Source organism: Podarcis cretensis, assembly GCF_951804945.1.
Source record: "Podarcis cretensis genome assembly, chromosome: 3".
Classification (NCBI taxonomy): Eukaryota; Metazoa; Chordata; class Lepidosauria; order Squamata; family Lacertidae; genus Podarcis; species Podarcis cretensis.
The window spans coordinates 38,010,449-38,082,537 of record NC_137172.1 but is presented as its reverse complement, the minus strand read 5'-3'; the positions used below and the strand labels follow the sequence as shown (position 1 = coordinate 38,082,537).

Below are 72,089 nucleotides of genomic sequence, written 5' to 3'. Positions count from 1 at the left end.
TCAAGATGCCCCTGGCTTTTAATTAGCATTATCATTTCATTTTCATTTATGAATTGCTTCCCATGAGGCATCCTGAAGTGATTTACAATATAATAACATACATAAAGGTAAAGGTAAAGGTAAACAGACCCCTGACAGTTACCATAAGTCCAGTCGCAAACAACTCTGGCGTTGCTGCGCTCACCTCGCTTTACAGGCCAAGAGAGCCAGCATTTGTCCGCTCTGCAGACAGTTTTTCCAGGTCATGTGGCCAGCGCAACAGAACACCGACACCAGAGCAGCACACGGAAACACCGTTTACCTTCCCACCGGAGCAGTACCTAGTAATCTACTTGCACTTTTTGGAGTGCTTTCGAACTGCTAGGTTGGCAGAAGCTGGGACCAAGCAACGGGAGCTCACCCCGTTGCTGGGATTCGAACTGCCAACCTTTTGATCAGCAAGCCCAAGACTCAGTGGTTTAGACCACAGCGCAATCTGCATCCCCCATACATACAGTATTTAAAACAGCATAAAGAAAAATACTTAAAAGAGTTGCATATATAAAAACAATTATGAAAACAGTTATAAATTTTAAAATGTTTAAAACATAAACATCAATTCAATTCTGACACAGAGAGCAACTGAGATAAAGATCTTCACTTAAAAGGCTTCTTGAAAGAGGAACATCTTTAGCAAGCACTGGAAAGGCAGTGGAGGTGCTGCCTATCTGATATGCAATAGGGGAATGTTCCAAAGGGTTGGGGCTGCCACACTAAAGGCCCTGATTGCAGCATTGTGTGTAAAGGATCTTTTGATAGGATGGTATCTGCAGGGTACCCTCTTCTGAAGAATACAGCGATCAGTTGGGTACGCAAGGGATGAGCCAACCGTACAACCAAGTGGTACAGCAAATGGTTGCAAACAGCAACATCAAGCACTTGGAAGGCCTGCTTCCACATTGCCACCAATTGACAGTATGCTGATAATGGAATGACTAGCAAGGTCTCCACAGAAGATGAATTTTTATTATTATTTTATTTTATTTTATTTGTTTTGTTTTGTTTCTTCTTCAGGAACGTTTGTAGTCCAAGAACATAAGGAAGTCAATACTTTAGAGGTATCAATGCAAATTTATAAATAATCATTGTAATTCAAATAGAAATGTATCTTGCCTTAGCTGAGGAAACTGTGACCAGGTTTCCATCATGCCTGCTCAATCTACTGTCCGGGTGCTCTCCCTTCTTCGAGTATTTTTAAACCTTAAACTTCACTTGGACCATGCAGCCTTTAAGAAAGAGGACTGTCTGAACAACTCAATGAGATTATGGTCTAGGAAGTGTCCAAAGGGCCCAAAAGAGAAGTCTGGAGGCCTTCATTTGGCCCTTGAGCCTAAGGTTCTCCAACCAGCTTCATATTCCTTGTTGGTCATGACATCTTCTGTGCATTTCCAAGCTGTTCTCTATCTCATGGGATTTCTCCAAAGGTTGCTAAGAAAGCAAGCAAGCAAAGAAACAAACCAGCTCATTTGAACAGATAAACGTTGAAATCTGTGGAGGAAGTGTAGGAGCCAAATTTGAACAACCACAATGTATGTGCCCATGTTGACCATTTGATGTTCATTGGCTTTATGACAGATTGCTGAGTAATGTAACAATCTGCTGCTCAATAGACCTTTTCCCCATTCCTTTTTAAGAACATCATTATCCCTAATCCATCACTATTTTATCTTTGTAGCACCTTATTACATATAGTAAAAGAAAACTCAGTCAGCAGCATCACATACTCTTTGCTAACTTTTTATTTTTTAATAATAATCAAACAGCTGCAAAACACCCCTTCTCACTACCATTCCTCAACAGTCCTCAACAGCATTCCTTAACAGTATTCTTTTTACTTTTTTAATTTTAAAATCCTTTATTATTCAAATAACTTAAAATACATGAATTGTAAACATTGTACATTACTAATAGTCCAACATATTACAAACATACCAAAAAGAAAAGAAAGAAAGAACCTTCCGGCCACACTCGTCATACTATATAAAGAAGCTTCCGGCCACACTCGTCATACTATTTTACAAAATAAAGTTTTTCAACGCAGTCAGCAGCATCACATACTGACCAGGAAACAATAATTACACAACTGTATTCAATGGCTGCTGATAGGGTGGTGCTCTGGGACAGGACCATGTTTGTGTACACAGTTGGGAGTCAACGTGTGTGTGTGTGTGTGTGTGTGTGTGTGTGTGTGCGCGCGCGCGTACGTGTGCATGTGTGTGCATTCATTCATCCATTTGTTTAGTTCTTTTACATTTTTGCATCACATTTCTCTTCCTGGTTCTGTGAATCATTTAGCACATGTCTGGTCAGACAGACTCTTGCTGAATTGCAATGCATCAAAGTTTTGTTTGAACATGGATAACTGAACAGCTACCAACTTACTTTTAAGCTTTCAGTACAATCATTTAATAAAAGTATTTACTGTTTTATGAGTTCTGTGAGAATACTGGACATCCTTTTTAGAAGATGAAGCGGGGAAATGTGAAGCTTCTGTTTTTAGAGCATACTTTATATATATTTTTAAGATTCTTCTACAAATTCGTAATGGTTGGTAAGTAGTTTGTCATGGGGAGATGATTCACCATTGAGTTGGCGTGCTCTGCCTTCAGATTCCTTAGTCTTCTCATACAGTTGTACAATTATCTTGTCTACAACAAAGGAAAAGCTTCTTTTTGCTTTTAAAAGTCAATTGTAGGCAGAACACACATTTTTCCTGAGCTTTTTTATAAACACAAAAAGCCTTGCCTGTTCCCAGGAGTGTGGGCTTTGGCTAAGTATGGCCTTTGGCTAAACGAAAGGGGAAACATGCTAATGGTAACAGTTGTTCAACAGCATAACTGACTGCTGGAGTGGAGATATTTAAGTGAAGGCTGAGTGACCATTTGTTGGAGAGGCTGTTGGAGGTACTGTAGCTGGACTTCATGACCTCCAACTGTTTCATTTTGCATGTATCATTTTTGTGTTCTTAAATCATGTCCTCCCTAAAAAAGGGCACATAGAATCATAGAATCATAGAGTTGGAAGAGACCACAAGGGCCATCGAGTCCAACCCCCTGCCAAGCAGGAAACACCATCAGAGCACTCCTGACATATGGTTGTCAAGCCTCTGCTTAAAGACCTCCAAAGAAGGAGACTCCACCACACTCCTTGGCAGCAAATTCCACTGTCGAACAGCTCTTACTGTCAGGAAGTTCTTCCTAATGTTTAGGTGGAATCTTCTTTCTTGTAGTTTGGATCCATTGCTCTGTGTCCGCTTCTCTGGAGCAGCAGAAAACAACCTTTCTCCCTCCTGTATATGACATCCTTTTATATATTTGAACATGGCTATCATATCACCCCTTTAGCCTCCTCTTCTCCAGGCTAAACATGCCCAGCTCCCTTAGCCGTTCCTCATAATGGCCTTTGACCATTTTGGTTGCCCTCCTCTGGACATGTTCCAGTTTGTCAGTGTCCTTCTTGAACTGTGGTGCCCGGAACTGGACACAGTACTCCAGGTGAGGTCTGACCAGAGCAGAATACAGTGGCACTATTACTTCCCTTGATCTAGATGCTATACTCCTATTGATGCAGCCCAGAATTGCATTGGCTTTTTTAGCTGCCGCGTCACACTGTTGGCTCATGTCAAGTTTGTGGTCAACCAAGAGTCCTAGATCCTTTTCACATGTACTGCTCTTAAGCCAGGTGTCACCCATCTTGTATTTGTGCCTCTCATTTTTTTTGCCCAAGTGCAATACTTTACATTTCTCCCTGTTAAAATTAATCTTGTTTGTTTTGGCCCAGTTCTCTAATCTGTCAAAGTCGTTTTGAAGTGTGATCCTATCCTCTGGGGTGTTAGCCACCCCTCCCAGTTTGGTGTCATCTGCAAATTTGATCAGGATGCCCTTGAGTCCATCATCCAAGTCATTGATAAAGATGTTGAATAAGACCGGGCCGAAGACAGAACCCTGTGGCACCCCACTAGTCACTCTTCTCCAGGATGAAGAGGAACCATTGATGAGCACCCTTTGGGTTCGGTCAGTTGCAGTGACCGACGTGTTGCAGTGAGACCTGGAGACTGACCTCCTGGTTGTGGGTGGGTACAATTGGTCAGCCACAACATCCGATTGGTAGGTCCCTCATTGCTGGGTTTAATCTGGCCCATGGGGTGCAGTCTAAACAGACCGAGGGATCTATATATACCTATGCACGTGACCCAGAGCTTCCTCTTTCGGCGCGTGCATTCGGAACACTCACCCACCTCTCCCTACTTTTAGGGCTTGTTGCGCTTGACCTTGCTATGCCGTTGTGTGTCGTCTGTCGTTGGGACAGGGGCATGGCAGGAATTTTCCCCACTTGGCTAATTGGCTGTTGCCATTTGGGTTTCGCCTGCCACATAGCAAATCGTCACAACCTCTAAGGTTTCGGATAGGCACTGGTTCAGGTGATAGGGATGGGAGGAATCCAGGGACTCAACTTGGTTTGGTCAACCCCTGAAAGGGGGTTGTGCCTGTGCCTGAGTCCAGGGGAGCATCTGGGGAGTGAACAGAGTCTGTTCCCAGGCTTTTCACCTGCCTCAGGTGTTCACCCTTGGCTGACCTATGATAGCGCTCTGGGTCAGCGCTACCTGCAAGGGTGCAGGGAGCTAGTTGAACCAGAGCCTATGCAACCACTCACTTTTCTGTAATCAATAAAGCTGTGGCCTAAATTCTGCCAAAAACCAAAACTAAAGTTTGAGTCAATTGTGTGTTTATTTGGGGGGGGGGGGAGGTCTCTGGGTCTGAACACACAACTACTTTTAAAATGTAAATGTAAATCAACTTGAGATGGTGGTTTAGAAGACAATTAATAAATCAATTGTAATAATAATAATAATAATAATAATAATAATAATAATAATAATAATAGATCACACAGGCTCTCTCAGTTGCATGATTTTTAATGTGATGAAAACCCATAAAGATTTGAGCATTGCCAGTTGCACGCTTCCAACCTGTGTATGATGGCTTCTGCATTTCAAATATGTGCCTTTCTGAGCATGTTCTGGCTCTTTCCTTACATCCTTTTTAAAAATGCAAATAGGAAAATTAAATGTTGACTTTCCCCCCTTTTTTTCTTTTATTGTTGAATCACTGGGTGGAGAACAATTCCAACTAATTTTCCCTGATGGTGCAACTCCTTTGTCCCTTTGCTTCTACATGAAATATGAGTAATTATATTTACTCTCAGGTGTGTGAGAGCGTGCCTGTAAAACACTTGGTAATCTTTAGAGAGAACATTGTCAGAGCCTGGCTGTAAATAAAGGGCAAGGGAAGGCAACACCAGTTTATGCAAAGTGCTTCTTAAGCAATTGTCTGCAAAATATGATGATTATTTTCAGTGAAATCATTTCACTCAGCAAAATATATTTCTGCTTGCATTTACTAGCATTTGCAGGCCTTATTTCAGCCTGTAGATATTTCTAAAATCAGAATGAACTATGTACCATTCAAACTCTTTAAAGGGCACTAAAATATATCTACTGATCATAAGTTTTGTGGATCTAGGTTTGCATGCTATCCTAACAAAACATGGGACTATATTGCAGAGACAAAAGGTTTAACTAAAGAAAGGAAATAAATTTAGGCTGTTTTCTTCCTCATGTGTCTTTTAAAATTAATATGGATTATCCTGAATTATAGGGTGGCTTCCTTAGCCGTGTACACACTTCTTTTTCACTCCACATTCAGTTTGCTCACACTGCTGGTTTGGAAAATGGTGTACACATGACACCAGCCACAATCCATATCTATCCTGTGTCTCTTATGCCATTTTTAAAATGTATTACTGTATTTTTCGCCCTATAGGACGCACAGGCCCATAGGACGCACTTAGTTTTCAGGGGGGGAAATCAAGTAAAAAAATATGATCCCCCCCCCCGCAGCTCTGGGAGCAGTGGACAGGCTGCACGCAGCCTGTGCGCTACTCCAAGACCTTCTCCCTGCTTTTGTGGGAGGTGGCGGAATTCCCCCACCTCCCACAAAAGCCCACAGGAGCCCAGTGTGACTCCTGCGGGCTTTTCGACCAGGAGGGAGAAGGGACTGAAACGGCCAGTCAGTCCCTTCTCCCTCCTCGAGGAAAAGCCCCCAAGAGCGGCGCGCTCTTTAAACGGTGTGCAGCTCCTGCGGGCTTTTCTAGGAGGTGGGGGAATTCCCCCCCCCCCTTGTAGAAAAGCCAGCAGAAGCCGCGGAGCCCCTTTAAAGAGCATGCGGCTTTTGCCTGCTTTTGTGGGGTGTGGGGGAATTCCCCCATCTCCCGCAAAAGCCCACAGGAGGGTTGGAGAGTAGCGGGAAGGCGGCACACGCCTTCCTGCTGCCCCCCATCCTCTGGGGCTGGCGATGGGGGAAGTGCTGCTTTCCCTACCGCCAGCCTCAAAGAGCAGACTCTCCTGGCTTCAGCAGAAGCAACGCGAAGCCTCCGGAGCACAGGCTTCGAGTTGCTATCACTGAAGCCAAGGAGCCTGCATTCGCCCCATAAGACGCACACACATTTCCCCTTCATTTTTGGAGGGGGAAAAGTGCATCTTATAGGGCGAAAAATACGGTACATCATTTTTATAGGTTTACCCCCAAACTAGCTTCTGTCCCAATTGAGAAGAATAGTGACCAGGCTGCTTTTAAAGCCAGTAATGTGTACACAGTTTAAGTTGCTCCAGTAAAGTATGATCCATACAAAATTAGAAAATAATTTAAGATAAGATCTGTTCTGGAGCCTGACACTGACCAAGTCCCATCTAATTTGGTGCTCTGTTCTCACAATGGCTAACTAAATACTTATGGGGAGCTCACAAGGAGGGCATTTGCACAATAGTCCACTCTTCCCATCATGTTCCACCATGACTGATATTCAGAGTCACACTATTTCTAATATTGAAGCTAGTACATAGCTTCCGGCCCCCTTAGAGGTCTTGAGAGCCAAGCAACTGCCCTCTATTGAGGCCCCTTAGCCAAAATAAAGACTTTTTAAAATGACAACAAACACACAAAAATAAGGCACCTAAAAGAGTGAGAGAGACATAAATTTGTATCTTTAAAAAATAAATTTCTCTATGTTTTTTAACATTACAAACATCCATTCAAACAAAACAACACTGATATAAACTTGGGGTTCTCTGAGCCCTGAACTTCCCCTCACCCCCCTGGTTTTCAAAATGTACATTTTTTTATCTTACCTCATTTGATTAAATTTATCTAGAATCATAGAATAGAATCATAGAATCATAGAATCATAGAATCATAGAATCATAGAGTTGGAAAAGACCACAAGGGCCATCGAGTCCAACCCCCTGCCAAGCAGGAAACACCATCAGAGCACTCCTGACATATGGTTGTCAAGCCTCTGCTTAACTTTAATTTAATCTTCTTTTTTTTAGTCTTTTGGTTTTTGCAAATTACAAGTGTTATAAAAATCCTGCCAACGTCTTTAATTGTTTACAATGTTCTTTAATATAGTCTATGTACTTTTTTCCATTCTGCATACATTTGTATCTTTAAGCTGAGAGAGTTTGTCACATTTGGTCTGATACACACACACACACACACACACACACACACACACACACACACACCAGCTATGAAACTTATCAAATACAGTCAAACCTCAGAACTTGAATGGCTCCATTGCTGAACGTTTCAGTTCCTGAATGCTGAAAACCCAGAAGTAAGTGTTCCGGTTTTCAAACATTCCTTGGAACTCAAACATCCAATGCGGCTTCCATTATGCAAAAACCTAGCTGTTGGCCAATTGGAAGCTGCGCCTCAGAACTTAAATGTTTCAGAAGTCGAATGGTCTTCCGGAACGGATTATGTTCGAGTTCTGAGGTTTGACTGTATCAACAAATCAACAAGTGTCTAAATCTGAGGCCCCTTTTGAGTCTGAGGCCCAATCCAAATGATTTTCCTGCCCTGCAACTCTGTTTGGCTCTAGGGAGCCATCATAGCTAGTAACCATTGGTTAGGAAAATAGCTAACTCCCCCATCATCCATCACTTTGGCCTTGACCCACCCTCTACTTCCACCTCCTTAGTGTGTGGAACAGGAGATATTGGCTGCACATTTAAAGCTCATGACATCCCCCTACCCCAAACAATAATTGGAACTGTAGTTTGCTAAGGGTGCTGGGAATTGTAGGTCTGTGAGGGGTAAAATACAGCTCTCAGTACTCTTTGTGGAAAGCCAAATATACTATGTTTGTGAAGCGTCCATCATGGCTCTCCGGCTTCTTGACAAGCTTGGTCCTCTTCCATGTGACTCTGAGGAAAGAGCAAGGGGTTCATCAAGCCATTTCTTCTTACAAATTCACAGCACTTGTACAATTTCTGCAGGCTTGGAACAAACCTGAATGCTGTTTTCCACTGATCTCTATGAGCTATTCTGTTAGCAGTTCAGTATTTTAAGATAATGGCTCCCAACAACTGGTATACCAGAACAAACATTTACTTCCTCCTCTCTGTCTTTGCCTAAGGATCTCTTTGAGAATCTAGACAATGGAGTGTTCCTATGTAAAGCCAGAGCTAAAAATAATTTTCTGAACACAGTCTGTGGGGTAACCAGTCTAATTAATGCAGAAAGGGGTTAATACCATCAAATAAGCTTTCTTGCCAGCCTTAACTATGTCGACTTCCCTGTACCTTGGGAGGAACTACTGTAGGTACCATGAATTCTTCTTTTATACTCCCCCCCCCACCCGAACCAACACAGTCCACACTTCAAAGTGTCCTATTTTCAGGGTTTTTAAAGGAGTTTTGTAGCTTCTTAATCAAGTGGGAGCCAAACTGAAATTATTTCCTGGGAAGAAGCAAAAAAAGAAAAGAAGAAAGTTGCAACAAATTGAGTTAGATTTGCTTCCTCCTTGGTTATCTCCATGGGTCGGCTCTTCTAAAAGTAGAACAAATATTGGGAATTGCCTGTCAAGAATGGAGGGAAGCACTTTGAAGGTTTGCATCACACCTCCATTGAGTCATTTCTTAACTCCCCCTGAAATGTTTACAATGTGGCTTTAAAAAAAGGGATTCTGGAAGTTACGAAGCAATTTAATGCTCTATCAAAACACTAACTACAATAGGATAATAGGCCTGTAATTGCACTAGTTAGCTGGAGGGCTGTTATTTATTTATTTTTAAACAAGGCTTTCATTATGAGTCACCATAAAATCATATTGTTAGCTTCCTGAGGATAGGAGCCAACTCGAAGGGGCCGTGGGGGCTTCGGCCTCCACAAGAAAATATGTGAGGGAGCTGGGCCCCCACAGAGTTGATGGGCATTCCCATTAAAATGGTGTGTGTGCGTGCATTGTGTCATATGATCAATTATATGGTGCAGGGCTTACCTGGGCTCCCACAATATTTTATTCAACTTGCCACCCCTGAACCCGAGTATTGTAGAAGGTGCCTTGGCCTGAAAATAGCATAAATTTCTTTATCTGGCAGGCTGCCATACTGTCAGGCTTTGTGGGAAGTGGGTCTTCCAAGGACCAGTAAGGCATTCTTAGAGCTAAGACTGCTTTTGGTCACCTGGGGTTCCACGTCCAGGGCTGGCCCTACCATTAGACAGAGTGAAACAACTGCCTCCAGTGGAAGATGCTGAGGGGCGTGGAGGAGGTAAGGTGTTGGAGGACATGCTAGCCTGCTGCCCTCTGTTGTGATGAAGGACACTGTCCCATCATTACTGTTGCTGTAGCATTTAACTGCCAGTCTAGTCAGCTTTTGCACATGGAAAGGAGCACCACCTTGTCCACCTCAGGTGGCCAAATGTTTTGGGCTGGCCTTGTCTACATAGATACCTGGACATCATTGAGTGGCCATAGGTGGCCACAATATCTCAGTTTTGGCCCTCTATGCGAGGAGATTATGGTGTTGGATTGCTTTGAGTTCTTCGGCTACAAAATGGGAAGGAAGTACTATTGAATTCTAAATGGACATGTGTAAGATTACACTGTATTTTTTAATTGTTTTCCACTTTGTGTATGCAAGAATGCATTGAGGAAGAGTTGTGGGAAGGTACCATGCAATGAAGACAAAGACTACTGTCGATCTTTCCCAAAATATTTTAAAATTGCTTTAATAAAAAATCCATAGTAAAGAAAGGCCATGAAAGCAACATTTTTTTTGTACCATGGTTTGAATGAGTGTGAATGAGCCACAGCATTTTACTTAAACCTGGTAGATTTGATAAAACACCAAGGCTTCCGCTGCCATCACTTCCAGAGATTTTCTAATGAAGATGCACATTTTACACCCATGCAATATAAAATTCTCAAAATGAACGAAACTACAGTGAATAATAGTTTTGGGATTAGTTATCTGTACTCTACTCAGATATTTAGAACAAATATAATGTCCTGTTCTGTAGTGTGTGCTTTAAAAAAAAAGCTGTTTTTTCACATCTGGAAATTGTGTCTCACTCTTTAATGTTAGTTTACTTAATGGATTTATAGTTTGCATTTCTAGGTCGTCAAGGCAGCATACGGACATAAGAAGAGTCCGCTGGATCAGGCCAGTGTGGCCCAACCAGTCCAGCTTCCCATTTTCACAGTGGCCAACCAGAGGCCTGTGGGAAGCATGCAAGCAGGACCGGCAAGCAAGCCCTATCGTTTCCTGCAGCTTTCAGCTCACGGTACTCAGAAGCATATTGCCTCCAACCATGAAGGCAGAGCTTAGTCATCATGGCTAGTAGTTACCGATAGACTTTACTTCCATGGATTTGTCCTCTGATAAAGCCACCCAAATTGATAAGACATCGCTGAGTCCTGAGGGAGCAATTGCACAGGTTAACTTTGCACTGTGTGAGTGTTATGTACTGAAGTTCTCACCCTGGGCCAGCAGGGGGATACTGTAGATAGTTATGCAAATAAGGGATCGAAAGTGACGTTCAGTGATTGGATAGTTTTAGATAATTGTTACAGTTACATTGTACTGGAGCTCTATATAAGCAGGCTGACTGAACCCTTCAGTTCAGTTCTGTCCTGGCCTGTAAATAATCAAGAGCTGTTGAAGAATCGCTGTGTCGTCTGATATGTTCACCCACAACTTAACAGTGAGGAAGGACTTCCTTTGGTCTGTTTTGAATCCTCCGTCATTCAGCTTCATTTAATGTCCACTGGAGTTCTAACGTTATGAGAGAACGAGGGAAAACGGTTCCCTGTCCCCCTTCTCTATGCCATACATAATTTCACACACTCCTGTCATGCTGCCTTTTACTCCCCCTTTCCCCAAAGAGCCTTAAATGCTGCCAGTTTACTGCCCTTTCACTCAGTTTGGAGAGGCCCTTTTGGAGCTCTTCATAATCCTTTTCGGTTTTGACAAGCAATTTAATATAATCAGCAAACCACCCTACTGCTCCCCCCTAACTCTAGATCATTTCTGAACAAGCTAAAAACATAAAGTTGTTTTTTTTAAAAAAAATAGTTTTTATTAAAGATTTATTTTGTGTTACAAAACAAACAAACGGAAAGGTGATTCATCTATCATCTATCTATCATCTATCATCTATCTATATCTATCTATCATCTATATCTATCTATCTATCTATATCTATCTATCATCTATCTATATCTATCTATCATCTATCTATCTATCTATCTATCTATCTATCTATCTATCTATCTATCTATCATCTATCTATCTATCTATCTATCTATCTATCTATCATCTATCTATCTATCTATATCTATCTATCATCTATCTATCATCTATCTATCTATCTATCTATCTATCTATCTATCTATCTATCTATCATCATCTATCTATCTATCTATCTATCTATCTATCTATCTATCTATCTATCATCTATCTATCTATCTATCTATCTATCTATCTATCTATCTATCTATCATCTATAATTTTTCATTATTAAAATTTCCTGTTATGTAACCAGTTCTTGATCCACAAGAAGACCTTTCCTTGTACGACCACTTACTTAGGCTTCTGTGCTGCAGTACTTTGTCGAAGGCTTTCTGAAAGTTCAAGTACACTGTGTCAACCAGATCAGCTCTTATCTATATGTTTGTTGACACTCTCAAAGAGTGCTCAAATAAAGAGGACTTGCCGATGCAGAAGCCTTATTGGTTCTGCTTCAGGAAGGGTTGGTTATTTTAAGCAATACTTTCCACCAGTTTTCCAAGGACAGATATTAACTGACCTGCAATTTCTAGGTTACCCTCCCACCCCACCTGCTATATCCCTTTTTTTAAAAAAAAAAAAAATTGCATTATGTTGGTTACTTTCCAGTCCTCAAGTATGATAGGATTTTGATATCACACCTATCCCAGTGTAATCAGCAGAGTTGTGCTGCGCCAGCAGAGTAGTCCAGAAGAGCTTCAGAGTCTGCTCCTCCTTGCAGTTGTCAGTCTTTCCCAGAGTTCAAAGTGGCTTTATACCCACCAATGCATGTACACACATTCTTTGGAGAAAGAGAGGCTGCATGAGTAATACCAGAGGCTGTGGCCTTGAGCTGTTTCAAAACCCACTACAGCTAGCATCCTTACCCTGAACAGAAATCAGTCGTGGACAAAGGGCATAGGGGCCAAGAGGTCTTCGACCCTCCCAATAAAATATTTGAGAGGGCTGCCCACCCCCAGTTGATGGACATTGCCATTCAAATAGTGTGCATGCTCTGCATCATGTGATTAGTTATTTTATTCAAGTTGACACCCCTGCTCAAGACACAGACCAAGCAGTTAGTGCAATTTCACACATATTCCCAAATTTCACCAACAAATATGAGGGACAAATTACATATCAGCTATTTCACATTTGGGAACTCTCAGATAGATACCATCCAGACCTGACAATTTGTCAGTTTTCATTTAGTCTATTAGGCCTGGAACTTTGTTTTTCATCACCACTATTTTTCTTAGTTACTCAGACTTCCTTCCTACAAAGATTTGTTCAGGCACTGGGATCTGACCTATATCTTCTGCTATGAAGGCAGGTGCAAATAGCCAATTCTGCTTCTCTGCAATCTCCTTATCCTCTTTTAGTACATATTTGGCTCCCTTGGCATTCAAGCGTCCAACCGCCTCTCTAGCTGGGAGTTGTAGTCCCAAAAGTTTGGAGGGTACTAGGTTGGCAAAGACTGTCCAGAACATCTGAAGCAGCAACACTAAAAGAGGTGGTCATTCACATGGGAGGTAAAGTGTTACCATGTTGCATGGAAGTCACTTTTCCCCCAGTAAAGACATATATATCCCATACATGGAAGTACCACCTCTCTAAAGAGCCAGCCTCAGACTTCTTCCAGTATTGTGTAACTTCTAAGAAAGCTACAGTCAGGGTCTATATTATTTATAAATATTTTTATTTAATCTTTCCAGTATAGCAACACAAGAGTTCCCCATTTGGTTAACATAGCCCCCTAAACCTCCTGAGAACATGATACAGAGGTCAGCCAAATCTGTCCCACCACAACTGGTCATGTGTTGCTGCATACTGGAATTAGTTTCTGATACATATGCTATGAAGGCACACCATGTGTCTACAAAAGTTCTGTTTGTCAATCGTTCACTGCTTTTAACTGTGTAGTCAGCTTTGCCATGACAGAGTACAAACCTTTTGACTCCAAGCAGACAACTGCTAATTATCCAGTTTGAATCCAGGGTCTATACATTTAACAACCAATGATATGGTTTAGTAAAGCTGAGCCAGGAGAACTCTCCTCTCCTCTCCCTCCCTCCCTCCCCCCTCAACCCTCCTCTAGTATTGCATTTTGAACATCTGAAATATACAGTGGTACCTCGGGTTACAGACGCTTCAGGTTATAGACGCTTCAGGTTACAGACTCCGCTAACCCAGAAATAGTACCTCGGGTTAATAACTTTGCTTAAGGATGAGAACAGAAATTGCGCAGCAGCAGCGTGGTGGCAGCGGGAGGCCCCATTAGCTAAAGTGGTGTCTCAGGTTAAGAAGAGTTTCAGGTTAAGAACGGACCTCTGGAATGAATTACCGTAAGTTCTTCACCTGTGATACCGCTGTATTGAGATTTACAAATTGAAATAATTCTTGCAGTTCCTCAATAGTCCAGTGGAGGTCACTGAGTTCCAAGTGGAGAATTTGCACACATGTTAGATTCTAGGCCAAACTACACATTACACATTACAGGATATCCTTTTAAAATTTGTTTTAAAAACTGCTTTGAGAGCACGTGATTGAAAGAGAAGCAGCAGCAAGGAGGACTTAATACTTTCCTTAGCTGTTATTTTCTCCAACTTGTCACCCTGAAATTTCTCTTCCCTGATCCATCTAAAATATGTCTTCAGACGCATATTTTAAACCCTGGGAGGGGTGGGGACAGATGAATTAATAAAGGATAAAGTTATCAATGGCTACTAGCAACAACAGTTGTTGCTTCCCCACAAGTAAAGGTAAAGGTAAAGGTACCCCTGCCCGTACGGGCCAGTCTTGACAGACTCTGGGGTTGTGCGCCCATCTCACTTAAGAGGCCAGGGGCCAGCGCTGTCCGGAGACACTTCCGGGTCACGTGGCCAGCGTGACATCGCTGCTCTGGCCAGAGCCAGAGCCAGAGCCAGAGCCGCACACGGAAATGCCGTTTACCTTCCCGCTGGTAAGCGGTCCCTATTTATCTACTTGCACCCGGAGGTGCTTTCGAACTGCTAGGTTGGCAGGCGCTGGGACCGAGCAGCGGGAGCGCACCCCGCCGCAGGGATTCGAACCGCCGACCTTTCGATCAGCAAGCCCTAGGCGCTGAGGCTTTAACCCACAGCGCCACCTGCGTCCCTGCTTCCCCACAAACAAATGCTCAATAAAGAGCATTACCTTCAAACCAGCCTTTTGCAAGGCAATCAGAATGAATGTGCAATAAACAAGTCCTCTGGAGGAGCCCTGGTTGGCCACTGTGAGACAAGAATGCTGGACTCGATCAGACTTTGACTTTGTCTGATCCAGCCAGGCTTTTCTTATGTTTTTATGACTGTGTGGACAAAGAAAGTAGCAGAAGTATTTATATGTACACATGGCCTAAGGTTTGTAAGATAAGGACTGAAGATAGAAAAAATGCCAAGTACATACATTCTGACATGATAAACATGACTGAATATAATACTTCATTGATGGAGCAACAAAACATGAAGTTCCAAAGGGCTTTACTGACAATAACTGCTCACCTAGGGCTCCAGGTGGGCAGTTTTTGCTGCATGGTGCAGCCACGGTGGGTCCATGGAGTCTGCTGTCTTCCAGCGTGGCTAGGGGAGGGGGTGGTTATCTGGAGCCAGCCGCCTCTAGCCTCTCCGATATGGGTGGGCAGTGCCCACAAGGCCAATCAGAAGCAGGGGTCCCTGTCTTATTTAAGGGGGCGCACCCTGTTGGCTGTTTGTTGCTGGTGACCCTGGGCCAGTCAGCATTCCTCTGCCCAACCTACCTCACAGGATTGCTATGAGGATGAAATGGGATGGCACAGAACCATGCTTGACCCCTTGAGCTCCTTGGAGGGAAAGTGGGGTATAAATGTAATAATTAATTAATTAATTAACATTTCTCCTGTTTCCTGGAAAGGACCTATAGCACAAAATGGGAGACAGCTGAGAGAGCCATTCATAACGCCTTTTCAATCCCTGAAAAACATGCCCTTTTACTAGATTCTAGTTCAGTTGCTTTTCACTGCAACTGTTCCTTGTATTGACCTTAAGGTTAAAGACAGAATGTCCAAGAAGACTGAAATGATCCCAGACTGATTTTGTGTGTTCCAGTTTTATAGCATTCCATTTGGGTCCATTCATTCTCTTTTGTGGGGACTGTGATGATCTTTGGCTGATGCATTATAAACATCTGCAGAGTATTACTATGAAATGGTGACGTTACATAATAAGAAGATGTGTAGGTAAATAAGCCCTTGATAATGTGACTGATGTTATTTAGCCCAGTGATTGAGAGACGCCATATCTCAATGGCAGTATGTATGCAAACGGACCCAGTCTGTATGCAAACAGACCCAGCATCAGTCCCTGGCATCAGTCCCCAGCTCAAAAATATTCCCCATCTCACTGAGTTATTTGTTTCCCATCCGGATCGCTGATCTACTCCAGTTCTGTTTGGCTTCAGTCATGACACAGCATCAGCTGTTCTCACACCACCCTCCCCCATTTCAAATCTATGATTAAAAACATTGTGCCAGTTATTGGCACATTTCCCCTGCCTTTTCTGTTAGTCTATTATGCAAAATGTCTGCATTAATGAAATTGAGAAATGTACTGGTTAAAGGTGCATGTCGCCGAAGCATGGGCTCAGAAACATTTTGTATTTCATTGTCTCAGTGCAGCCATTTGTGGAAGGCTGATTGTCTGTAAGTTCTGTTACTTTTTTAACATTGGCCGTCAATGAACTGCCGAGCTTAAATTATTTCTCTTTGTAGTTTTTTCATGTTCTTTCCTCCCAAATCCCAGGTGACCAGACGTTGAATGTTGTAATGATTAAAATGAGGACAGCAGCTTGATCACTTCCTAATGAGGACAGGAAATGATAATGAAATGAAATTTCAGCCAGATCCCAACCCCAACCCCCACCTTGCCAAAAAGAAAAGAAATAGGTTAATGAAAAACTTATGCACAGTTCCCCTTGGAACTGCTTAGCAAGGGAGGAAGTGGAAACACTGGTCCCTTCCAGACAACCTGTTGTTGAGCATTCAGTCGAATCTGTCTGCACAAATTTTGCAGAGAGGTTAGATGAGACAATATTGACTATTTATTGAGTATTCGTACTGTTTTGTTTGTGAAAAGGTTATTCAATCTTGCATTAATGCAATAATTATGCAAACATTTCCTCATAGCTTTGTATATTGCAAAAAAGTTCTGTTTGGGGGCAGGTGGAGCTGGTTTGTTGTGCAAGAGTGCCAAACCAGCTTTCATTGTACAACCTGAATTTGTCTGTATGTGATTGAATCCCACCTAAAACTAGTGACAACCTAGAAGTGCCCACTGTTGGTGAAATTAACAGAGGCAAATGAGACAATTGTCAGAGCTTTCCCTGTGGGCCCCATTGCTAGTAGCATTAAACCTGCACATACCCTCTCTCTCCCTGTCTGCCCATCCCCACAACATTATCAGGTCTAAAATACTCCGAACATGCTGTTGTGATTCTGTTTCATGGTTTGCAAGGTATTGTTGTGTAAGGAAAATCAGAAACTCTTGCTGTCATTTCTCCATTGCTGTTGGTCAAACTTCATCAAACAGAATATTCTATGAAGGTACCAACACTGTCCTGTACTGTTATACAATTCTCCAATATGTTTTGGAGAGCAGAATGTAACCTTCCTGACATGGATGTTGTGAGAATAAATGGGAGGAGGTCGCAAATAGTTTTGCTGCCTAAAGCTCATTAAAGGAAAGACACATCATCTCTCTCTCTCTCTGTCTTGATATATAGATATATAAAACTTGCAGCCCTACTTCCGTCAAGAAAATTCTTGGGAAAAACACAGGGAGCCATCACCGCAAGGATCCCAGCCAGGAAAAAAAAATGTGATTGTATTTAAGGGTGGTATTAAAAGCTAAGTAAACCCCAGATAGCAGCAGATGTTCTCACTCACAGGTGCTTTGAAAGCAATAAAAATGCTTCTAAGCTTCCTTTCTAAAAAGCCTAAATTCTCTCGTGAGAAATCTTCTTTCTAACTGGATTCCCAGACTTCAGAAATGATGATGACATTGTGATCCATCACACTGGGGCAGGAGGAAGGAGAGGTTGCTAGGCAGAGCACGGAGAAGGTCAGATACTGTGGAAGAGTCTATTCCCCTCACTATGAGGACAGACAAGCGGAAGGAAAAACTGTGAAATAACAGCAAATTTTGGATATGCAGCATGTGGGTTTTTTAAAAAATGAATGGAAAAGAATGCACAATCCTAATTACTGCTCTTTGAAATGCAAGCCTTCTTATAATCTGAGGCCTGCTATCATTGGGCAGCTTCCAGAGCTCAGCACCACAGCAGGGACCACCAGTGCCTCACCAGTGGTGCATCACAAAGGCATTGTCCACTGCCCTCCCATTTCTCTCCAAATTCAGACTTTATTCCGGGAAATAAGGGTACAGGCTCAGCAGCAGACACAAGGTTGAGGAGTTGCGGTTCAGGAGTTCATGAACAGGACAAGAAGTTCAGAACTGGACAGATGCAACAAAGATGTCCCAATCAGTTTCTACACCCTGCCCGCCAAACTTTGAAAGACGAGGCGTGGTGCACTTACTAGTGAGACTTGTTTGCTCTGCAGGAATGTTGGGATTGCAAACACACACTCCTTTGGGGTGGGTGTGTCTGCTCTCACCTGTGAAAACAGCACCTGGTTCTAGGTGGCAAGACTGCACCTGTTTGGGCTCCTGTTTGGGCACTGCTGCCTTTGGCTCCACCTTCCCTCTCAGCTGCTCCAAGCTCCTGCCCCAAGCCCCCAGAGAGGCTGTCCACCGCACAAGAAAGTCAGGGAGGAGAGCTGGCGTTTGTACTCCCGCTTCCCAAGCGATTCAGGTCAGGGTGGAAAGGGGTGACCCACTCTTCTCACTGGAGAGCCAGTGTGGTGTAGTGGTTAGGAGTGGTAGACTTGTAATCTGATGAACCGGGTTCTCGTCTCTGCTCCTCCACATGCAGCTGCTGGGTGACCTTGGGCTAGTCACACTTCTTTGAAGTCTCTCAGCCTCACTCACCTCACAGAGTGTTTGTTGTGGGGGAGGAAGGGAAAGGAGTTTGTTAGCTGCTTTGAGACTCCTTAGGGCAGAGGTCATCTAACTAAGGCCCACAGGCTGGATACGGCTCACTGGGCTTGTTAATCTGGCCCGCGAACCTTGTGGACCCTGCCGCCCACTCAGTCAGTCCCCACACTAAACAGGTGTGGTGCAGAGGCCTCGCCGTGTGGAGACTGACTTCCATGATGAGGCACGGCTTCTGATTGGCTGCAGGAAGCGTTTGAGTGGGAAGGAAGCGTCAGCAGCATGGGCTCTGTGCCCTGCTGAGACAGAGAACGCCGATGCTGCTGAGGACGAGGCAGCGTCGGAGGCTGCGGCGTGAGTAGCATAGGCGGGGGGGCCTTTCGGGATGGGGGTGCTTTTGGGAGGCGGTGGGTCTGGCCCCCCACAAGGTCTGAGGGAGAGTGGACTAAAAAAGTTTGCTGACCTCTGCCTTAGGGAAGTGATAAAGCAAGCTATCAAATCCAAACTCTCCTCCTCTTCCTCCTCCTCCTCTGCCAACTCAGGTTCCCACCACTCACCTGCCCCTCCTTCTACATCCTGTATTAGAGCCTGCCAAACCAATAATGACAGTGCTGCAGGACTCATGACATATAGATGTGATGTGATTGTAACATCCAGTTCCAGTTTGCAATCTTATTGTTGTCTTCAGAGCTAATGGCAGTTTCCAAACAGCCTTCAAGGGCAGCCCCACTTAAAAAACATTGCAGTTATCTAATTGGCTCCTCTGTGCCATTTTCTAAACTGCCTTCCTGAAACTCCTGTAAGACCGTGTGTGTGTGTGTGTGTGTGTGTGTGTGTGTGTATCTGCATTGTTCTGGTGTTTTTCCCTGCTGCTGGTCTAGTAACAGCAGCTTGGTAATGGTGGGGTAAATACTTTCCGCCAGCTGTAATGCTCCAATCAAAATCAGAGCTCCCTGTGACTGATCACTTTAAAATGATGGAGAGAGGAGGGTCCTCATCAGGACATCTAATCACAGCTATTCTGTGTCATGTCTCTTTCATCTCTGAAAAAAGGTTTGGGGGTGTGCATAAGATAATTTCAATGATGTGTTTTGCAAGAAAAAAATTGAGAAACCATGACATACCACCTGTCTTGCAAAATCGTATAGTTTCGCTTACTGACATCAAACTGGCAAATACAGAGAGAGTATCTTCAGAGATATTTTAATTTAGTTAAGCCTTGTTAGGGGAGGATTGCAACACAACACATTTATTTTCCCTGCAAAGAGTGCAGACCTCAAATACTTGCACACATGAATGGGATTTTTAAAGCACATGTCACCTTAGTACAAGTAAACATGATACACGGAGAAAGCTTATATAGGCTTTTTTTTATAGCTCTCCACATCAATGGGAAACACACCTTACATAAGCTGTGTCACCAAGCCAGCAGTCTTCTGACCCCCTTGTCCTTTCCATTTGTTTTCCTTCTCAGTGACATTGTGTGTTCAGTAAATAGTTGTGCTGTTGACCAAGAGCTGGCTCAAGACCTTTTGCTGTTCAAGCCAAGGACGAGATGATGCCCCTTTCAGTTTCAGACTTAGAAGCTGACTAGGTCACATGACACACACAGTTGGGCATGGCAAATCTGTCCATTTTGGTTTCTTTCAGTTTCTATTTTTTTCATCTCCAATTCAGTTCTCCACATAAAGGCAGCCGCTAGCAATGCATGTATTTATTCTTTTAAAAGTCCACTTGAAAATTCATTAGCACTTCAGGCATATTTTTGCAGTGCAATCTTCCCTAAAATAATGCATTTTTATATGCTATTTTAAGCCATGTATATATTTTTATGGATGCTTTATCCCAGTTCGTTCATTTTTGTTCACATTGCTTGGCTGGAGTACTCCATGTTGTGCGGATGCCTGCTGATCGTCTTCCAAAGCTGCTACTCTATTCCGAACTTAAAAATGGAAAGCGTAATGCTGGTGGTCAACAAAAGAGGTTTAAAGACTGTCCCAAGGCAAATCTAAAAAAATGTAGTATAAACACTGACAACTGGGAAACACTGGCCTGCGACTGCTCCAGTTGGAGAACAGCCTTTACCAAAGGTGTCATGGACTTTGAAGACACTCAAACTCAGGACACAAGGGAGAAACGTGCTAGGAGGAAGGCATGCTTGGCAAATCCACACCGTGATCAGCTCCCACCCAGAAACCAATGTCCCCACTGTGGAAGGACGTGTGGATCCAGAATTGGCCTCCACAGCCACTTACAGACTCATTGTTAAAACCGTGTTTATGGAAGACAATCTTACTCGGCTACTAGCAATCGCCAAAGAAGAAGAAGAGTTAGGTAGGTAACTGAATTAGGTAGCTGAATCAAAATCGTCCCCATCCCCTTTGACATGTTGATTGAGAAATTAGGAAGAGCTATAACTCAGTGGTAGAACATCTGCTTAGCATGCATAAAGTCCCAGGTTCAACCCTCAGTATCTCAAAGTTGGGCTGGGAATGTCCTCTGCCTAGAACCCCAGACAGAGTCTGTCTCAGTATAAGGCTGCTTCCTATATGCCTAAAATGGCAGCCTCCAATCTGTGATTGGATTGGATTGGATTGATCTTTATTACGGCCATTGGCCCGTTACACCAATCTGTGACACTTTGGTCACACCCACACCATGCATTTAAGGCACATCTAAAGCACACCTCCCCCCAAAAACCCTGGGAACTGTTCCACCACAGAGCTCTAGTTCCCAGGAACCTTTGAGGAAAGCTTTAAATGCCTGGTGCAGATGCGGCAATACATTGGTTGTGATGTAGGATGTTTGAATTGTGACTCCAGGCCACACATTAGCTACACAATGTTCAACAGAACACAAGAAAAAAGAAGTCCAGTACTTCTATGGGCTGCTAGGGCTCTGTACCAGAACTGTGTGACATTTCCCCAAACTGTCACTTCCTGCTGTGACTGAAGTGTTGCAAAGGGTTGTCGTCGTGTTTTTTTTAAACCCACTTCCTGGCACAAAGAAAATGAACATGAAAGGGAAAAGTGTTCGTTACTGAGTTCCAGCACCTGTTTTTCTAGAAAAATTGCTCTGCACATACCCCACAAGAACGGGAGCATTATAGTTTACCTCTCACAGAGCTACATTTCCCAGCACCCTCAACAAACTTCACTTTCAGGGATTCGTGAGATGGGGGGCTTGAATGTACTTTAAATATATGGTGTGCACACAGCCTGAAGCTATAGGCAATAAAGTAAGATTAGTGTGCACGTGCAAAGGGATGTAACCAGTTCTCAGATACCTATAATTTCCTCTGATCCTGACTCATTATAACACATACTCTTTGACTGTCATGGCTTTTAGGTTTTTAAATAGAAAAGAAATTTACAGAACAATCCCATAGCCCTACTGAGTTCAGTGGAATTTATTCCCCAATATAGCACCACCAGCCCTAGTTACAGATAACAATTCTTTAAAAATATGTAGGGGATGGTTTTTGCTGTCTTTCAAAATTTTGGAACAGGACAGGGGAAATGGATTAAAATCTTCATCTCACTCTTCACTTGCAAATCTATGCCTTCCTGCTCAACCTCTGGTTTTGGCCAAAAGACAGGAGGAAAAGCCTCTGAGGCTGACAGAGATTGTTTATTTTAAATATTTGTTATTTTAGAAACCAAAGCTAGGGTTGAAATAGCTAATTAAAAGTCTTCCCTCTAAATGTGACAGCCCCACATTGTTGGTTCGGGGGGGGGGGGGGGAGGAATAAAAGGAACATTCTTGGATGCCAAGACCCAAGTTTGGAGGAAGTACTCTTTGGTGTGGGAACCCCAGCAGAGATTTAAAATCAGAGAATAGGCAGCAAAGTGTGGAAATATAGGCTTTAAAATATGTCCCTCCAAGTGAGTTCCAAAATGTCCCCTTAAAAGCTTTCTTTTCAACATATAGGGAAAAGACCAAATGTTTGGTAAGTCAAAAATGGTTTGTAAATATGCACTGTTGTTCTAAATCAGTTTGGTTTTTGTTAAAATGAACAGCAGTATACAATCATTTTTTTAATAAATAGAACACATTTTAAATTGATGCATCCCCTTTCATACTAACCCAACTGCAATGCCTACTTGTATTTCTGCAAGACTGCAGTTCAGCAGCAGCAGCAGGAAGTCCTGGGTTCAAATCGTTTTGTAAAAATGAAAGGCATTTTCAACCTTCTTCCGTGTTAAGGATCCTGGGGAAAGAAGGTGTGATGTCATGCTGCTAGTTTTGAGATGCTAGTACCTCAAAGAGGCCTTATGGAACATGAAATGAGGAAGGTGATGTAAGAACATGAATGCCAACATTCTCGTGCTGTGTGATTTCACTGGGAACTTCAACTGACTTCTCTGAGGTAATAGGTAGATCTTTTGTTTTCAGCAAAAACGCCTTTTAAAAAAAATCTTCCTCCACTCCATGCTACCACTACACATTCATTTCACTTTGAGCTTGCAAGCTGATGAAATCTCTTAAACCAAACCAACCACGTTTCTTCTGAGCACCATTTTATCAGTCCTTGTCTCTTTTCAGGCATTTTGTTCAGACAGTGATTTTGTCAACACCTACACATTTCTCAGTGTTTCCGGGAAACATTGAGAAATGTGCTTTCGTTCATATGATTGCTTACTATTTTAAACCGAGTGCACTTTTCTGAGCCTGCATGCACACCATACATAAGAATCATACATTTAAAGCATATGACTCCCCGCATCCCAGAATCCTGGAAATTGTAGTTTATTAAGGGTGCGGGACGCAGGTGGCGCTGTGGGTTAAAGCCTCAGCGCCTAGGGCTTGCCGATCGAAAGGTCGGCGGTTCGAATCCCTGCGGCGGGGTGCGCTCCCGCTGCTCGGTCCCAGCGCCTGCCAACCTAGCAGTTCGAAAGCACCTCCGGGTGCAAGTAGATAAATAGGGACCGCTTACCAGCGGGAAGGTAAACGGCGTTTCCGTGTGCGGCTCTGGCTCTGGCTCTGGCCAGAGCAGCGATGTCATGCTGGCCACGTGACCCAGAAGTGTCTCTGGACAGCGCTGGCCCCAGGCCTCTTAAGTGAGATGGGCGCACAACCCCAGAGTCTGTCAAGACTGGCCCGTACGGGCAGGGGTACCTTTACCTTTACCTTTACCTTTAAGGGTGCTGGGCATTGTAACCCTGTGAGAAGTAAATTGCAGTTCTCAGGATCCTTTTGGGGAAGTCATGTGCATCCATTGTGCTTTAAATGTATGGTGTATAAGCAGCCTGATAGTCGCAACATTGTTAGCAGGGCATTTTTCCCCAGCCAGAACTCAGTTCCGGCACCTCTCAAGTGGGCACCACTGCCTTTCTAAGAGAACAAGAGAGGTATTCGTGCTGAGTTCCGGCATCTCTTTTTCTAGAAAAATAGCACTGATTGTTAGTGATATATCACTGAGGCCAACTCCTGTTGGGGGCAATTAGCAGTCATAGTTAACAGAACTGAGATGAACGAAGGGATTGGGGTTCTCACGTTTTAATGCAGAGATGTTCAGGTTTATGAACGATTTGGAGTAACACACACCAGTTATTAAGATATAATTATAGATTACTAAATCATATATATATATATATATATATATATATATATATATATATATATCATATCATATCATATCATATCATATCATATCATATCATATCATATCATATCATATCATCATATCATGTTTTCTGCCACTGAACTACAGTCCTGTGGTAATACACATGTGGCCATAATCCAGTACAGACTTGGACACGGTTCATCTCACTGAAATAAATGGACTTAAGCTTTTGAATTATGGTGTTGGAGGAGACTCTTCAGAGTCCCATGGACTGCAAGAAGATCAAACCTATCCGATAAGAAAATTGGATTCCAGGTGGAAAAATCGAAACTAGAAACAGAATTGTTAGAACCTAAAACTAAGACTTTGTCAAAGATGTATAACTTGCTGCTGAAATGGAACACGCAGGATGAAACGGTGAAGTCTGCTATGATTAAATGGGCACAGGATGTTGGACATAATATTATGTTTGCTGACTGGGAACAGTTATGGACCACCGGTTTGAAATTTATGGCATGTAACGCCTTAAGAGAGAATATTATGAAAATGATTTACAGGTGGTACATGACCCCAGTTAAGCTTGCAAAGATTTACCATTTGCCCAATAATAAATGTTGGAAATGTAAAGAGACTGAAGGTACATTCTTTCACCTTTGGTGGACGTGCCCAAGAATTAAGGCTTTCTGGGAAATGATTTATAATGAAATGAAAAAGGTATTTAAATATACCTTCGTGAAGAAACCAGAGGCCTTTCTCCTGGGCATGGTTGGCCAACTGGTGCCAAAGAAGGACAGAACTTTTTTTATGTATGCTACAACAGCAGCAAGAATACTGATTGCAAAATACTGGAAGACACAAGATCTACCCACTCTGGAAGAATGGCAGATGAAGATGATCGACTATATGGGACTGGCAGAAATGACCGGCAGAATCCGAGACCAGGGAAAAGAGTCAGTGGAAGAAGATTGGAAGAAATTTAAAGACTATCTGCAGAAATATTGTAAAATTAATGAATGTTAGATTGATGTTGGACAGAAACTAAGTGGTTACCAGCTGTAATGTAAAGGTTGAGTAATAAGTTAAAATAAGTTATAACAAGTTACAATAAGGATTTGCTGAGTTAAGAATTCGAACTGGAATACAAAAGGGGGAGGTGAGAGGAGGTCCGGGAAATAAGTTAATGGAAATAAGTAACGGGAATTATATTTGTTTTGTTTTGTTTTTTGTATTTTTGTTATTTTTTGTGCATTTTTGTTTTTTGTTTGTTTTTTGTATTAATTTGGAAAAATCTAATAAATATTTATATATAAAAAAGAAGAAGATCAAACCTATCCATTCTTAAGGAAATCAGCACTGAGTGCTCATTGGAAGGACAGATCCTGAAGCTGAGGCTCCTATACTTTGGCCACCTCATGAGAAGAGAAGACTCCCTGGAAAAGACCCTGATGTTGGGAAAGATTGGGAGCACAAGGAGAAGGGGACAACAGAGGACGAGATGGTTGGATAGTGTTCTCAAAGCCACAAACATGGGTTTGACCAAACTGCAGGAGGCAGTGGAAGACAGGAGTGCCTGGCGTGCTCTGGTCCATGGGGTCATGAAGAGTTGGACACGACTAAATGACTAAACAACAACAAGAACAAAGCATGTCTTGCCTCAAACTGCAAGAGTGTCAGCTGTCTAAACAAATCACCCACCCACCCACCCATCTTTTAATTCTCAACATGTTTCAGACACAAACACAAGCCAGTCTTAAGCCACTGTCTCTCTTAAGATAGCAAATGGTTCTGTGGTCTGAGCAGTTGCATTGCCTTGAGTTGATTGCAGTCTGGAAATATAAGGCAGCTGGATTAGTCTTGAATGGGCGAGTAGCTCTAACTGCCTTCCTTTACAAGTGAGTTTTTTTGTTGAAACATGCTGGGAATCAAAAGATACTTCTTTGTCTATGCAGCTGGTGCTCTTGCAGATTTGAGGCGACCCTTTTAAAATCTCCGCTTGCTGCTTCAGACTTATTTATTTCTGAAATAAATATAGACTGAAATAACACTTTTAGTGTCTATGCACACTTAACTGTGCTGGATTTTGGCTAATGTATTTTCAACCAGAATATGGGATTTATTTATTTATTTTATTTATGTGCAACTATTTGTGAAACATGGTTCTCCACACACCCCTCAGGTCACAAGATAATATCCATTGTGCTTATCAGCTAATTTATATATAATTTTAATCAGGGCACATATGTGCTAGCACAACTGATATACTTGAGATGGTATTCTACTGCCTGATTTTTATTTACTCATTTATCTGAAAGGTGTTAGCGCTTTTGGAGCCTATCACTTCCTTCATTTGGAAAACACCTTTCAGGAGGTAGGACATAATAGTCACACCTCCCAACCAGCCAATCAGAATTCTTTCATTTATACAGCATAGTTGTGAGCACCATTGCACATTGTGAATGCATCAATTTTATCAAGACTATGGAAAGGTGTTTGCGGTTTTTTTCTGGCTAAGATAGCATATCTTGCAGGCCTATGAGCTGCTGAGCTCTAACTAATGGACTCTTAGAACTATGGCAGGTCTGTAGATTTAGCACTACACTATACTATGCTGTGGTCTAAACCACAGAGCCTAGAGCCTAGGGCTTGCCGATCAGAAGGTTAGCGGTTTGAATCCCTGCAATGGGGTGAGCTCCCGTTGCTCGGTCCCTGCTCCTGCCAACCTAGCAGTTCGAAAGCACATCAAAGTGCAAGTAGATAAATAGGTACCACTCTGGTGGGAAGGTAAACAGCATTTCCGTCATAGCTGTCAACTTACAGATTTGAAAATAAGGGACCAGCAGCCAAAATAAGGGACCTGCAGCCTCACCTGTTCCAGGCACTCCAGTCTTCCTGTCCTCCTGCAGTCTGGTCAAACTCATGCTGGGTAGCTTCAAGAACACTGTCCAACGAACTTTGTAACCAGAGGTTCAACTGAATAGAATCTGAATCACATGCACCACAAGGCTTATGCAGCCTCAACTTAAGATGGCTCCCCGGCCTGGCTTTGCACTGCAAAGTTTGCAGCAGCATATGCAACAAAATGGCGCCCAGCATTCAAAAACCTCCTCAGCTTGCATTAACTAGCCACACACAAGGCATGCAAGCTCCACCCCCCAGTCGTTCTTAGACTTCTTATTGGGTGAGCAACACAGCCAAGCAACACAGTTGGAGCCTCCCTCCTCCCTGGCCAGCAGGGAGGGAGGGAGAGGAGCTGCTTCCTTTGAAATTTAAGGGACATCATTTAAGGGACATTTAAGGGACATCCATCAATAAGGGACAGCAGCAGGACATGGTGCTGGAATAAGGGACTGTCCCTTCAAATAAGGGACACTTGACAGCTATGATTTCCGTGCACTGCTCTGGTTTGCCAGAAGTGACTTAGTCATGCTGGCCACATGACACGGAAGCTGTCTGCGGACAAACGCCGGCTCCCTCGGCCTGTAAAGCAAAATGAGCGCCGCAACCCCAGAGTTATTTGCAACTGGACCTAATGGTCAGGGGTCCCTTTACCTTTACCTTTATACTGAAGCCCATGGCCAGAAATGTTTTGGTGAAGAGGCCTAAGGATAAACTATGTGTAGGGTGCACATCATGAGTTAATGTGAAACAGCAAAAAAACCAGCTACAGATACAAGTATAACCCTGATATGTTTATAGTTGCTAGCTTATTGTTTAATTAGACTTTAAAACAGAGCAGGGAATGTTAGAATCTGCTCAAGCAATGAGGCTATGCCAGGTCTAGCCATCACATCCCTTCACAATTCAAATTAGCATGCTATAGGACTTCAACAATGGTGATTGTAACCAACAAGTGAGACCATGGTTTCCTAATACATCAGTTCCAGGCAAGTATCTTGCCAACAAAAGATTGGTTTGGGTAGCTGTAGGCTTCTCAAGAGAACTCTCCTTATTACTGTGATTGTGACATTGGTTTCCTCACACTGGTACAAGGCCAGGCTCTGTAGTCATTTATAGATCTACCAGCTGAGACAGACCTGCTTGGATTGCAAGAACCAAAAATCTCAAAACTATTCTGTAACACAGGGATGAGGAGCCCATGGCCCTCTAGAAGTTCTGTCTAATTAATTTTTATTAGGACCCTCTGGATGTTGTTGGATTATGATTACCAAGATCCCTGAACATTGGCCATTCTGGCTGACGCCGGTGGGAGCTGGGAGTCCAGCAACATCTAGAGAGCTGCGGGTTCCCCATCTCTTGGTGAAATATTTGAAGTAAATGTTACACCTGCAAGAAATATGTCATACCCACTATTCCCCACTTGTGAAGCACAATAGGAATAGTGAGCCCTCCATGGGGATGTCATATTTCTTGCAGGTGCAACATTTACTTCAGCGCATCTGTGGTGCATCTTTTGCACCTCAACTGGACTTTCTTGTTGGCTGTTATTTTGCTGTTGGTTGGCTGTTACATTGACCTGGAGATTCTCCACATAATGGTGGCAATCCAACCAGCAAGTCGCTCTACATTTTGCTGGTAAAGTCTGGTGTAAAACCACAGGGCTACTTATTTTGGGCCGTATTCCCATGACATCCGTGTGTTCTCTTGTTCCGACAAATGAAGTTCTCTTTATTCTGTGATACAATATCTCATTGTGGGCCCAATGACAGTATAATTATAGGAAGCAAAGCATGCAGACAGCAATTGAGGAGTGGTGTTGTATGGTCACCTATGTAGGAGACACTTGGGAACATGACTGTGTACCATCATCTGTCTTTGCCTTCTCATAGCTCCTCATGATTCATGCAACATCCTCACTATAGCAGCAAGTTGCTGGAATGGGAAAATAAATGCCATCTTTTATCACCTTGTTATGTTGAACATGCTTAATGAAGATCAGCAGTGGGTGTGCCATTTTACACATACTTTAGGATGCCAATTCCCGCCCCCTCTCAGATAATAAGCTGTCAGCTTCCTGTGAGAAACACTGGTCAATATGGCTTGTATATAAAGGTAAAAGGTAAAGGATCCCTGTATGGTCCAGTCAAAGGCGACTTTGGGGGTGCTGTACTCATCTCACTTTTTAGGCTGAAGGAGCTGGCATTTGTTCACAGACAGCTTTCCAGATCATGTGGCCAGCATGGCTAAACCGCTTCAGTGCATGGAAATGCCATTTACCTTCCCGCCACAGTGGTACCTATTTATTTACTTGCACTGGTGTGCTTTTGAACTGCTAGGTTGGCAGAAGCTGGGTCAGAGCAACGGGAGCTCACCCTGTCATGGGGATTTGAATCGCTGACCTTCCGATCTGCAAGCCCAAGAGGCTTAGTGGTTTAGGTCACAGAGCCACCCACTCCCTTGGCTTGTATATACCAGGTTGGAGAACCTATGGTCCTACAGATATTTGTTTGACTGTAGTCCCCACCATCCCCAACCATGGGCCCTGCTATCTGCAACTTTACCCATCAATTTGAATAGTCACTTGATTTCTGAGTGGCAATTTCCTGTTTAGCTTTCATGTTCCTTAGGCATTGGGTACATAGTAAATAATCCATGCGCAGGCAAACTAAGGCCCGGGGGCCGGATCTGGCTCAATCGCCTTCTAAATCCGACCTGCGGATGGTCCAGGAATCATCGTGTTTTTACATGAGTAGAATGTGTCCTTTTATTTAAAATGCATCTCTGGGTTATTTGTGGGGCCTGCCTGGTGTTTTTACATGAGTAGAATGTGTGCTTTTATTTAAAATGCATCTCTGGGTTATTTGGGGGCATAAGAATTCATTCATTCCCCCCCCCCAAAAAAAAATGTAGTCTGGCCCCCCACAAGGTCTGAGGGACAGTGGACTGGCCCCCTGCTGAAAAAGTTTGCTGATCCCTGTTACTAATCTAAGGTCATCCTGTGGCTAAGTGGGCATTTGAACCCAGCTGCCTTTAGTCCTAGCCTTACTCTTTGACGACTACACTGCACTGTCTCTTCAGAAGCCTTGTCTATCATCAGGCTCAGCAGTGCATCCTTGCCACAATCAACACAAAACAATACTCAGCCGATACAAGGGTAATGGCTTCCTTTTAATTATCACTAGAAAGCAGTGTTTCCTTACACACCCAGAAACTGACTGAGCAGTACAAAGAGATGTAATCAGTGGGGCATGAGGCCATAAACCGGCTATCAGGAGCAAGGCATGCAGGCTCTTCTGATCCCAGTGTAGGTTGCTTTTGCTTGTTCAAAGCAGTCATCCCAGTATATAGTCGCAAAGAGGCAAAAAAACTGCAGCATTTCCTTGATTAAGGTTGCACCAACCTCGCAGGCTAGTTGGTTAGTCAAGATCAGAATGGGTTAGTGACATGACATAAAAACATGTGGTTTCCTTTAATACAACTCTCAGATCATTTGTCTTTACCTTTACCTCCACTGGAGAGAGGTGTAAAGCAAAGCTTTCTTTCTACCTGGGGGGAAAAGCCATTAAAAGGTGGTATCCCATCTCTCTACAATAAAACCAAGCAGCTAATGCAACTGTTAGCTGCTAACACTACAGGTCTCCAATGACTTTATCATCTCAAGTGATGGTGAATGAGTTTTAAAGGAACACACTCCACCTATTTATTTTTTTAAATGCTTAAACTATGTTTATGACCAACAAAAACCACAATTGTCCTATTTTTAGGAACAACATGGATCCTAGCTTATTTTCAAGGCTTCTTGAATGTATCACACTTGGTTTCTGAAGCTTAAAGTGGCTCCTTTTAAAGTTAAGTTGAAAGTGTATCTCCTGATGTCTTAGGAAAAAGTAGCGTCTTGGGAATGACTTTAAAATAAAGATAATGTGCCTTCTATTTTATAGAGTGGCGTTAACTAATATCTACTCTGAGCAGATCCACTGTATTAATCATGTTAATTTCAGCAGGCCTACTCTCTCGAGTAAAACTCAGTTGAGTACCACACAGTATGTTTTCCCACTACAACTTTCTTGAATTCAGTCTAGTATGTCATTTCCTTTTGCCAATGTCCATTAAGTGTGAGGAAGAAAAACTTCTTTTTTAAAAATAACAATCACTTTTTATTGAAAAAGAGTTAAAATAAATTACATTTTACAAAGTCTAATATGTACATACAGTGATTCCAGTGACACAAATCAGCAAACAAAAGTACAGACTGAAACAGGAATTGTGTCTATTCATGTGATGGAGTGAGAGATGAGATCATTAGGTCTGTGCACACTTCCAGAAGCATATGAAAATGGAGACCCTCATTTTAAAATTCAGTGCAGCATAGAAAGCATGAAAACTAAAGGCTCTAGGCAACTTTTAAAATCAGCAGGGATACATAATACTTTTTCCAGAGAAGATACTAGTACATTTTCACTTGTACCATATCAATAAAATAAGGGGAGTATCAGATCATGCTCAGGGCAGAAAACTTTAGTTTATATTTTTTGAAACACCCATTGCCAGCAATGGAGTCAACTATGTATTCAAATTATGAAGAACCAATAAAAATGTTGCTTAAAAGTTTCATACCACTGTATTAAATTCATAACTGTTGTGTAAGCAAGTGTTTCAGAGCTTCATTTAGTGGCTCCCTTTAAAAGAAAAGCTAGAGTGATATACTCATTTACACTATCTATGGGTCAGTTTTGCAGTGGAAATGCATATCAATCAAACATCAATCTGGCGGGTGGGTTGTACAGCTTCTCCTGTATTTTTTCAGAGCAAATTTTCACCCAGTTGCCACCCTACTATAAGACAGCTGAATACCCAATCTCAGTCCCAGGAATGACCCCAATGTTTGGCTAATTCTGGTCATGAGAATATCCTATACACCAGAGGTTTTCAACCTTTTGTGGCCCACAAAAGGTCCTTGACCAACTACATTCTTTCTGTGGCACCCCTGTGGGACTCAGGAGTCCAGTAGTGTCACCCCTTGTGTATAGAGCTGGCAGCCTCTCACCCTTTTTTGGACACCCTCCCTTGTGGGGTGTTCCCTCAGCCTCCTCTCTTTCCCCCTCTCCTTGGGAGTCATCCGGGCAGCTACTGCTGCAGTCCCTGGTGTCTGGTGTCCCTGCAATAATCAGCTGTGTAAGTCTTTGGGATGCAGAGATGCGAGAGGGCATCAGAGGAAGGGAGGGAAAGAAAGAGGAACAGAGGCTAGTGTTGCCCACGGCACCCCTGACCACCATTCAAGGCACACTGGTTGAAAACCACTGCTATACACTGTTAAGGAAAAAGGAGAGTTGATGGTATTTTTGGTCCAATTTATGGAACTGTATTTCCTCCCAATAACACTATGAAGCTTAGCAGCTATTGCCAACGCTCTGGGTTGTTCTGAACCCAGTGACAACAGTAGTGGTGGGGCAAAAGGTAAAACAGCAGTACCAAGGTTTCATGATCCACAGCTTGGTAGAGATAGGTGGGAAGGAGACTCCTTCCTTTCCCTACTGAAACACATGCATAAGATCGATCCCTGGTGCTTTTGAAGGTTAGCAGCTATCTTTTTTTTTTTATTAAAAAAAATCCCTTCCATAAACACCTATAACATGAACATAAAGTGGAGATTCCCCGATCTCAGGCCGGAGGAGGAGAAGAAGTTTCCAAACCTAACACTTTCACTTATTTTCACATTATGGAAATCCTTCTCAATACTTGGCTGAGAATTCAAGCTAGTCAAAGGCACTTCAAAGGGACTTAGACTGAAAAGACTGAAGCTCCACTAAACATGGAAGACAGTACTTCAGACCAGGAGAGTGCTAAGGCAAACCAGTCCTCTGGTAGGTCTAAGGTGACTCCATTGTTTAATGAATGCTAGGTAAAGAAAGAAACCAACAACTAACCGGTAGAATCATAGAACAGTGAAGGGAAAATGAATAGCTTTCAGCAGCTAAAAACCATGATCCAGTAAGTTATGCATATAGCCTTTTGGGCTGGCCACTTTATGACCAAAAAAACCCCCTCTGCAAGGCACATGGTGGATTTGTTGAGAGGTAAGATTCTACCAGATGATCCAGCTGTTTCTCACATGTCCACTTTGATTTTAACCAGGCACTAGGCAGAACACTGAAGTCTTTGTATCTATCAAATTTGTCTTCACTTAAAACAAGGATAAGGTTTCCTTGGAAGTGGGTAAAGTTCCTAAAATGCAGAATATTTCCTAGGAAGGTGTTAATCACATCTAAAGAGCAGTACCTAACCTATGTTTTCATCAGGACACACAAGCTCACCTGTAGATGTACAGGTGAGCCTTAAGATGGAGACCTCAGCTTCAAGTTCCTATTATTTTGTTTCTGCCTGCCTATGCACTAAACAACACAACAGTCACACCAAGAAGACGTAATGTTTCAAGGGAATTATACGTTGTTTCTTGGCTGTTCCTATACTGATCTTGACACTAAAAGAAGTGTGCACCATTCTGTACCTCTTTTAGTACAGAGAGAAACCTTTAAGTCATTCATTCATGGAAGACACAACAGATTGCAATGTCAACATTATGAAGTTATTTTCATAAAAATGATTTGCACTTCTGTAACAAAAATGGGACACAGTTCAGTACTTAGTGTATTAACTGCTATTAATATGAGGAACACTGTCACTGAGAAAAACAGCAGGACGACATTTTTTGAGTTGTGAAACTGTTTGATGCCAAATGTTGTTTTACAGAGGTAAAAATAAGTCATGCCTGCAAAGAGTCAGTCTAACTATTAAAAAGTAGCCACAAAGCCTCTAAGAGAAACATCACTAGCCTCCTGGCCTTATTTCAGCAATACATTACATAATGCATAAGATAACACTGGCAAATCCAATTGAACAATTTCCTGTCTAGAAAAGTGTGAGAAAATAGAAGTTTTGGGTTCGTTCTTAATTTCTTTTCTCCTCTTGCAACCTTCTTTGTATATACAGTACACATTTCCAAACAGAAATGAACAGACCATCTTTTGTAGGTAATGCCTTTGAGCTGTCCTTCTGCAGACATTTTCTAAGAAAGGGAATACTACACACCTCTTCCCCACTCTTCAGAAGCCAAACAGTAGTCAAAAAGAGAAGTTTGAGTATATCTAATCATTCAAGATCAGCACTGCAAAAATTCCACTTGGCCCTTCTTACCATGTCAGATTCAAAAATCCTCCCTCCAAGATTTTCATCATCCACTAATTCTTCCATTTCAGATCAAAACAGGAGGAAGTACAATTAAAATCTACACTGGAGTGACTCACAACCTGATCCTCAAACATCTCTAGGACTGTGATCTAGAACACTTAGGCTAGAACACTTGCTTAGATTGTTCACCATTGTAACTCTGCTCCAAAGATTTATAATGTAATTTAAAAAGGAATACCAACCACTGAGTTAATTATTTCTCTGCCATGTAAAGCCAATTATCAGATAAAGCCCTTTGCCATGATATCCAGCTTCGGCTGCTTTTATAAGTCTTCTCATACTCTCCCCAAATGCTAGTTAACATTTTCATTTTACTTAGAAAGCAGTTGAAATACAGCAGAAATATATGAAAAACAACAACATTGTGTGCCCATAACAAATATACATCTACTCTAAAGTATCAAATGGAGTGGATAAAAATGGAATGTTTTAGAATCAGAGAGACAATGAATATAACAAAGCAGCTCTTCGGCTGTTCAGACAAACATCAAGGTATTCAGGCTGTGTTTTGCATTTTTTATATATCTAAAAACCAGTCAGTCAAAAGGGCAGTGTCACCAAACTTCACTTAGGAGACACGAGCACATGAAATTCAAGTATTTTCTGTAGACTATGGACAATGGAAGGGCACTTCTGATGCAAAACTGTTTGCCACTGTGCTTTTCTTCATTTTAAATCTGTCACCTGCAATCTCCTCGCACCAATCTGTTACTAAATTTTAAATATTAGTCATATGTACTTTTCATTATAACCAGGTTTAACTGCAGATAGTTTCTTGTACAATAGAAGATATAATGTCTCCATAAAATTGGTTCTGTGTCTAAGTTAGTGCTTTTGTTCATGGACCTTCAGCTCACGACTCAGCAGAACTGGCATAACTTGAGCAGTTATTGTTCAAGTTCCCTAGTCAGGACTGCCAATGTATCTCAACTCTGACCTTTAGATACTCAGCCCTTCTGGTTCAAAGCATCCCTTTGAAGGAGAATGGAAAGAGAGCTTCATTGTGCGATTTTGAGCTTGCATGAAACAATCATCATTTTCCACTCTGAGCCTAGATGTGATCTGAATTCAGTTTTTCAGAAATCAAGAGTTAGTGCAGTAACCAGCCACGTCATACATACAATCAATCCAAACTAGTCTGATTTCAATATCAGAACGTCATTCTTCATCAAATACTGAATAGGCCCAATAACTCTAGGCTTTTCTTCCTAACTTCAAGCACGACCAACTCCCCAAAGGGAAAAGGAACCCTCAAGTTTTAGAATTGTCACTTCACAGTGAGTAATCAAACTGAGTAACAAACAACTAGAGATAACATCCAGCTGTTGAACGCTTTCAGTATGCTAATGCAAGGAGGTGGTGGCAGTAGAAAATGCCAAACATGGTACACCTTCCTCTTTTTCCTCCTCATGCATGTTCATCTGTTCAAATCTGTGTTAAATGATCTTCAGGAAGCCAGTAACAAAAAAGAAAAAGCTGTTGTTCACGTTGCAGCTTTTGCAGTATTCACTATGTTGTATTCATTCATTAGCTGCTCATAAGGCACAGATATCTCTAAATCATTATTGGTAAACGTAGATTCATCAGAGGATGAAAATGTCACCAGTTTTTTGGGAGACTCTGGTTCCTCTGCAAGATTGTCATCCATAGACGACTTTGAAGTTTCTTCATCATCTGAAATATCCTCTTCATCCTCATCTTCATTTACAAAAGTTATATTGGCATTTTCAAAGATCAGGGGTCGATAGTCCCTGGAGTCCCATGCTTCTCCTTCTTCCTCACTGATCCGATCCAGTTGATTTACAAACCCACTGCCCTCAATTGGGCTATCCCCAATACGCCTATCAGTTAGATGCCTCATAACATGAAAGTTTTGGAGTCCCAGAGAAACCTCATCATAGTCAAATAACTTGCTCCTTGTGTACATCACTTTGATATCTTGGCTAGAATGTTGCAAGGCTGGCTTCACTGGCTCTCCATTTAGGATTTTGTCATTGCTTGTTTTCAGACCCTTCTTTCCAATCTGCTTGATGAGATCATTGTAAGTCTCTTGCTTCTTAGAAAGGAAGCTGAAAATGTTCACATCTTTTGGGTTAGACATCTGAAGAGCTTTTTTTGTAGGAGGGTGGGTCTCAAAGGACTCCTTCCTTTTTTTCCTTCGTTTCTTGATTGCTTTGTGGACCTCAACAAACATGCTGACCTTCCAGTTAACAAAGAGAGAAAGCCATGCTAAGCCTAGGTAGATCCACAGCTCCACAAAGTATCTGTAGAGTGAATGGTAGGTCATATTTGGATTCACACCTGAAAGGGGAAAAAACAGAAAACGAAATTATAGGACCATACATACATGCATGCCTTAACATTAGATTGACATTTTCATGTTTCACAATAAACACAGGCAAGTTGTGCTTGCAACCCATTAAAAAGGAGATTTTTTAAAATGTGAGTAACTAATTGTAGGGTCTAATTTGTAACTTAAAATAGTCATAACTTAAAATAGTCATATGGTACTTTGGGATCATGGGACGCAGGTGGCGCTGTGGGTTAAAGCCTCAGCGCCTAGGACTTGCCGATCGAAAGGTCGGCGGTTCGAATCCCTGCGGCGGGGTGCGCTCCCGCTGCTCAGTCCCAGCGCCTGCCAACCTAGCAGTTCGAAAGCACCTCCGGGTGCAAGTAGATAAATAGGGACCGCTTACCAGCGGGAAGGTAAACGGCGTTTCCGTGTGCGGCTCTGGCTCGCCAGAGCAGCGATGTCACCCTGGCCACGTGACCCGGAAGTGTCTCCGGACAGCGCTGGCCCCCGGCCTCTTGAGTGAGATGGGCGCACAACCCCAGAGTCTGTCAAGACTGGCCCGTACGGGCAGGGGTACCTTTACCTTTACCTTTTTACTTTGGGATCAGGGTCAGCCTTTGTGCCTGAGATCAAGTACCAAACCTCAACAGTCTGTTCGAATGTCAAAGATTAAAAAGACTTGTCACATATTTAAATTCCAATAACTGCACATATATGCTGACAGATGTTTCCATAGCTGGAGCCTTCTTTGTACAGGATCTTGTCTATCAATGAGTACCTAGGCAATCTCCTCGTCACGTAACACATTGGCTGCCCAGTTTCGAGCCCTAATAGGCGTTAATGGTGCCTTTCTTTCAGACCTACTGGTTGGCTATCTGGAGCAACCTGTCATTCAGAAACCTTCTTAGCAGAGTCTCTAAATTATTATTCTTAATAAAAGTATCTATAAAATGGCTTTTGGGATTTGGCATGCATTTGTGACCGCTCATTTGTACCTGCCCCTTATGTCTAACTACTAGCCCTCAAGCTACTGAGTGGGCACATTGGGAAGAAAGAGGGGGTGGATGGACTTTTATGCCCAGCATGACTGAAGTGGATCTGCTGGCTGTTTCCTTATTTTCCAAATTTAACAACTGAAGGAAATGGTGAGTCCCTGCATCTCACTAGCTTAGTGGAAGGGTGGTGGTAGCATTATCAAAGAGTTAGTGCTGTGGTTAGTATTTTACTCTCCCCAATCAGGGTGAAATTCTTCCTCACACCAGTATTATTATTATTTTTTGTTCAGTTCACAAAGCAGGTGGTTGGCAAAATGTCAGTCAAGTCCCAAAACACAACCAATAATTTGCTTACAAGAGCAATCCATTAAAGCAAACATTGCAACAGAACCAAATATGGCACCATAACCATACACAGCAGCAATGCTTCAAGTAATACTGAGCCTCACACAGTAACATAATGCCAAACAAGTGGCTGAGCCTATACTTCTTTAAATGGGGTGGGATCCCAGTAATGTAAGAGCTGCCAGTGCCTCAAGGGGGAAAAGATCCCGCATTCATGACAAAGGCGGCCCTCAATGTGTCACCACACAATGAGATACGCTTGCTTGTGGGATAAAAAGAAAGAAAGACTGCAACCGCTGTTCTCAGCTTAATAATTTGCCCTTCCAATGCTTACATGTAATCTGATTGTTTGTCAGTTGTGCATGCACCAACAACCACCCACATGACAGCCCGCGTGATTTTTCTTCTTTGCAGAACTGACAATTCCAATGCCAATAAAAAGTGGAGATGAGTCACTTATATAGGAAATCACTCTTGCAACTCCACACATTGACTTTGTGATTGGCGGTTGTGTTAAGAAGTGCTGCAAACTTGCAAAGTATTAATGTTAATTAGTTGTCAGGGTGTCATGAATTGTTACTGACCAGCAACGTAGTCTCCAAATCCTATGGTGGTAATAGTGATGAACGAGAAGTAGAGTCCTTCAATATAATCCCAGCCTTCAGTCACCATAAAGACAAAGGGAGGAAGAACCAGGTGGATGAGGACTCCCCAAAGGATGAAAATAGCAGTGCATGTAATTTGTGCTTTTCTCTGCAATAAATGAAAAAAAAAAGGGGGGGGGAGGTAAAGATAAATCATTTTGTTCTCTTCTTGTGCATTTTGCATTAATGAAACAAAACCACAACAACCGTCTATCCTGTGGCAAGAATGTAGCAACTGCAGCCAAACTGAAGGAAATACATATAGGAAGTAAATGAGTAAAATGCAGGTTCATTTGAATTTTTGGTTATTTCCTGACATGTTTTTTTCTTCTTCTGTTTTCTTGCTGGTAAAACAAGAAGCATCTTAGCATAAAATCATCACACCATGGATTTTCCCATAGCATTTTCACTTTGTGAAGCATTTGTGTGGAACTTGCCCCACAGTTTAACAGTTACCGTATTTTTCGCCCTATAGGATGCACTTTTCCCCCTACAAAAATGAAGGGGAAATATGTGTGCGTCCTATGGGGTGAATGCAGGCTTTCGCTGAAGCATGGAGAGCGAGAGGAGACCCCTCTCGCTCTCCAGGCTTCAGGAAGCTATCCCCTCAGCCCCGCAAGCCTCAGCCCCGCAAGCTCCCAGAGCGATGCCGAAGCTGCTCCCGTTCTGGGGGCGGGGGAAACCTGGGGGGGGGGAAAAATATTTTTTCCCCTTTATTCCCCCCCCCCCATCTAGGTGCATCCTATGGGCTGGTGCGTCCTATAGGGCGAAAAATACGGTAAATCATAGAAACCTCTTAGTAACTATCATTCTCTCTCAAGTTTCTAACCTGTAGATTTTTTGAGATGGAGGTTCTTTTACATAAATACCTCAACAGAGCAAAATAAAAGACATGGCAAATACACTATATGACACAATGTGATGAAGTTTAAACCATTAGCAAATTCTTTCTAGCCAATCAAGATTCATCCAGCATCCAAGAAAGAGGGAAACAAACAAACAAACAAACAAGCCAAAAGAAACCCCATCTAGCAGAAAGATGGGATTGCTCAATCCTACAAGAACATAATGTATTTCTTCAACTAAAATAATCCTGAGCCCCTCAAAACAGGGAATTTAGAGGGAAACAGAAGAGTACAGAAATACTGTGAGACATGATGATGGTACAAAGGGCAAGGAAATATCATTTTAACAGATCTGGACAGGGTTCCAACCTTTTACATTCTGAAGCATATGCCACCCCTTCGGATTCTTTGCTAAGCAACAGCAGGAAGCCAGTGACGGTTCTGGTTCTGCACTCTTTCTTATTGGCCCTTATTTAGAATTTACGTGAAAAATCTGGGCAATGAATTCCAGCTGCATATTTGAGCAATGTATTCTAGCTGCAATGTATGGACAGTCTTAGGACTATAGAAAGTAGGGAACAGAGGAAAGAGGGGAAGTTGGGGCAGAATGGAAGGCTGGGGATAGCTACCAAGGGGGGAAATTCACATTCCCAATCATCCAAAATTGTTTCTGATATGCTGATATGTGAATTATGGGTAATTTCCCTATACATAGCCTTTTTATTTTTTGTGTAGCTCATGCATAGGAATTTATACTAAAATTTCAAGCTGCTTAGTTGCCTTGGTTTTAATTCTGTCCAGTACTAATTTATACTGCAAGCAGTTATGGCGTGCATCAATACAGTTATCAGTAAGGAAAGGTGATCCATTGCATCTGAGTTACTTCTAAATAAAGCAAATGTTTTCTGCATCATCTGTCTCATAGATTGATTTTAAGGGTCTTCAGAGTTCCATGCATCCTGTGCCAGCAGTAAGATAATCAGAAATTCATTTCGTACCAGGCTTACTCCTCTCTTTGTCAGGAACTGGCCCAGCCTCTTGGCACGTCCTCCAAAAAACTTCCCCAAAGCACTGATCCATGTTAAGCAGAGAGGAACACCAAAGAGTCCATAAAATATACAGAAAAGTCGTCCAGCTACAGTCTTCGGAGCAACATTTCCATATCCTGAAAAAGAACATTGTATTAAAAGTTACCTATGCCATTTTCAACCACCAAGCAATAATAATTTCTTCTCTGTGAAAGTTTTTGAGCTTGCTCACACACGACAGTTTTGGGTCTGACGTCCTGCAAGATCCTGCAAGATTTTTACTTGCCTCTACTGTGTAACATATGATCATTTAGTAAGTCACAAGTCGGTATTATCATAGCCTGCATATACATATCGGACACACATGGGCACTCACTGCAAACAGTAATAGGATATGAACTGGGCTAAAGATTCTGCGATTACACATTGCATCCGCAGAAGCTGGCCTCAGAATTCTGAGTCCTAAGATTCTTTGCTTTCCGGTTTAAAACAAGTAAAGTTTTCAGCCCTTAATAAAGACGTTTGAAAATGAGTGGATAGACAGTGAAATTTCAGAAGCCAGTCAGTAACCATGCAGCTGAATACTGAACAAGACATTGTATTTGCCAGGCTGTCATCTCATGATTGATCTGCAATGCTGGTGGAGGAACCACCTCACTTAGCTGTTTGTTCTGTGCTGTTCTACATGGTTATGAAGATGGGATCAGAAGATATTTTGTTTAAGGATTCAGACAGGTTACATATGCCATGAAAACTGGCACAAAAACTGGCACCCAAGCTTTATTAAATACTATATGGCATATACCAAATTGCTCAGCCACCTGCCACTGAAAGAGAGAAAGACAAAAACAATTCTCTTATGCTTTCAGTCCTCGTGGCTGAAAATACACTAAACAAGGACCTAGGGAGAGCAGGGCCCATGTGTTGTAAGTCAATAAGAATATTCAAGTTTAAACCAGTTTCTGCTTTCTTGAACTGTTTATACAAAGTTTTTCTGGGCAGGGGGAGCAGGAAAGAATGTCAAGTTTCCTTCAAATTATTTTAAATAATGGTAACAAGTAGAACATAGTGCTTTCTTTGGTTATGCAGTAAGATTTCTACCTCCCCTTGCCCACCTACTCTGGTCAGTATGTTTTCTAACACTAAGCATGTTCTTTCTCAAGACAAACAAACAGACTGTGGTTCTGATGTTTTCCTACATCTTACAAGATTTTTTTTAACAACATGAAAAATTTTGCAAAACAAAAAGCAGCGTAAATAAACCCTTTAACACTGTTTTCTTTCATTCTCTCTCTAGCTTGGGAATGAGGCACAAATAATACATAAAGCTTTTTATTGGTTTGATTGTGGCAACTCATTTTAGTCGCTTTGAATCCCTTTTGTGACTCAAAATTGTGGTACCCAGAACTCGATCACTCTAGGTGTGATCTAACCATGGCAGAATAGAGCAGGACTATGGCTGTGATTGTGGCTTCCACTGACGCAGCCTAGAATAGCAATAGCTTTTTCTTTTTGCTGCTGCATCACACTGTTGACTCATGTTAAGCTTGTGGTCTACTAAGACCCCTTGTTCTTTTTCACATGTACTGCTGGCAATCCACGTGTTCCCCATCTTATATTTGTGCAGCTGGTTATCCCTGCCTAAGGGAAGAACCTGACATTTGTCCCTACTGAAATTCATTTTGTTAATTCAGGTCCAGTTCTCCAATTGGTTAAGGTCCTCTTGAATGCCTATTCTGTCTTCTGCACCACTGGTTACCCCTCCAGTTTGCTGTCATCTGCAAATATGATGAGCATCCCTTCAATTCCTTCATCCAAGTCATTTATAAAGATATTGAACACCAATGGGGTCAGAACAGAACCTTCAGTCACCCAAATTGTCTATTTTTTCCAGGATGATGTGGAACCATTACTGAGAACTTTTTGGGTTTTGTCAGTCAACCAGCTACAAATCCACCTAACAGTTACCTCACTCAACCCACATTTTACCATCTTCTTTGCAACAATGTCATGGGGGACTTATGCATTCTTTGTTCACCAGAGGTTTAAGAAGGAGAATATTCAGAAAGCAAGGGCAAGCCAAATACTCACCAATGGTTGTAATCACAGTAGCAGCAAAGATGACAGCATTAGGCCAGTTCCAGTAGTTGAAGGTGTCATTGGCATCAATAGAAACCCCTTGTCCAGCAGCTTCTGATACCACCTATAGAAAAAATGACAGCGGTCACTCAAAATGCACCCAGAGAGTTAAACAAGACAAGTCATTCTTCCTTTACAAAAATAATTTTTCCATTACGAAAATAAAATGCAGTCTTTGAAATATATTTTACCCCATTCACACATGTTCAATTTTATCAATTTATCAGTGATAATTTTAAGATTGGCAAGAAAATCTAGTACCTCCCAGCTTATAATATTTTTCAAAACCCTATAGTATTTAATAGCTGTAGATTTTGGAAGTAATTGGAATTAAAAGAGTAACTATTCAAAGCTGTAGAGCTATCTTTTGTATTAGATTCTGCAGTCACAAAAACACTTGGGATAGTCTATAGTCCAGTTTTCAAATGCAGTAAGCGATAAACTGAATTTGAGAATGATTTCTTGGTGTTGCTTTAAAGAACACGTAAGCATGGTGAATGGAGTCTTTTGGCAAAGCTGTTCAAATGAAAACAGTACAAGCACAGTGGAGTGCTTGTACACTTGCTGTGCTCAGGCAAGCCTCCATGAAACCAGGCTTTTCAGTTTATTTTTCTTTGCCTCATTTCCTAAATGAATTTCATGCTATCAGGGCTAAGTGAGAAAGGGAACTGAGTGCAAAGAAACTTTCAGACTTGCTCTCCCAATTTGAACACTAAATATTTATTTTGGGCATTTTGTGGCAAGCGAGCCCATTCCTGCGACTTAAGCATTTCAGTGTTTTAAACATTTCTCCAAGTACAGCAGTTTTTAACAAGGGTGACCTCGACTTTCTGTAGGCATTACTTTGGGACACACTGCACTTCCAACCTTTTTTATTGGTCCATTGTAGATTGCATATATTGATCCCAGCAAGAGATATGCATTGATTAGAGCCAACGAACCAATAATTTTGTTTTTCTTAAAACAAAACTTTAAAACCAAAACTACTTAAGGGAATTGAAGAGGAATTTTGCAATCCCTTCAGATTTTCCTTTCAGGGATGAGGGAGAAAGATGTCAGGAGCCTGGGGCTTTAAAGGGATGATTTACGGTAATATTAAGGTGGGGATTGTATGGCCAACCTCAGCATCTGCATATTCACATAACACCTAGTGTCTCACAGTACAAACTGTCTCTGACATCACTAGGACTCTCACACTTCCCCACAAGTGAAGAAACACCCTTGCTTTTGCTGAATTTCAGAGAAATCACTGACGACCTACTGATAAAAAGAGCAAAACTGAGTGCATGTATTTAGTGAATACCTCAGAAACAACGGTAGCCTTCAGAAATGGAGAATACACTGAACTTCACATGCATGAAATTATGTCAAAACCTGCCCCATGTCATGCATATACCTGACAACTGTAAGTAGCCCTTTGCCCAGCAGGTAAGGACCCAATAGCAAAATGAGCACATACGTTGTATTTATAACACAAGACGACAAAGAAAGAGAAGATATAAACAAGATCAGGACGAATCTGCTGACCCAGCTAAGAGGCTATTTCCACAATCAGTTAAGGCCGCACTCAGAAAACTAGTGGAACACAACCACAGGGAGCATGGTCTAATGAGGCAAGCCATTTGTGGCATGACTTTGGCGATTTTCACTATGTGGTCTCTAAAATGCCAGAACAAAATTGGTTTGCATGGGTATGATTTAAGTTATCAGAAAAACATGCAGCACTGCTGCACAGCATGGGCTCCACACAACTAAGTGGACTGACTGAACTGCCCAGAGCCCTTTTAGGAAGAGGTGTAGCAATTCCATTATCTCTGCCCGTCACTCCTCTCTTAAGGCCAAGTGATATTTCATTACCTCAGACTCCCACAGCAAAATCAAAGAATCTGAATGCCACTATGCCTTATGCTGTTGGGCCATCCTGGATGTCATGATAAACCAGGATTTATTGTTACATAATAAACCGTGTTCTTATCCACTACCCCTCTCCTCTGACAGGGTTGCAAAGGGGAGATCGGAAGCTTTCACTTCCATTTTTTGATTGACCTCAGTTTAGTGTAACACCCAAACTGTAAATTGTGGCTAACCTTAACTATGGTTTGTTTAAAAAAATACAAGGCAGCTTCTTAACCATGGCTTAAATTTGGCTTGTTGCACAGAAAACCAGAGTTAAGATTAAGCATGGTTTGTTGGGCTGGGCAAAACAAGCAGCTGTGCTTATTAATCATAATAAAAAGCAGAAGTGAAATATTCATATGACTGTGCCAGAGGGAGAGAGGGGAGGGGACAAGCATAAGGTTCAATGTGGCTCAATTCTGTCATGTAAAACAGTGGTTTATGACAATGTCTGAAACAGCCCAATATGCTAAGTCTTATGCAGATAACTTCATTAACCACAATCTCTGTTCAATTATGCATTTCAATCTATACCCTTGTCTGCAATTCAAAGAGTCAGTGAAGCAACACATGATAGTTTCTTCTTCCTCTCACATACACATGACTACACTGAGAAGTTTCAATCTTACAACAGGCCACCCGAAACTTCTGGGCTCACAGAATTTTGGATATGTTGCTGTTAAACTGAGGCACCTTCTCCTCCCCTCAAAATTAATTAGATTTATGACAGCATTAACAGGTGATGGTTAATACAACTTCTTCCAAATTGTCTTTCTCCCATTCCTCATATATGAAATAGCAGACACAGTCTTCAAGTGCTTGTGTTTCAGGGTAAAGAGGCGGGAGGCATAAATCAGCAGATGGAGAGGAAGAGCATATCAATGCAGTTCATATCCTGAGAAGCTACAGGGCCAACTCTTCTCATTGCTGTGTCAACATTTCACAAGTTCGCTCTCACAGCTGTTCTTCTGCCAAAGCTGCACCTCCCTCTTGTCCCCATTGGCATGCTTTTACCTAGGATGAGCTATGGCCTTGCTTGACATGGCTTTAATTATTTTCCTCATGTCTTTTGGCTATAATAAATCTCAACATGGAACTGAAGCAATATGGAGTTCATTTCAAAATACACAATCAAGCCATAAAAACTCAGGACACTTCTGGAACACAGAGCAGGCATTGTCCTGTTTGTTTGTCTTCTTGAGAGGGCTTAGTTATTATCAGGGTATCTAGAGTTTTATCCTAAAGGCATTCAATTTTTATTTAGAAATGGAAACTTGCAAGTCTTGTTTCTGTTAGTCATTTTTTTGCATACGTTGCATACATGCATGTGTGTAGGATTTTTCCTAAATAATTGGAAACCTGCTTTTATTTCATAATTTCTTCCGATTCTCTTCAGCATAATTCAGTACATGGGCCATATTTTGTGCCAACTCCTATTGTTGTTGTAGTGGTGGTTGCCATTCATTGATCTCAAGAGTGTGCCTCCAGAGAAGAAGACAAACCACTGTGTTAGCAGCACTGACATGAACTCCCCGAAAGCAATAGGTTTGGTATCAGCTTGGCTGCAGGAGTTGCTGGAATGAGGTGTACGAGGTGCCATCCAACTGTCTTAGGGACTCCTTTCTGGATTGGTGTAGGCTCCTTGGCATTTTCTTCTCCCAAAGATATCTCTCAAGGCAACAGAGGTATAGGATCAGAGTTTTCCTTCTCATAGATGATGAGCCCCACCTGCTCCAGCCTTTAAGTAATTAGGTACTAGACTAGAGGAACATGAAGCAAAACTGCTATGCTTGCCAGCATATAGCTAGAAGCCATACACACAACTCACGTTTAAAGGCACATGGTAACCTACCCACAATGCTTAGTCACATGGCTCCTGCAATTCGAGTTCCTCAAACTTTAAAATTGCTGTTATCCACCCTAAGCCTTTAAGGAAACAGGGGTTAAGTTTTAAACAAATAAATTATAGTTCTAAGAGCACAGAACCAACAGGGATCTCTTCCAAAATTACAATCTCACCTCAGCTATGTTAATTGTTGCTTACAATGCCTTAGGATACATGTACAACCTTGAAGCAGACACAATTTACACAACTGAGATTAAAAACAAAGGAATCACGAAGCCGGAAAGAAGTGAATATTGTTGCATGGTATAAAAAGAAAGTAACAACTCTGAGCTGAAGACATTCCACAACACACTGAAGTAAATAATATTTGGGTCATTCAAACAATTTAACTAGCAAGCGTCGGGTTTCAGATTTTCTCAAATTTGGCTGTGAAAGGTTGCTTTAAAAGTTTCAGAATAAAGAGCCTAAAGGGCAGAGCTGAAAGCAGAGCTGAAGCACCAACATGTGCATAATAGAAGCACTGCCCAGTTTTTCAGCTGCTCCTGAGGCTTCAAAGAGATGCTTCCAGATTCCTCAGCTTCTCTTCTATCATAAAGGCTAGAAGCACGCCTGAAAATTTTCAACACTGCAAAGGAATCACCTGATTCCCTGACAAAATGGCAGCGCAGCTGCCAAGTCCAGCTAAAGCCTTATAAAACAGCTTGGTGTTTTTTTACAACTGCACAATACTGTATTATCGGAAGGTATGCTAGCACAGTCACAATTCTTATCTGTTCAGATAAAGCAGAAGATTATGGTCATATAAAACTTGTTTTGCTGCAATAGGTTTCATCAGATGATGCTTATACTTATACACCTTGGCACAAGGCTGTTTACAAGTCAACACAAGCAGGAATAGCAACACAGGCAGTGACAAAATTAAGCTCTAGTAAAGAGCTAGACTGAACACCTTGCAATATAAAGGCTATACAGTTTTCAGATAGGGATGTGTTGAAATGTTAGCCTAGAAATATTTTCAGGGCAAATGAGCCTTTGAGGGGTTCAAAATATTGCCCCAAACCTGCTTATTTTTATGGGTGGAGGTTCCCTAGCATTGTTCACAGCTATTTTTTCTCCTGGACTGCAAATAATTCAGTACCATTTCTCTGCTCTGATATCCACTTTAGTGGTCCTAGCCAATTAGGGACCATACAGTCAGTGTGATGATGCCAAAAGTAGCTGAGTTAGAGAAATGGCAATGATTTCTGGTCCTGTGGTCAATGCTAACTAACCAGGAACACACTGCCTCTCTAGTGCCACAAAAGGTTTGTTCTGTAATTGCAATAAATCTATCCTTTAATATGGAAGCACCCAACACTTGGAATTCCCTGCCCATTAATATTAGGCAGGAACTTTTACTGCATTTTTTGGCATCTGCTAAAAATAAATTTGTTTCAGCAAGCCTACCCAGGAATGCAATTTTCGCATGTGATTTCAGTAAGTATAGTTGTTGATAAAAAGAAAATAACACCAGTAATTTTTAGTAAAATGTCACTTGTTTTTAATGTTTGCTTTTTTATGTATCTTTTTATATATCATTATCCATGTTATATGTATTTGTCCTATGTGACCCTGTTGTACTATTATTTTCCTTATTTGATGAAACACTCAAATTTTAGAAACGAGAATATGCATTTAATGCCTGCTTCCAAGCCCCTTATGTAATTTCTTTCAAGATAGTGGAATGTCTGTGGATCTGTTATCTAATCAGAGGAACACACAAAATACCAACAATTTAGCCAATCACAACAAAACAGCCCAGGAGCATGGGGTTTGAATTTATAATCGGATGAAACTTCATATCACTGTTCCTCTTTCAGCAGTTTTTTATTTTAACAGAAGCCAGCAGCAACAGAGCAAAATAGTAGGAGATAATAAGCGGGCAGGAGGCGGGCAGGTGTGGAGGATTCCCTGGTCCTGAATGGGGTAACTGTGCCCCTGAAGGACCAGGTGCGCAGCCTGGGAGTCATTTTGGACTCACAGCTGTCCATGGAGGCGCAGGTTAACTCTGTGTCCAGGGCAGCTGTCTACCAGCTCCACCTGGTACGCAGGCTAAGACCCTACCTCCCCGCGGACTGTCTCGCCAGAGTGGTGCATGCTCTGGTTATCTCACGCTTGGACTACTGCAACGCGCTCTACGTGGGGCTACCTTTGAAGGTGACCCGGAAACTGCAATTAATCCAGAATGCGGCAGCTAGACTGGTGACTGGGAGTGGCCGCCGGGACCACATAACACCGGTTCTGAGAGATCTGCACTGGCTCCCAGTACGTTTCCGAGCACGATTCAAAGTGTTGGTGCTGACCTTTAAAGCCCTAAACGGCCTCGGTCCTGTATACCTGAAGGAGCGTCTCCACCCCCATCGTTCAGCCCGGACACTGAGATCCAGCACCGAGGGCCTTCTGGCGGTTCCCTCATTGCGAGAAGTGAGGCTACAGGGAACCAGACAGAGGGCCTTCTCGGTAGTGGCGCCCGCCCTGTGGAACGCCCTCCCATCAGATGTCAAAGAGATAAAGAATTACCTGACATTCAGAAGACATCTTAAGGCAGCCCTGTTCAGGGAAGTTTTTAATATGTAATGCTGTACTGTTTTTAACACTGATTGGGAGCCGCCCAGAGTGGCTGGGGAAACTCAGCCAGATGGGCGGGGTATAAATAATAAATTATTATTATTATTATTATTATTATTATTATTATTATTATTATTATAAGCCCTCCAGCCGCTCTCCCTGCAGTCCTGCCTTTGATTTCATCACTAGCCCTTTGGAGAGAAGGATGACAGATCAAGGCAACAAACAAGAAAGGGGACCCAGAGGTTGGATAAAACATAATCACATGGGTCTACATAAAAACAGCAACACAAACCAGCAGTCTGGAGACAGAAACTTCTTCACACACAAGAAAGGGGATTTTCCTCTTCTTTCTGTTTTCCCCAGATAAGTTTGTAACCAGAAATTTTATAAACACAGCATTTTGACGCTAGAGAAAGGGTGGAAAGAGGCTGAAGCAAAGAACTTTGGTGCGGAGCGAAAAGAAGCTGCAAAAAAGGGGCAAATGACCAGATCACATGCAACTTGGGAGATAAGCTTCACCACTTTTCTTAACTGTCACTTAAGGTGTCAACTCCTTTCCAAGCACTGAATAGGAGGCCAGATGCGTATGTGCAAATGTGTGCGTAACAAATACATTCCTAGGAATTAGGACTTCCTCAGAGTGTATCCAAATCATGAGCACTCAGGCCTTTGGTTACTGCCCATCCCAATTTCCCATCTCAGACATAAATGGTAATGTTATGAATGTTCACTTGGCCTCTGCCTCCCCAGCTGCTTGAAACCTACTGGCACATGACCAGGGTCAGGAGCAAACAGCCAAACAAGCAACTCTTATAAGCAGCCTCAGGCACTTGACACAGCAGTCTCTCGGGGACTCTAGGAAATTGACTTAGGATGGCTGTTAAATCACTCTCTGCTTCCCTCTTACTTCCCACCTAGTAACATTATTTGAGATTCCGTTTGATACTTGACTTTTCTGGGAATGCTCAGTGACCTTCGGGGGTGAGAGAAAAACAAACAGGTGAATTGCATTGTCTCAAGCTGGCAGGCAACACCCTAGAGGTTTGCAACCTGTGGGGAATTTTACACTTTCATTTAACTGACCTTAATAGAAAAGCAAAATTCGAAGGGCTTAGGGGTGAAAGAGTCCAGGATATGAGTCAGCATCAACATTCATGTGCACTTGCACTGAAGGAAGAGTGGGCCATTAATCATATATATATATGCAAAAGCCAGAGATACTCTGAGATGATAAGTAGCTGCATATACCAATTCCCATATCAGCAGGGATTACTTTAACAGGCTCATTAGTAGGGGTGGGGAACTTGTGGCCCACCCAGATGAAGCTGGGCTACAGATCCCAGGGCTGGCCCACCCATGAGGTAGACTGAGGCAGCTGGCTTAGGAGGCAGAATCCAAGGGGTCTCACTGCTGGAGAAGTGAGGAGAAGTGGCTTCTGGCAAGAACTTGTGAGGGTTTTCAAGAAATCTCAAGAGATCTTGCTGGAACCCACCACCATGTGATCCCCGGTAAGTTAGGCTACAGCTACTTTCCCCTTTTGCCTCAGGCAGCAAAGATGAAATGTTTTGAGAAGCATTTCCTGTCTATCTGCTTCAGCCACAAGTGGCTGTTTGCTAAACTCAATTTCCCCCAAATCTTGATGATCTCTTCATCATGGCCCATGTCATGGTCCCCTGCAAAGTTTGTACCATCTTCTTGGCAGAGAAACATATGCATTAGGTGTGGAAGTCTACTTCACATTTACTAAACTGAACCCCTCACACCCTATAAATCAGTCATCTGGCATCATCTCTTGAAATGAGAACAATGGGAAGTCTTATATGGTATGAAGACTAGTTACGTACTTTGTTTGGAGCTCTAACTGGATCACCAACTTATAACTCTGTCAACATCCAATCTTATCACCCATCTCCCTGCAAAGCGTTATCATACACTTTACTTGTAATGTTGCCAAAATGACAGGGACATAAACATCTGAATACGTGGGTCTCCTTACTCATGAGAATCATATAAGGAGCAAAATGTTTTTTCTAATTTAATCATTGCCCCAGCCTAGCTGATATATTAGGAAGATAGTGTATAACTTACTTCCTTTCAGAAGATTCATAGCAAGAGCATGAGACTCTTGAGATTAGAACCCCACACCCTCTTCTGCTTCATTGGCAGAGCAATGCAGTATAAAATTAATTGAGCATAAATTTAGCTAACTCCATCTGAAGACAATTTAAAAGAGCTTTGGCTTATTTCTTATAGGGAAACTTTACTGTGAATTAGCCCAAAGGCATAATGGGAGCCAGGTAAATAGAGCAGGAAACTGGGGAAAGTTCACATAATGTCCTGGCAGATCATATCTATATTCATAAAATGCTGACTTCCAAACAGTAGTTACGTACAGCATGACCCTTAGAAATGGAGGATACAAATGTAATGTAAGAAGGGCCCTGTTGGATCAGGTCAAAGGCTCATCTAGTCCCCCATTCTGTTCTCACAGTGACCAACCAGATGCCTATGCAAGCAGGGCCCTCCCCAGCTGTGACTTGGTCATCATGGCTAGCAGCCACTGATGGACAGTCAAATTTCACTTGGAAAACACTATGTATTCCCTCTCTAGCACCTAGGTATTCATTGCAAACACTGAAAAATAGCTGTGAAAATTGTTCACCTCCCTTCAGAGGAGTGGATTCAGATTTTACTGCTGCAAGTGGCACTACTCCCCGACATCTAGTTTCTGAAATGCATGAAAAAACAGGGCCATCGCATGAAGTGGACCTGCATTAGGAGGTGCATGTTGACTCCCACCCTATACACTATTGCAGTTTCTGGAAGACTAAGCTGTCTATGAGATATATAAGAATTGCTGCCAGTTTTGCTGCTCCACCCAAGCAAGAGAGAAGCAAGGGGGGAGAAAAGCGGGGAGTGTTCAAAGTACAGACGTTAATACTATTTGCACTCTTTGATAGCTGTTTAAATTTGCTAAGGCCTTATTCAGGTTTTCATCTGTTATTGCCTATTGTGAAGAACTGATTGTTGCTAGCAGATACTGTTTAATCATTTCAGCAGTTGTTTTGACTTGCAGTTATCTTTCAAAGGAATGGAATCAAAGTTCAAAGTGCTGTTGCAATTTCTCCACTGAAACGTGAACTTTTCTCAGCTGTGCAGGTGCAGCTGGAGAACTTTATGCACCGCATAAAGTGGATTACCTGGTGAGTCAGGCTATAATCAAATTAAAATTTTGGCTATGCTCCCCCTCTTATCAGCTGGCCTATGTGCTGCACAGGTTTTTTAAAGAACCAAAGTGAGTAACACCACTGCAGAGAAAAGTGAAGTTAAAACATCCAACACAAAATTTAAGGTTGCAATCCTAACGATGCTTATTTGCGAACACATTTGGTTGGAATCTGTAGGACCTACGTTGGAATAAATATAGCTAGATTTGGGCTACCTGTTAAACCTATCAACTGATTAATGAGCAAGTGGATAATAAAATCTGCATCTCAACAACACAAATATATGTAACAACTCCTGCTGGATCAGAGTGTATGTAGTCCAACATCCTTGATTCAACTTTGGGCGGTCTGGTTCTTCTGGGAAGTCTACAGCTGGCTATGAAGACAAAAGCCCTCCCCTGCTGTTCCTCCCCAATAATGGCTTTTTAATGCAAAAAGCACCGAGAAACCAAATCATACTTTGAGAGAACAGCTTTCCTCTTTCAGATCCTTTTTGTAGCATTTATATAACAGTACTACTGAGTGTTCACATATTTTGGGGCTTCAAGGCACGATGTCTCATTTATTGCTGTTCGTCTGTTATTTACTGTGCCAGCAGCCTAGACTTGCATCTGAACAAACCTCTGTTTCTTACCTAACAAAGCGCCCAGAGCTTGTGGCAAAGTCTGAAATCTAAAGCATGCAAGTAAATGCTGCCGGGTTTCTTGTTTATTTCTTATGTAACAGAACTACACACACTGGGCATAGTTTTACTTCTGATTGCTGCAGGAGAGGGAGGGAGGAGATGTCGTCCAAGATTTTGTTATTTTATTATCTACCAGCTGTTTTGCCAGAGATTTAGGAATACTCCATTTTTAAAAAAGGAAATGGGAGAGGGAGGGGGAGTCATGTTTCATAGTAGCTATACTCTGCTTCATCACCAGCCTTTGTGATTATATCTATCTATCTATATCTCTATATCTATACAGTGGTACCTTGGGTTACATATGCTTCAGGTTACAGACTCCTCTAACCCGTAAATGGTACCTCAGGTTAAGAACTTTGCTTCAGGATGAGAACAGAAATTGTGCTCCGGCGGCGTGGCAGCAGCAGGAGGCCCCATTAGCTAAAGTGGTGCTTCAGGTTAAGAACAGTTTCAGGTTAAGAATGGATCTCCGGAATGAATTAAGTTCTTAACCCGAGGTACCACTGTATGTCCTAACAACAGCTCTGTTACAAGCACTATTTATTAATCAAAGGGTGAGCAACAACTTCAGTGCAATAAAAATAAAAAATGTAAAAACCAAAACATATGTATCATCTCCCACCACTACCTCAGTGAGACTCACCAGAAGCCCACAAAACCAGAGCAGTTTCCATTGCACTGAATGCTGGAATCACTCAGGCTCCAGGGAAAGGAATAAAGCACGACCTGAGATATGAGGCATAACTAAACTAAAATGAACAAGGCAAATGTTTCTGTTCCACTTGGAATGGTTTTATGTGTTTTAGAATTGTAATTGTTTCTATTATTGTATACCATGGTGAAGGAGTGGGTAAAAAATCTAATAAACAAACAAACAAACAAACAAACAAACAAACAAACCAGGTAATAGAATATGCAAGTAAAGTGAAGATGGTAACAATTAAGCTTAAAGGATACCTGGATCTTAAAGGATCTGCAGCAATTGGTTTTCCTTTGAACAAGTCTGAACTTTGCACTGTTAAGCTGGGGGCAGAATCAGAGCAATTAATGTTGGCACTCAACATAAATAGCTGTTTAAAACAAGCTAAAACCACGCTGCTTCAGTGCCAATGTTACAGGCAGCTTTAGAAGCAAAGGATATCTTTACATACATTTACTATATATTAAATACTTCTTTTTGATTCCTCGTTGGGGCATTATATAGTTCCCTAATCTGTTTCTTCATAGGTTACTGATAAAATGCTACCAGAAAACATAAAAAAGATTGCATTGTGGTGGCAAGCCAGCAGTATCTGACAACATGTTGTTGCACACCATTCCAGTCTCTGAGTGGTGTGAGATTCCAGGGGTCCAGTTGCTTACCCAGGGTTCTTGTTTCCTTTGGAACTGAGGCACAGCAGAGATTGTGGTGTCTTTATGATAAAATCACACATATATAACCTGAGCCTATGATGATGGAAGGGTGTAAAGCATTACACTCCAAGAGGGTCCTGTTTCTCTCATTGCTGCAGCCTTGGATCCAGAAAGAAATGATGTCCCTCTGACCCTCTGCTCAGCTTGCTGCATTTAACAGCCTGACACTTCTCTCTCTCTAGCCCATATCCCAACCAACTGCAATCCAAATACAACTCTGCTTTTTTCCTGCTAACTATCTCTCAGTGGAAGTGGGGGCTCACACCCCTCTGCTGTCCAGCACAGCGTATCTGCTTTGTTTGGTTGCCCATTACCTTTCTTTTGTTCTCCATTATGGCTCTTCTCCCAGGTGATTTCCTGAGCACTGAAAAACTGGTTTGACCTGAGTTTTGACACTGCTAAATTCAACACCTGGCAACCCATGTTAAGACTCTAAGCATTGATTAAACTCCAAGAACCACTAGACCCAGGAATTTAGGGGAGGATCTGGCATCCACAAACTCATTACTATATGAACCCATGTTCATGAAGACATTGCAATAGGGAAAGGTTACGCATGCTGTCCTCACATGCATTAACAAAAAAGATAAAAGAAAACTTAAATCATGGCATGTAAATTGGCAACTATAAATTGGGTCCTCTGTTTGTCCATTGTCCTGCAGCTTACAGTGCAAATGAACTCCATACTGCCAACAAAAGGTTACCAGGCATCACAGACTGCTGGATCACACCCAGAGCAAATCACTGTCATCCTTGAACTTTTGACCTACTTGCATGATGTCAGAGCAAATAAGCAGAAGCTAGGATGAAAGCACAATTATTCAATCCTTACATGTTGGTTTAACACTGAACTTACTTTCTATTTCTTTTCCCCCAACTGCAGAAGCCATTTCTAGTTAATAAGTTACAAGCATCCTTGACTAGAAGAGCTATGACTGATTACCAGTCCTCTTAACAGATACCAATTCTGCAAGTTGACATAACTACACAATGGACATGTTTTACTTCTGAGACAACTGGAGTGGGGGTGGGGAATGGCCTTCCAAATTTGGATGATTTTCCCCCATTTAAAACAGCCAAGAATTATCTCCCTGTCATGAAGTCTAGAGAGTACTTCAGAACAGAAAACATAAATCAGTGTCAACAGTGGTTAAAGACAAACAAGCAGCAGTTGAGAAAAAGCCTGCTGTCAGAAAGCCGAACAATTTGGTGTGGGCAGATTTCTTCAGTACATAATTCTATTTAAAGTGTTAAAGCATATTATAAAATCTGCACAAAATCAAAATATTTAAATAAACTACCATTAAAATGTGGCTATCCCAGTGTCGTATTTGTCAGAGTACAACTTAAAACCCTAATTCATGTGGCCTGATTTGCATGGACCATGGTTTAGAATTATGTGCAAACCAAGCCCAGTGCCATAACTATAGTTTATTAACTATGGTTCATTAGTGGAGATAAGCCATGGATATTTGTTGGCTTACTGAACTTAACTATGATTTAACATTATGTGCAAACATGGGGACTTCCTTAACTATGCTTTAAGTGTGATTTGACAATCGAAATTGCCCACCAAGCAGAGACACTACGCAAGAGCAGCTGTAAAGCAAAATTGCTCTCAGTGCTAAGCCATTGTCACTGCCAACTCTGCCTGGTAACAATATCAGTTTCCCTACCAATGTGGCTTTTGTTTCACAGCTGCAACATGCATAGCAGAGGAAAACTTAAAAGGGACCTTTTTGAATTATTTTCTTAGTCCATGTTTGCACTGTTGAAAGATTGCAACTAAATGCAGCTTTATTACATGCCTCTTTAACCTGTAGGGAAGGGTTTCAAGTCATGTTTATGTGCCAGATACCTGCTGTTCATGGTTTCAAAAACAATTCACACAGGTAGCAGCAGATACAATAATCATGTCACACTTTCACTCCCTGAACTGACCTAGGTGAACTAGGATGCCAGTGTGTGCATTAAGCAAGGGTGTGCTTTGTGGTCTTTAACTCTCCCTAAATTTTCTATAAAGTGCAGCTGGGGAAATAAAGCCAATAAACATTGCAGCAGCAAAGTGGAGCAAGTAAAAGGGTTAAGAAACTGTGTACTGCTAAGAACTCCAGGTATTTCTTTGATAGGGGAAGTGGGGAATTAGCTGTTGACAACAGCAAATGAAGCACTCAAGTGAAAATTTCCACACCTCCTCTCTAGCAGCTGGCCAATGGGAAGGGGTACTGTGATCCAGTGAGCAGGAGCAGGGTACTTCAATGGCTTTCAGGAGAGCAAGGAGAGGAAAGTGGGGGGAGGAAACAAGTCAATGAAAAACAAAACAGACCTAGGATTGTTTGGTTGGTTGGATGGTTTGTGGCTTAAGCGTGGCTTGTTTCACCAAATTCTGAGTTAATAAAACCATAGTTTGACTTAGTGTGATATATGTGGCCTCTGTATGAGGATGAGAAGTACAAATGATGCCTGTGCTCCTAGATACAAAATTTTATTTATAATTACTCCCCAAAAGCTCAAACACAAGAAAAACATAGACACTGCTTCAAGACAAGAAGCTTGGAATTCAGTTGCCTAAAAGAGAATTCACAGCCTTAAAAACCATAGTATAAAAAAATGGACACCAGTATTGATAACTTCTGTTGAAATAGTGTGATCTTAAATCAAAGTGAGATACAGAAGAATGGTGCATCTTGTTTTCCCTGCAGAGCTTTGCAAACATCTACTAGCTCAATCATCAGCAGATAGATATTTGTTCTTCTGAAAAATGATAGCTTGGTTTTTCAAGACAGATGGCAAATGAAGTTTTGCAGAATTCTCTGATGTTTATAGGCGGTGCATGGAAAATTACAGAAGAGTAATTGACCAAACACAGCATGTCTGCCTGAGGACAGGACTCCTCCCAAGACACAAGCACACACTTTCATTGCTTCAGTGTTCCCCTTGGCATGGAGAACAAGGATTGAGTATTTTAGAGAAAATGGAAAAATATCCTGGGAAATCAGAACCACTGTTGTGGCAAGACAACCTTCTCTTTTGTGGGGTGTTATTTTAAAAGAAGAATCTTTCCCCTTGTGTCAGCCCTTTTCTACTATATGTATTTCAAAACACTGTGATGACCCCAAACTGGAGAATTCAAAGTACAAAAATGATTTGGCTTTAAAACAGTTAGCAAGATGGCTCACTTTATAAAGCTAAGCCCACCCCCGCCCCCCCCGCCACACTCTTAGTATTTTATCAACAAATAAAATTCAAGTGGTGTAAGTATTTAACAGAAATGAGAAAACACTCTAAACAGTCACATCAAGGGCCTATTGGTTGAAAGACAAAGTATACTACTATAAAATGTAAATATAAATAAAAAGGCACACAGTCAATACTCATGCAAGCTAACATATTTCAAAGTTAGTTAACCTGATGTGCCAAACAAACCCACACACAGGCTGCTGCAGGAGGTTTCTGTTCCTGAAAGCTCTGGAATCTTATTGAATTCTTAAGAACAACAACAATGGACTGCAATTTCGATTGTTGTTCCTCCTAAAAAATTACCTAAAGCTACCATCCTGTGCACGCTTCCTTGGGCAAGCCTTATTGACCCCAGCAGTATTTACTTCCCAGTTTAGACTACAAGTATCTAAAGCAAAGCTGGCTAGCCTGTGACCCTCTAGATGTTGCTGGACAACAACTCCCATCATCCCTGATCATTGGCGATGTTGGCTGAGGCTGGTGGGAGATGAAATAAAACAACATATGGAAAACCATAGGATGCCCACCCACTAAACTAGACCTCTCACCAAAACTAGACACACTCCCACTCAAAGAGAGGAGGTATCTGACTCACATGCTCCGCTGTTGACTCCACTTGTCAACAATACACTGAATCTACAAAATCTTTATTTTCAGCTGGAAACAGCAAGTTCATCATTTCATAGTGAGTTTCCATCTAGTTGTCCTACATGTAAACCAAACGAAATCCAAGAGAACATCCATCCCATATAATTAAAAAAGGAGAAGCAGCTAAACAAACTATCCAAGCTAAACAAACTATTGCCAAACCAGTAACTGGTTACTGTGTCATGAAACAGCAATTTAGATAATTATTTTAGAGGAGTCATTAAATAATTGTAGTTAAAGAGACATGTTCAGTCAACACAGATGGTTTAAGAAACAGCATGGATAACTGGGGAGGAAACTCTTCCCCACCCCAATGTACTGTAATCTGCTTTTGATTCTGCACAACAAGCACACTGTCTTACAGTGCAAAGAATCTGGAGTTGTAACACCAGTTGCGTTGCATGGGTGATACAGTTTTAGTTCACATGTGAACCTGTACATGGAAATTATACCTCATTTTCAGTCTGCGTTTCTTTTTGGGTTGCATCCTATTATCTGCTTCCACTGGTTCCTCATTTTTAATCCTTAACTGCAAGGCTTTTCAGTTCTCAAGAGTGGGATATTAAACTTTATAAACAAACAATAAACTTTATAAACAAACAATAAAACTCAGTAGCATCATCCCAGTTCTTTCCCAACACTGCTCCAGAGGATTTTGTGGTTGCGGGTGGTAGCAAGAAGCACACCCAATTCTGCACAGCTGGTCTTCAAACTTGCTGGATCACGTATGTGTGTGTTTCATACATGGATCTGTGTACCGAAGTAGAAAAAGTGAGGTTCTGTTTTAAGGCTGCTGAAGGAGGTAGAGAGAGATGCCTCCTTGCATACCTTCACTTTAATGGCACAAGACCCTGAAAAGAAAAAGCTGCTTGGACATTTAAGAGTGCTGCTCTCAGTTTAATGTGGTTAATAGCCCTAAATTGAATTATGTTAATTTAATATAATTTAAATACAGATTAATGTTGAGGCTTTGACACATAACTTGCATTAAAAGTGCAAAGGTTTGTCTAAACTGCATTTGGATACCAAGGTGTAAATTATGGGAAAACTGAACAAGTTTGTTTCATTATAATTAGTAGGACAGTCAGTCTTACAGTGCAAGCTAATGATATCTACTCAAATGGAAGTCGTGTGGAATTCAATAAGGCTTAGGGCTTATAAACATCCATCTGCAGAAAACCAGAATTGACATTTGCTCTGGTTTAGCTGTACAGAGTGATTTTCCTGAGGGAAGCTCAGGGCAAAATAAATAAATAAATGCTTGGAGTGTTAAAGCATGGACTTCTGCTTGGAAAGAGTGAGGCAAAAGGCAAGTGAGGATGAGCCCTTAGTCTCAGGTAAGTGGGGCTAGAACTTAACTAATACAAATCTGTTATTTGTCAGGAGGTTTTACTCTGTTCTGTCTGGAAAGAGGATATACTATTTCAAGGATGTAGTTTGAGTTCTAACTGCCATTTTCTTAATTTCTTTGAATTTCAATATTTGGGGGGGGGGATTTGCAAAGAATGCTATTTAAGGTCTGGCTCTGTGTAAAATAAACCTACTTCCTGTGCTGTCATGGGTTCTAGTAACAAAATAACCACGGAAGGCAAGAAAAAGGAAAGGGGGGTTTCCGTCTGTGGTACTTCAGAAAAGGTAACATGTAACCAGCTACAAGTCTCGATATGATTGCTACAGAAACTTTTTGAAATGCTGTTATCGTTCTTACAAAGACACAAACAGGCTAGTCAAATGTCATAATATGTAAATTCCTTCTAGTAGCACCTTAGAGACCAACTAAGTTTGTTATTGGTATGAGCTTTCATGTGCATGCACACTTCTTCAGATACACACGAAAAGCTCATGAAAGCACAATACTACAATACTGTCTTATTTATTTTATAGTACAGTACTGCTTTCATTTTATGGGTCAATGTTCTCTTTGGATAGTAAAATTTGTGTTAAATTGCTGTTTTAGGGGTTGTTTTTAGAAGTCTGGAACAGGTTAATCTGTTTTGCATTACTTTCTATGGGAAAGCGCACCTTGGTTTTGGAACGCTTTGGTTTTGGAATGGACTTCCGGAATGGATTAAGCTTGAGAACCAAGGTACCACTGTACAGAAAGCCCTAGAAAGTGTTTCAGTGTACTATTAGAACCAAGCCTTACAGTGACAAGTGAGCTTTGCAATTTCTTTACATTAATATAAACACAAAGGCTGCATATGCACAAGGACTGTGCCACTGTGATACTGTACCTTAATGCAATCACATCCTCTAGTTAGTAGCATACCACTAACCCCATGGTGGAGTGCAGTATTGAACAGTCTTGCTTTTAGCACCGGGTTGTGCCTGCAGGATGTACTTCTGAACTCAGAACTTCAGGCTTCACACAAATTGTTGCTGCTTTGTGGTTGGGCTTCATATGAGAGGCCTAGCTGCATGTGCTGATAAGCCATTCAAAGAACTAACACGATCTGCTCTTACTAAGATCCACATTAGATGCAGGCAGCTAAGAAAGGCAAATGTGCCCTTGAAAAATATGACCGGGAGGACGCATTTTGCTGGAAGCAACAAATTTCTACTAATTGCTCTCTTTTCTCCCTGTCCTCAGTTTCTGTAGCTTTTAGTACAAAAATAAATAAATATTACCCCCTCCCCACCTCAACAGTGCAGGAAACGGCTGTCTCTAACTTCTTTCTTTTAGCCAATTTTGCATTTTCAGGAACCACTGAAAATGTAACACCCTTCTTTTGAAACAAGTGCAGCTGCAAGCGCTGTTGCATCATAAAGCCTGAAACTGGATCGACTCAATGATGTGTGGGCCAGAAAAAGGAGAGCAGCTGTTGGGACTTCTGTCCAAGTAAGCAGCTGTCCATACTGGAGGAGGTCTGGATATGCATTCTTAAGATGTCTGTAAAATGGAAGCTTGGCTACTCCCTAAACATTTCATGTTACTACTACTATTACATGATTGACCTTAGCTGTACATCTCAATTGGAGGAAATATGTAACGCTGCTGCATATATTCAGAGGTGGGTTTAGGGGAGCACGACCAGTTTGCCCACACTGGGGGTAGAGCCGAGAGGGCGCCGCAACAGTGACTTATAGAACGTATGTTAAGAGGCGGGGGTGGGGTGCGCGTCAAATGTTGGCGTTGCACAGGATGCCACTGAAATTTGAAAGCCCAAGTCTGCCACTGATACATTTCGGGGGGGGGGGGAATTAAGTAAAATTGTAACTATGTGTCAAAGTCTCTCTGGAAGTTTTGACAAAATAGCTAAGTCCAGGAGTTCATGAGCTTGCTAGTTCTGGATGAGGCTGCATTCCCTCTGAAGGAATGGCTACATAGCTTTCAGGTCCTCTTGCATCAATCTTTGTCATTGGAGGACCAAGCAACCTCTTTGGCAAGGAGCACCTATCATCAGCTTAGGCTGGTATACCAAGTGTGTCCTTTCCTGAACAGGGCTAGCTTGGCCACCATGATCCATGCATTGGTATCCTCACAACTGCACAGTGCTCTCTTGGGGGCTTCCCTTCAGACTGGTCTGGAAGCTGCTGCTGCTGCAGGATACTGCAGTGAAGTTGTTAAATGCAGTACTTGGATATGCACATATTACATTATATTGAGGAAACTGCTCTGGCTGCCTGTTCGATACTGGACTATCTTCAGTGTGTTGTTACTAATACCTAACTAATACCAAGGCATTATTACTGAACAACCTGGGACCAGATTAAAGCAGATTTCAGGTGAATGAATTAAGTAAATAATGGATTGCATAGTGCAAATGGCAGAAATAGTGGTTCTCTCAGGAGTTGTCCTAGAGCTGAAGATATCTCCAAAGAGTTAATGTTGCTTCAATTCCACCAAGAGTGTACAAGATACTTACACATTTACTTGGATATAGATGTTGTGCTTCTTCTTCTTCCTTTTCTTTCTTATGTCTTTTTTAAAGTACCCAGAAGCAAATCAAGGGTGGGGTAAGATCTCTGGCGAAGATAGCATCCTGTTCTTTGTAAGAAGCCACAAACTTGTTGTTCACATTTAGGTTTATCTAGGCTTCCTGCAGCTGCTTCTTCCCACCCCCACCCCTTATCCAACTGGGACAATCAATGGTATGTATCTTGAAAGGTCATGATAGCCATTGTCCTTATTTCACTGTCTGAAATATAACTGGCTCAGCTCTTGGCCAATCTGCTTTAGTGTATGTCAGACAGAAGTTGGAATGAGGGTATCGAAATAGTAGGAATGTAAAATGTAATATGGCTAGCCCTACAGACCTCGACATATGTAGGCTTTCCACTGAATATATCTACACATCATGCGTGAAAGGGGGCTTATACTAATCATGGGGTTGAGAGACAGAGCTTATCCAGACAATGAAGTCATGCTGCTACTCCATCCTTTTAGAGATAAGTCCTGCAACTCTTAATTCAAAGACAAGTTTTCATTATATAATCAAGAATACAAAAGATGCCAGGAGTCATCTTGCTGACCTCCACTCTTTTTTAAAAAAGCTGGATGACTTGTGCTCCCGTGTATGATAGGGGAAGCAGTCACACTCCAAGGAATAGCAAATTAGTTTCACAGCAAATTCTGTATTCATCTTAATTTACTTCAGCCCTTACACCCCTCCTTGTAGGCAGGATCTTAGATGTTCCGGTCCTAAATGGCATATGCATTTAGGAAATAAGATGCCCATGGCCTTTGCTGAGCTACATAGAATACTGCAAACTGCCCTGTGATCCTTGGATGAATGGCAGTATATGCATTTTAATAATTATAATAATTTTGACAGCACTCCAAATTGCAATGGCTCACTTGCTGAGGGAAAAAATCTCATTTGCTCAACAATATAAATGTTTATTGAGATGTGGAGAAAAGAAAGCCATTCTACAGCTTCTTGCTATAAATGAAGGTGGAAACATTCCTTCCTCAAAGCAAGTATGGCAGGAGCTGGGACACTTTGGCCCTCCAAATGTTGTTGGATTACAACTTCCATCATTCTTGGCCATTGGCCATGCAAACTGGGACTGATAGGAGCCGTAGTCTAACAATATCTTGAAGGCCACAGGTTAAATACTGTTATTGGGAGTGTGGTGTGCCTGCTCCTCTCTTCTTCCTCCACCAGCAACAATGCAGATGTTAACATCTGTTTAATTGACATAGCAATATAACATGTAATCAAATTCTTGTTGAAAAATAAATTGGTACGTGACAAACGCTACAGAGAGAGAGGCGGAGGGGAGGGGGGAGAAAGAGGAAGACAAGAGGTGCACAATTTCTAATTTGTGCAAGACACAGAACCAAGGAAATGATGCAACAACCTACTCATGTTTCTGTGACTCAGTGGTTGTTCATAACATGAGTAGGGTGATGTGCTTTAGCTGCACTTCAAGGATCTGTGTCTGGAAATATGGAACCCAAAATTTTCCAGCAATGTCAAACGTCTACACAGGAAGGCATTGGGGTGCATCCTCAACTTCCTGTAACTGTTTTTACTCCAGGGAAGAAAGAACTTTTCTTCCATTTTTTTGAAAATAGGGTCTTGTCCTATTTAGTTATTAATACTAGTTTGGCAGTTATGCCAGGAAGGAAGAAAACCTGCTCTCAGCCAATTCCACTTTCCCAGTTCTTAATAATTATCCAGGAAATAAAAATTCACAAGTGTCTCAGCTGTTCACTCACCAAAGTGTGTAAACAGTTACTGGCTACTTATTTTTTGATGTTTGGAAGTATAACTCCTATTGGACACATGCTATGATGCTTGGCTAAACAATTTTACACAATAGGGACAATAGGGTAGCAGGGACCTCTCCAATGCATCCTTGAACAACAAAGTAAAAAAAATGGCAAGCAAACAAAATTAAATGCAGGATCTGTATCTGAGTTCCAAGCTGATGAACTCCATCAAGATTTAACACACCCAATTAAGCCATTTTGCATTTATAACGATTTTTTACAATCATAATTTTTATGGCAGCCTCTCACTTCAGTTTCACAAGTCAAAGTCATGTCAATACATCAGAGGCTGAGAGTTTTCAACTGTTTCAGAGGGAATATCTACAAAGGCTGCAGAGTATATTGCCAAAATACACAGGTCTTCTCTCAAATCTTCAGGATTAACAGATCCATTATGGCCTAAGTTTTTGTGTCTACCTCCTCAGGCATATGAACTACTATAATCAGCTGGAAGATGTGCAAGTAGAGGAACGAGGGGAGTTGCAAGCAAAAGGACATGAAATGCAAAGGGGTAGATTTTGTGATTGAAGTACTGATGTGAAATGTAACAAATTATTTTGTTAAATTTCTGCTGCATGTATTTAGTGTTGAGCATATATTGCTTGATTGTAATAAAACCTCTAAGCAGTTAAGGGGGAGGGTAGCTAAGTTTTGAAATAGCAGTTCACACATCACCAGTTAGTATAGACTTGTCCTTCCCTGTAACAACATATGAGCTTTTAAAAAATTCTCAGCAAAGTTACTTCAGAGTAACCCTCAGTGAACCTAATGGGAACAGAAGGTTCAGTTACTACAGTACAATGCAATTAATTTATGTGCGCTACAATATACATGATTTGCATCACCCATTCTTACAACTTCCCACCAATCCTCTGCATCCAGCCAGTCCCTGATACAGGGGTAAATATCAGACATAATAGAAGCTATGGTTTCCCACTATGTGAATGTGTATCCAGGTTGCACCTTTACCCCCTCTTCTCCCTTTCTGGGTGTGCCTCTGAGTTGGAGAAAAACTTTTGCTTGCTTTTTTTTTTTTTTTTTAACAAACCACAGTTCCTCATTATGTCTGAATTCATGGAACTGTGGATTGTTTGTTTAGTGAAAATAAGCCAGAATTAAATCATGATTGCAGATCCTGGTTTGTTCTAACAAATGTAAAACTTTAGTCAGGACATAATAGAGAACTGTGGTTAGTATAAAACTGATCTCCTGATGGGTGAAAAGGGGAAGTAAGCACAATGTTCACTGTGGTTTATTCATAAGTGAAGACCATTAAGACTGAATTAGGCCTATGTGTGTTCTAAATCATAATCCCAGAGCTGGTTCAAGCTTCTGCCTAAGGCAAAGGAAGAGATGGCACTCCCTATTCCATGTACAGAAGCTGGCTGGACTAGCATTTGAATTTTGCTTCATTGTTGGTGATGGAGTTACACCTGAGAGGCTAGCTTAGTGTGCAGGGCTCTGCCCTCCAACACCATGCTGCCAGTTTCAGAGTTGGCTGCTTCACTGTGCTCAGTGATAGAGCCAGCGCTGCACATTCACGGGTCAGCAGTAATCCACACCTCTCACTACTTCCATCCTAGCCCATGGAGTAGCACTTTGTGCAGCATAGCAGCATGATAGATGCTGCAATGTCAGCAGAAGAGGTAGAGTCAGGTCACAAGAGAAGTGACAAATATCCCCCTAAACTGGGTATTTTATCTCAGTTGCATCCTCAGCAATGAAGAACACACATACATAGCCAGACCCTATTCATGTTTACTTAGATGTCAGCTTACTCCCAACTAAATGCATGTAAGATTGCAGCCTATGAACATTTAGTAACTTTGCACAATTTCAAATTAAAACATGAAGAGCCCTAACTAAAAACAGGATACAAGAAATAGAAACCTGACATGAGACTTCACTGTAATAGAGTGGAGAGAAACAGATAACAGTACATACAGGACAGAGTACCAAAGGCAAGTGGAAATTAATGAAGGGATTCAAGCATGGGCACAACATGAGCAAAAGGGGAAGGAGATAGATGTACCAGCAGCATTTCTGAATTCTGCTGAAGAAGAACTTTGAAAAAGAAAGAGGAAGTTCTAGCCCCTTGAACAGGAAGCCTCCGAAACTTTTACTTATAGGAACATGTAGCAATGATTGAGCAAGATCAAGAAGCATATTCTGTGTGCAAGATCATATACATGGAAGGCTAATGATCATAGCTTTACAGTGTTATAAAATTTGGTGACATTGACCCCTCAGGCAAAATGCTGAGAGATTATTTAGCTCAACAACTACACAAAACCCATTTGTAATGTTGTGCAACGCACACGACTAACAGTGTAACCAAACCTGAAATCTGAAACAGTGAAAAGGGAGGTAAATGCCAAGAGGTTTTCTTGAATTTCCATCCCTTGCTGAAGAGGTACTTTTCAGGTTGTTGTTGTTGTTTTAAATAAACTTGACTGATTTTCCTCTAAAGCCAAGCAACTAGTCCCTCTGAAAACTTTGAAGAAACCACCAGCTGCATGCATCATTCTTCCATGTGCACACAAATAACTTCGACTGAGCTGTGCAGTAGTTGAGTTTTTATAATGTGAAGTCTGTCAAACATCCCCCCATGTGGTGGGTGTGGGGCAAGAAAATACAAGTCCACAAAGAACAAGCAAACACCAAGTTTATGATCCACTGCCTTAGATGACAGTCACATCAGTCACCAAGGGCCCAACAGAGATATAAAGTTACAGAAACCTGAAAATCAGTAGTGACAGCACAAAAGAATTTAAACCAAAAGGTTACCGTACTTAGCTCACCCTCACACTAAAAGAGAGGTTTTCTGCGATAACCATCAGCCATGACTACCCCAGTTCACATTACGGAATGTTATCCCAGTGCATCCAGTGGTCAGAATATTTTCATTTTGACGTTAATAAAAGCAATGCTATATGATAACAATGAGTAAATTAATTGTAAGCCCATCCTTCCTTTTTTCAAATTGGAAAATTGGATCCATTCCATGTATCCCCCAAAACAAGTGTAAACAGATAGACAGACCATAGAATACTCCAGTCATGCAGCCCGGGCTGTATAAATTGATTGACCCTTATTGCATAACCCTCTCTAGTTATATTAACCTCAAAGTGATGAAGCAGGAGGAATAAGATATATACCAATGACCCTTTCAGTGGAAGCCCTGCACACAGGCTTTTCACCTCCCCACAATTGGCTTGGGTTTGTGTGTGTCAGAAGAACCTCCAGAACAGTGCAGGGGGGTGGAATCATTCCATCTGGCAAACCTTCTGCTTGTGTAGATGGAACGTTTGTAATAGTGCACGTTTAATTCCACCCACAAACACTAAGAGCATAAAGAAGAGCCCTGGTGAATTTCCTACCAATCAGCATCATCAGATAACCCTGGGTATTTAGGAGGAAGGCTAGAAATACTTCTCTGTCTTCACACCATTATATACCTCTATCATGTGCCCCCTTCTGTACCATTTCGTCAGATGTTGCAACCTTTCCACATAGGACAAATGTCTCCAGGCCCTTGAGCATTTCCGCTGCCCTTTTCAACTTCAGCAGCAGATGAAAGTGCTATGAATACGCCAGAAGAACAAGCTTTTCTAAAAACACACACACCACAGAATGCCTGTACCTTCCTGTATTTCATGACATTTTGGCCTCCCTCTTTTATAATTTTCTAGCTATATCTGTATATGCAATACATGCATATATGCCAGTTATTATAACATCATCAATGCACATGGTGCTTTACAGGGTACAAAAAGGGTCAGGTCCCTGCCCTGAGGAGTTTACAGTTACAGGAGCTTGCAAAACTGACAATGTTTCATGCATAGGACAGACAAAAGCTGGTCTACAAAAGCTTATGCTGCAATAAAGAGTAGCCTTCAAAGGTGCTGCAAGACTCTGTTCCAGAATCAGTAACATGTCCACTGCTATATACTACTAGAAGTTCAGTGAGGATTCAACCTAAATGATATTTTATGCAGCTGCAACAAGAATCCTGCAGTTCTTTATTTTACTGTCTAGCCTCACACTCTGTGCAAGCCAGAGCTTAACAAAAGTGCCAGGCAAACTTTCCACATAATGGAGCTTATGAAGCATATAAGAAGAGACAGGCGAACAAAGAAAAGGATCAAGGGCAGGAACTATTCAGCATCATCCTTTGTTTCCGGATCTCATGTGGCTCTATCAATGGGGCTCCTGCAAGTTGAGCTCTTTGAGGACTGGAATCTTTCTATTCACATTCAGATCTACCAGAGTATCCATACTGAGCTGATAATGAGAAAACATTCTAGAGAAGCTAGAAGTTGCAGGAAGAAATATTTACCAGTGAATTAATTTAAACAGACGTTCACCTTTGAACTTTCAAGAGGAGAAAATTCATGCAACCGCACACAGCTCAGTTATCCAGATGCAAAGCTTGAAACAGGTGTTTTGCTTATTACTGTACAAGCCTTGCCATTCAAATATTGAAAGAAAACTTAAAACTGCACAATGTTTCAAGGACACATCACAAAGTTTTCCCCTCTCTCCCTGTTTGCACTCCCTTTCTTTTTATAATCTCTTCCACACTTTTCACCTGCTCACAGGCTTAAAAGTTTACAACATTTGAAAAAGAGGAAACGAGAAACTAAGCACCTGCTGCTGACATAAAACAGTACAAAACTGTGCTGGGCCTGCCCCTTAGAAAAGTCACAATAACAGCCACCGGCAACGTATGACTGAGGAGGAGTTTACAGAGGGGAAAGAGTGTGACAAACCAATTGAGTCTGAGCACTCTGGGGAAAGTCCAGTTCTTAAACGCTGCTTAAAAGATAAACGCCTTTGTATGTCGAGAGGGTACAATGAGAGGGCTCCGAAAGGGTGGGGAGAATGAAATAAAACGACTGCTGTTACAAGTGAGCTTCGCGTTGAATGCCACATTTAACGTGTGTGTCCCCCCCCCCCCTTCAAAGAACGATTTGTTCTGCAAACACATACTCCCAACCTCGGATCGCTCCTGGTGCTCATCTACTGTACTTTGAATTTTGTTCATGCATTGTTAGGCTTGTGCAATTTAGGGAGGGAGGAGGTGTAGGGTTTGAAACGCACCGACAGAGCTAAACAATAACCCATGCTTTCATTCAAAGGGTTGGCTCCTTCCCCCAGGAGGAACACAATGATGTCCCCCGTGTAAGGGGGGGGGGACTCTCTGTGTGTATGGGTGGGTGGTATTTCCCCTTTTTATTTCGTGTGCGGGAGGTGTGCGCTCATGTCTTCAGGTGCCATTTGCTTAGGCTTATAATACAGTACTCTTTGAAGTCCTCCGCTTTGGAAGCCTCCAACGTGACCGTCTGTTCACAGAAGGTGGACAAGCCGCCACACTCCAGCCCAGCCCAGCGACTTCTCCATCGGATTTCTTTCTGAAGAGCAGCGTTTTTTCCCCCGCTCCCAAACTAACCTGCAGGATCTTGTCCAGCCCTTCCTGGCCCAGGCAGGGGAAATCCTTGAGGAGTTGCGTTTTCTTGTCCTTGTAGCTCTGCGTCGCTTGCTTCCAGTAAGGCTGCTCCAAGACTTCGAAAATCGCTGCTCCGATGGACAGATAGAAGATGATCGCGGACGTGAGCAGGGGACCCCTGTCGACCATGGCGGCGCCCAGTGGGGGACGCTCAGCGACAGCGAAAAGGAGAGGCGGCCGCCGGGATGTGCCTGGCGAGGGAAGCGGAGAGCAGACCTGAGCTCCCTCTGGAGAGAATGCGAGGGACTCTCACGCGCTGCTTTGCCTTAGCCCGCCTGCCTGCCTCTGCTCCCCACCCCTTCCTCCTCCCCGAAGCCCCTCTTTTTATTTGCCTCTCACTTCATTCTGCTCTCCTCCCACCGTCTCCTCCTCCTCCTCCTCCTCGTCGCTTCCCCCCACCCAACCATCCGTTCTTCCGACGATCCTCCTTTCTCTGCCTGCGTCTCTTTCGCTGTTTGAATTTGGTGCCCTTCTGCTCCCCCACTCCTCTCAACCAGCGGCGCATGCGGAGCCGTTACCGGTTGGCCGGTGGCGGCGGCGGCGGCGGCGGCTCCGTTCTCCCGCCTCAGAGACAGCGGAGGCAGCGGGGAAGCCTCATTCAGCCCGCCTGTGTCCCATGTGGCGCGCGGACTCCGTGTCCCGGCGCGTTCGGTGGCAGTGGCGGTGGCAGCAGCAGCAGCAGCGGAGGGAGGGCGCCGTGGTCGCCACGCCGCGTGCGGCAACAGCCGTCTCTTTCTCAGCTTCTCCCAGCCCGCGCTCGGCAGCCCGCTCTCTCAGCACGGAGTGGCCCTGGCCCGCCCTGAGAAAAGCTATTTAGGAGCGGAGCGCCCGCCCTGCGCGGTGCCAGCTCGTGGAATGGTCAGAGCTAGCTGCTGCCACCGCCTGGGCGGGGTGAGCTGCGCTCCTCGGCAGTTAAGCGAGGTGCTTGCTTGCTCTTACGTTGACCTGGGTGGGAGCCTACGTCAAGTGTGTGTGTATGTGTGTCTGTCGTCTGTCTGTCTCTTTCACTCTCATATTCCCGCCCTCCGAGGGCTGAAGGAAGGCTCAGCACTGGTTAAAAAAAAAAAGTGGATTTAAAAGTTCAAAAGAGTAGCCACGTTCGTTATCTCAGATAAAATGATCACTCTGGAGCTGAAGCTCATCTGTATGCTTGGAAAAGGAATAATGATGATGAAGAAAATAAAATAAAATAAATTTGTGTAACATCCTTTATCCACAGATCTCAGGGCATAAAAATACAAGATTAAAACACAAAAAGTAGTGGCCAGGCCTGGTTCCCTTGGCAGCAGTGCATTTTGGTGGGGGCCTCCATGCTGCACCCCAGTCCTTGCCCCGCCACCAAATGACAGAGGGCTATCTCCCTCCCTTTCTTTCCCCCTTTCCTCTCAAGGAGCTCAGGGCAGTGTACATGGTTCTCCCCTCCTCACTTTATCCTCCCCACAACCCTGTGAGGTATGGTAGGTGAGGCTGGGAGGCCGTGGCCAGTTTAAGGTCACCCAGTGAGCTAATGCCGGTCACCCAGATCAGAGTCCATTGCTAACCACTGCACTATGGTGGCTGCCAAATAATAATGGTGGGTGGGATTGCCTTCCTCTAAGCATGAGTGGATTGACTTTGCCCTGGTTCAGCTTCCCAAAGAGAGAGTCCAATCACCTATGGCTGCTCGCTTACCCTCTGTCTCTAGAGGGTGGGTGACAGGCATGTTGCATCAGTGCAACTGATACCCAAAGATTCTGCTTTCCCAGCATCTCTTACAAATTCAATGGTGGCTGGTGCTCATTGAGACTGATGCCATGGGTGTAGTCAGGATTTATGTTAAGGGGGGCAGAATCTCAGTTGGTTAAGTATTTTTATTGATTTACCCATTTCAGGGGGGCAGCTGCCCCCCTGCCCCCTCCCTTGGCTACGCTCATGACTGGTGGGATAGAAGGCAGGGGTGCCAGCAGGAGGTTGAGCTAGAGCCAATGACAGGCAGAAACAACTGGTCCCCAGTTTTGTCCCCAACCTCCTCCTTGGTGACTTCTAAAATTTCAACACTGGGATGAAGGAGGGGGAAGCTGTCAGTCAGTGCCACCCCCCTAGACTGGGTGGCAGTACAGTTGTGGCAGAAAACTCTCAGGTCCACACACAGCTTCCCAAGTGTCCCTAGAAAGATTGGCAGCCCAAGCGTGCTTTGGCAGTTGAGTCAGTGCTGAAGCAACAGAAGGCTGCAATCCTATTCACACTTAACATGTTAGCAAGTCCCATAAATTTAGTTATTTGTACCCTTTGGGGGAGCTTTGAGGTTGACTTATTTTAGCCTCAGGACTCTGTGATGGCATATTTTCCAAGGCTACCCAGTGAGCTTCATAGATGGCACAGATTTGAACCCAGATGGTCTTGTTCCAAATTCAGCACTTCTGCGTAAACACAAATTAGAACAGCATGTAAGTATATCTTTAGCATGTCTGGATGGTAACCTGAATGTGTTAAGAGATAATGGGTAGAAAATGAGCCTTCAAATCACAGTATCTATAGTCCAACACAGTTTTGTTTCTTGGTCTAAAATCTCTCACACAAATTATTTTTGTCCCCCTCCCACAGGTCATAATAAAAATAACAA

General features: G+C 42.3%; 1 protein-coding gene across 2 annotated transcripts; it reads right to left on the bottom strand.

Annotated features, from left to right (window-relative positions):
- Positions 1–31,287: 31,287 nt before the first annotated feature.
- On the bottom strand, positions 31,288–70,358 carry KCNK5 (potassium two pore domain channel subfamily K member 5). 2 transcript variants are annotated; one of them, XM_079969280.1, is made up of 6 exons: positions 70,006–70,358; positions 69,431–69,678; positions 42,647–42,758; positions 40,526–40,692; positions 38,623–38,791; positions 31,288–36,706 (listed from the first exon to the last, which is right to left on the bottom strand). In XM_079969280.1, exons 2-6 carry the CDS (start codon positions 69,614–69,616, stop codon positions 35,889–35,891), a joined length of 1,452 nt encoding a protein of 483 aa, XP_079825406.1. In that variant the 5' UTR covers positions 69,617–69,678; positions 70,006–70,358; the 3' UTR covers positions 31,288–35,888. The 2 variants fall into 2 exon arrangements, with proteins under 2 accessions (XP_079825406.1, XP_079825405.1); XM_079969279.1 differs by lacking the exon at positions 70,006–70,358 and having other exon boundaries at positions 69,431–69,784.
- Positions 70,359–72,089: the final 1,731 nt, after the last annotated feature.

Coding starts and splice junctions, on each gene's coding strand:
- KCNK5 (XM_079969280.1), bottom strand. CDS start 69,616: ATGGTCGACAGGGGTCCCCTGCTCACGTCCGCGATCATCTTCTATCTG. Junction 40,693..42,646: donor TACTGTGATTACAACCATTG/GTGAGTATTTGG, acceptor GTTCTTTTTCAG/GATATGGAAATGTTGCTCCG. Junction 38,792..40,525: donor CAAAGAGAGGAGTAAGCCTG/GTACGAAATGAA, acceptor CATTTATTGCAG/AGAAAAGCACAAATTACATG.